At 55.0% G+C, this 67,998-nt stretch overlaps 4 protein-coding genes across 6 annotated transcripts; 1 reads left to right on the forward strand and 3 right to left on the reverse strand.

Annotated features, from left to right (window-relative positions):
* Positions 1 to 4,127: 4,127 nt before the first annotated feature.
* Positions 4,128 to 18,099, reverse strand: MDC1 (mediator of DNA damage checkpoint 1; the record flags this gene model as incomplete). Its single annotated transcript, XM_081094596.1, is given in 18 exon segments — positions 4,128 to 5,923; positions 7,336 to 7,446; positions 7,556 to 7,681; positions 7,840 to 8,022; positions 8,147 to 8,266; positions 8,346 to 9,705; positions 9,976 to 10,856; positions 11,273 to 11,343; positions 11,499 to 11,584; positions 11,586 to 11,792; positions 11,794 to 12,205; positions 12,633 to 12,725; positions 12,876 to 12,941; positions 13,601 to 13,693; positions 14,790 to 16,237; positions 16,512 to 16,587; positions 16,670 to 17,050; positions 17,964 to 18,099. Coding segments are annotated over 18 exon segments (6,018 nt in total). The 3' UTR covers positions 4,128 to 5,755.
* A 4,295-nt stretch (positions 18,100 to 22,394) lies between these two features.
* Positions 22,395 to 25,857, forward strand: TUBB (tubulin beta class I). 2 transcript variants are annotated; one of them, XM_081094791.1, is made up of 4 exons: positions 22,395 to 22,563; positions 23,863 to 23,971; positions 24,232 to 24,342; positions 24,633 to 25,857. In XM_081094791.1, exons 1-4 carry the CDS (start codon positions 22,507 to 22,509, stop codon positions 25,688 to 25,690), a joined length of 1,335 nt encoding a protein of 444 aa, XP_080950917.1. In that variant the 5' UTR covers positions 22,395 to 22,506; the 3' UTR covers positions 25,691 to 25,857. The 2 variants fall into 2 exon arrangements, with proteins under 2 accessions (XP_080950917.1, XP_080950918.1); XM_081094792.1 differs by lacking the exon at positions 22,395 to 22,563 and adding an exon at positions 23,511 to 23,634.
* Positions 25,858 to 28,945: 3,088 nt separating this feature from the next.
* On the reverse strand, positions 28,946 to 38,412 carry FLOT1 (flotillin 1). Of its 2 annotated transcripts, XM_081094280.1 has the most exons (13): positions 38,325 to 38,412; positions 38,083 to 38,138; positions 37,665 to 37,740; positions 37,504 to 37,594; positions 37,230 to 37,373; positions 37,014 to 37,133; positions 36,834 to 36,929; positions 36,476 to 36,628; positions 31,448 to 31,629; positions 31,201 to 31,246; positions 30,978 to 31,115; positions 30,410 to 30,574; positions 28,946 to 29,239 (listed from the first exon to the last, which is right to left on the reverse strand). In XM_081094280.1, exons 2-13 carry the CDS (start codon positions 38,123 to 38,125, stop codon positions 29,210 to 29,212), a joined length of 1,284 nt encoding a protein of 427 aa, XP_080950406.1. In that variant the 5' UTR covers positions 38,126 to 38,138; positions 38,325 to 38,412; the 3' UTR covers positions 28,946 to 29,209. The 2 variants fall into 2 exon arrangements, with proteins under 2 accessions (XP_080950406.1, XP_080950405.1); XM_081094279.1 differs by lacking the exons at positions 37,665 to 37,740; positions 38,325 to 38,412 and having other exon boundaries at positions 38,083 to 38,100.
* A 478-nt stretch (positions 38,413 to 38,890) lies between these two features.
* IER3 (immediate early response 3) lies at positions 38,891 to 39,639 on the reverse strand. The gene is made up of 2 exons (XM_081094281.1): positions 39,355 to 39,639; positions 38,891 to 39,267 (listed from the first exon to the last, which is right to left on the reverse strand). The coding sequence occupies exons 1-2, from the start codon at positions 39,562 to 39,564 to the stop codon at positions 39,022 to 39,024; spliced, it is 456 nt and encodes a 151-aa protein (XP_080950407.1). The 5' UTR covers positions 39,565 to 39,639; the 3' UTR covers positions 38,891 to 39,021.
* Between the last annotated feature and the right edge of the window lie 28,359 nt (positions 39,640 to 67,998).

Below are 67,998 nucleotides of genomic sequence, written 5' to 3' on the forward strand. Positions count from 1 at the left end.
GGGGTGTGGGGGTGTGGGAAGAGACTGGATAAAAATCGTACACCTATGGATGAGGACAGTGGGGGAGGGGGTAAGGGCAAAGGGTGGGGTGGGAATCGGGTGGAGGGGAGCTATGGAGGGAAAAAAGAGGAACAACAGTAATAATCTGAACAATATTTAATTTAAAAAAATGGGCAAAGGACCTAAATAGACACTTCTCCAAAGTAGACATACAGATGGTCAAGAAACATGAAGAAATGCTCAGTCACTGATCATCAGAGATGCAAATTAAAATGATACTGAGGTACCACCTCACACCTGTCAGAATGGCTATCATCAACAAATCAACAAATGACAAGTGCTGGCGAGGATGTGGAGAAAGGGAACCCTCGTGCACTGCTGGTGGGAATGCAGACTGGTGCAGCCATTATGGAAAACAGTATGGCGTTTCCTCAAAAAATTAAATATGGAACTGCCAACTGACCCAGTGACCCCACTTCTAGGAATATAGCCTAAGAAATCAGGAACACCAATCAGAAAGAATGTATGCACCCCTATGTTCATAGCAGCACAATTTACAGTAACTAAGATCTGGAAATAGCCCAAGTGCCCATTGGTAGATGAATGGGTTAAAAAGCTGTGGTACATTTACACCATGGGATACTATGCAGCAGTAAAAAAGAAGAATCTCTTACCCTTGGAGACAGCATGGAGGGACCTGGAGAGTATCACGCTAAGTGAAATAAGTCAGTCAGAGAAAGACAAGTATCACATGATCTCATATGTGGAATCTAATGAACAACATAAACTGATGAATGGAGTGGATCTAGAGACATGGAAACATGGAACAGAGTGGGGAACCTCAGAGGGAGGGTGGGAGAGGGTGGGTGGGTAGGAGGTAATCAACCAAAGACCTTGTATGCATATATGCATAACCCATGGGCATAGATCAGCCATGGGCAAACTACGGCCCGCGGGCCAGATCCGGCCCTTTTGAAATGAATAAAACTAAAAAAAAAAAAAAAAAAAAAAGACCGTACCCTTTTATGTAATGATGTTTACTTTGAATTTATATTAGTTCACACAAACACTCCATCTATGCTTTTGTTCCGGCCCTGTGGTCCAGTTTAAGAACCCATTGTGGCCCTCGAGTCAAAAAGTTTGCCCACCCCTGGCATAGACAATAGCGTACTGAAGGCCTGGGGTGGGGCGGGGTCAATGGGGGAAAAAGGGAGATATATGTAATACTTTCAACAATAAAAATTTAAGAGAGGTATAAAAATAAATGAATAGAATGTCAATGGAGTTGTAGGCGAAATGGCTGACTGTGGAATGTTGATACTGCTGCCATTCAAGAGATTCTAGATCTGCAGCGAGAGGTTTGTAAGATGAAATTATAGACATAAATGAGGATGTGGCCATGATGAAAACGTTGCAGATGTCCCAGGGGAAATGATGCCAGGAAAATATTTCACATTAAAGGAATTCTTGGAGGTCTTTCATGACAGTGAAAGTGAACGGATAAAATGTAGGAAACGGATGGAAACTTAGAGTATGGAATCTGCCAAGGCATAGAGTTGGCTCACTCCCTGCTGTGCGTTATATGGGAAGGTAGCAGACACTGTTCAAACGATTCTTGGTAAATTTCTTACAAAGGAATAACACAACTTAATTCTCAAAAAAAAAAAAAAAAAAAAAAAAAAGGCACAGGAAACCAAATAAGTGGAGTGTGATGTGGAGGGCTAACAGCAAAGCTTGGGTGACCAGGCAATTTTTTACTGAGTGGATTCATGAAGTGTTTGCCCCAAGTGTGAAGAAATACCTCTGGGAAAAACAGTTGCCACTCAGGGCACTTCTTGTCATGGACAAGGCTCCTGCCCACCCTCCAGGCTTGGAGGCCGAGCTGATGGAGGAGCACAGCTTCATCACTGTGAGGTTCTTGCCACCTAACATAACTCCGCTCATCCAGCCCATGGACCAGCAGGTCATTTCTAACTTTAAGAAACTCTACACCAAAGCACTGTTCCAGCGGTGTTTTGAGGTGACCTCTGAAACTAATTTAACCCTCCGGGAGTTCTGGAAGGAACATTTTAATATCCTCACTTGCTTGAGGCTCATGGATGAAGCGTGGGGGGGAGTGTGTTCCCAGACCCTGCAGTCGGCCTGGAAGAAACTGTGGCCCGAGTCTGTTGCTGACAGAGCCTGTGAGGGCTGTGAGGACAAGCCTGTGTCTGTTGTGGAGGACATTGTGTCTCTGGGCAAGTCCATGGGCTTGGAGGTGGATGATGATGATGTGGAGGAGTTGGTGGAGGACCACAACACTGAGCTGACCACTGAGGAGCTCCAAGACCTTCAGAGGGAGCAGCAACAGCCGGCAGCTGAGGAGCGCTCTTCAGAGGAGGGAAGGGAGGATATTCCTACTTCACTTATCAAGGGAATGCTTGGGAAATGGGGAGAAATGCAAAGTTTCATTGAGAAATATCACCCTGACAAAGAAGTAGCACACCGAGCAATAAACTTGTTCAATGACAATGCAGTGTTTCACTTCAGGCAAATGTTAAAACGCAGGCAAAAACAATCATTGGGTAGGTTTTTAGTGAGACAGAGACCCAGTGAACCTGAAGCAAGTTCTAGTGGAGCAAAGAGACGAAAGAGAAAGAACCCCAGAAGAATAGCTCCCTGACGTGTTTACGGAAGGGAACTCCTCTTCCAAACAAGAACACCCTCCTCCATATTCAGTCATCAGTAGCTCTCAGCATTCAAGGTAAGTTCTAGTGTGTACCTACATTTTCATTTTTTACTCTACACTTCCTTTTAATATATATTTAAAAATATCTTTATTGATTTCAGAGGGAGAGGGAGAAATAGAAACATCAATGATGAGACAGAATCACTGATCGGCTGCCTCCTACACGCCCCACACTTGGGATCAAGCCCACAACCTGGTCATGTACCTTGACCAAGAATCGAACTGTGACCTCCTGGTTCATAGGTTGATGCACAACCACTTAGTCATACCTGCCAGGCTTCCTTTTTATTTTTTAAAATATATTTTTATTGATTTCAGAGGGAGGGAGAGTGAAACATCAAAAGAGAGAATCATTGATTGGCTGCCTCCTGCACGCCTCCCCACTGGGGATTGAGCCCGCAACCAGGGCATGTGACCTTGACCAGAATCGAAACCGGGACCCTTCAGTCCGCAGGCCGACACTTCATCCATTGAGCCAAACTGGATAGGGTCCTTTTTGTTTTTAAAGTGTTTATTTATAGATTAAACACTATGTTAGACATGTACTGTATATAAGAAAGGTTATAACAGGGAATCAATTTGGGGGTCTGGGACAGATTAATTCAATTTACATTATCTCTAATGGGAAAAAATGATTTGGTTTTCAAACAAATTGCTTTTCGAACATCCTTCCGAAACAAAGTAAGTTGGAGAACTGAGGTGTACCTTACCAGACATCTTGTTTTCCTTCCAGACTCACTCTCTGCCCTTTCTGCTTCAGGAAGTGCCCTGAACGGCCGACTCAATGCACCTCCGTGTTTACCAAGGGAGCGCTCCCCCCAGAACTGCTCCCTCCTTTCTTCCTTTGGGCTTGGAGGGGTCATCACAGACCTGTGGGCACTGGGACGCTGCTTTATTGTCATTTGTCTCATCTCCACCTAGTTCTTTGTAATTTTCACTTTGTTCAACGCTCCCCAAATTATCCCCATTTGACTGTGCTATGGTTTCCCGCCAGGACTCTGACTGATAGAGACACATTACACAATGTGCTACAAGCTTAGGATTCACTGAAGTTTAAGATTCTCTACAATTTTAAATGGAGGCACTTGAACGAAGTGGGAATGCTAAATGGGGCTATCGAGAGGAATCCCCTGAACCTTGAGAACAGAATTTTACACAGTGAGGCTTTGAGTTGTGCAATGGGACTAACATTTATTTGGCTCTTACATGTGCCACACCTAATACAGCTGTGCTTAATATATTACATTAAGAGATTAGGTATATTTATTTATTTTTTATTTTTTTTTTGAGATTAGGTATATTTAAAAGCCAGCAGTGTTCAGCAAAGCTTATGCTATTTCTACTATACCAAAGCTTTCCAAACTTAGGTGTAACTTACCTGCAGAAAAATGCACAAAACTAATCAACAAAAATTTTTTTATTCAAGTGAAATTCACCTAAAATTAACCATTTTAAAGAGAACAATCCAGTGGCATTTAGGACATTCACAATGTGCACAGCAACTGTCTAAGTCCAAAGCATGCCTACCCGCTCACCACATAAACCTGTGCCCGCGAGCAATCACTCTCCATCTCCCTTCCCTCCAGCCCCTGCAACCACCAATCTACTTTTAAAAACACACACATGTTTTTACTGATTTCAGAGAGGAAGGGAGAGGGAGAGAGAGAAACATCAATGAAGAGAATCATTGATCAGCTGCCTCCTGTACACCCCACACCGGGGATTGAACCCGCAATCTGGGCATGTGCCTCGGGACCTCCTGGTTCATAGGCCGATGCTCAACCACTGAGCCATGCTTGCTGAGCACCACCAATCTACTTATCTCCACGGACTTATCTATTCTGGGTATTTTGTAAGTGAAATCAGACCATGTGACCTTTTGTGTCTGGCTTCTTTCACGTAACATGCTTTGAAGGTTCATCCTCAGAGCACTGTGGTATAAATCAGTACTTCAATTCTTTTCGTGACTGAGTAATAATCCATTGTATAGGTATGCCACAATTTGGAACATTTGTTTTTATCTTTTGGCTCTTATGAAAAGAGTTTATATGAACATTTGTGTACAAGTATTTGTGAACATCAATTTTAATTCAGATATATACCTACGAGTGGAATTGCCGGGTCATTTGGCAATTATATATTTAACTTTTTGAGAAACCATCAAACTGTTTACCACAACGGCTGAACCATTCTATTTTTCTGCCAGCAATGTATAAGGGTTCCAATTTCTCCATATCCTTGTCATCAACCTTTTAAACTTAAATTTAAGGAATGTCATATTAAAAAATAACAACTACACTGCCCTGGCCAGATGGTTGGAGTGTCATCCTGTACACCAAAAGGTTGTGGGTTCAACCCCCTCCCCCGCCCCTCGGTTGGTTGGGACGTACTGATCAATGTTTCTTTCTCACATGGATGTTTTCACTCTCTCACACCAATAGAAAAACATATCCTTGGGTGAGGATAAAAAACAAAAACAAAAAACTGCACTACACCATAAGGCACAGAGTGAATATTTATTTATCATAAAGTTTAAGCCTAAGCTCTAATTTGATACATACTGGAAAAGCAGGCCTGAAAAAGTGCAGAGACTTGCTCAAAGTCCAAGCTAAAGGATCTTCTAACAAGATGGGGCCAGGAGAGAGGTAAATCTTTTTGTAGCATTCCATAACCACCCTCAAACTTACTCACTCCAAGCATCTCTTCAAGTTTCTGGCATTGAAATTGTTTCTACTATGTTTTGGAGGATAAGTAAGAATGCCAATAACAAAGAAAAGTGAGGTGGCTTCCGAATGGGAGGCAGGGCGCTGAGCAGTAGGCCACCTGCCCGCCTAAAGGTGGGCACACTTAAGGTACCCGCGGCTCCCAAGCTCCCCATCTTTGTTTTCCTGTAAGCCTTTTCAGCCCCACCCATGTTTCAAGACAAATCAGATCAGTACACCCCAATCCTTCCTAAAGCCCTAAGTTCTTCTCGCCAGTGTTTTCTGTTTATTGATCTGGGAAGAAAAAGGGTACTGGGGAGGGCTTTCAGGGGGATGCCATTTCCGAAGTGGAGAGAACAAAGGCCTCTGGCTTGGCTTCCTGCTGCAGCACGCCTGTCAGCAGGAACTCGGGTGAGAGGATGGGCAGCCCAACGCGAGAAGGCGTGGTGCATCGAGGGGCGTCCTGGGAGCATGTGATCACAACTCTCTGAGGCTGGGAGGACACACAGCAGAGGCAGAAAGTCAGGGGGAAAAGAACGCTAGAAGTAGGTTTAGGACCCACTCATCAGTCCAGGCATCACTAAGACAGGAGCTCTGGATACAATGCCACATAAAGTACACTACGCTGTCTGTGATGTGCTCTTGCCAGAAATGTGGAGCCTGAATTTATTCAAGCTTTTAAGACTGATTATCGTTTACATGAAATAATAGAAGATAGAGAATAAGGGAAGTGGTACAACCAGGGAGCAAACAGAAGAATCCAGCCTGAGGGACATCTAAAGGACACTGACCTAGTTTCTGCAGAAAGTCACTGGCATAAAAAGGTGGGTGGGCCCTGGCCAGTTTGGGTGAGCGTTGGCCCAAGGACCAAAGGGTCTTGGTTGATTCCCAGTCAAGGGTACATACATTGGTTGTGGTTCAATCCCTGGTCCTGGTTGGGGTTCATTCGGGAGGCAACCAATTGATGTGCCATCAATGTTTCTCTCTCTCTTTCTCCACTCCCCCACCCCCCGCCCTTCCTTTCTTCCTTCCTTCCACTCAATGGAAAAAATATCCAAATATCCCCCGGTGAGGAATAAAAAAAAAGGCCAGGCCGATGTGGCTCAGTGATTGATCACTGACCTATTCAATTCCCGGTCAGGGCACATGCCCGGGTTGCTGGCTCAATTCCCAGTGTGGGGCGTGCAGGAGGCAGCCAATCGATGATTCGCTCTAAAAAAATAAGCTATTGCACTAATCCAGGAAATTATACAAAATTAAAAAAGAAAAAAATCAATAAAAACATATTTAAAAAAATAAAATGCAAATTAAAACAAAATCCAGCAGGTATCAGCAGAGCTCCTCTGCCATTCCTATCTCCCTCTCCCTTTTTTTTAAAAAAATATATTTTATTGATTTGTTACAGAGAGGAAGAGAGAGGGACAGAGAGTTAGAAACATCGATGAGAGAGAAACATCGATCAGCTGCCTCCTGCACACCTACTGGGGATGTGCCCCCAACCCAGGTACATGCCCTTGACCGGAATCGAACCTGGGACCTTTCAGTCCACAGGCCGACGCTCTATCCACTGAGCCAAACTGGTTAGGGCTCCCTCTCCCTTTTTTAAAAAAAATATTATTGATTTCAGAGAGGAAGGGAGAGGGAAAAAGAGATAGAAACATCAATGATGAGAATCATTGACTGGCTGCCTCCTGCATGCCCCACACTGGGGATTGAGCCTGCAACCTGGGAATATGCCCTGACTGGGAACTGAACCCTGACCTCCTGGTTTATAGGTTGATGCTCAACCACTGAGCCACACTGGCTGGGCTCCTATCCCTTTCTGTACCATAGGTCTTCCCCCAGCCCTCTCACTACAGTGTTCCCATCTGTAGCTCCCCAGATAAAGAACACACTCCCCTATACCTTGTAGGACCGGGGCATGCTGGGTAGGACAGTGCCTCCACAGCAGCTGATGATCTCTCCCATCTGAGGTGGTGGTGGCTGGACTCCAGGGGTCACGTGAATTTCATAGCCCTAGGAGGAAGGAAATGGTGGAGCCAGTGGAGAGCTGCACTGAAGCCATGCGCTGCTGGGAAACTTCTGGAGGGAGGGCTAGAGCATGCGGAGGAAGACAGTCCCTCACCTCTAACAGCCTTCGCTCACGAGCCCGGCTCAGGGAGTCACGGAGGCTGAAGCCAAAGTTCTTTTCCTGCTCAGGATCAGTCACCACATAGTCATCCGGGGGCAAGAAGCAACCGGCCTTGCGGGACTAAGGGTGGCAGCAGTCAGTATCAAAGCCTAGCATTTACAGGGGGCTCACAAAGTGTTTCTGAATGAAGGCTTCTGCTCATTCACCCTGGCCTTCCTGCACCCCTCTTCCTCCCGCCACTTTCTCTATTGGTCTGCCACCATCTCCTGGCCTCTCACCTGGTACAGCCAGTCCAGGGAGAGGATAGGGATCCCCCGCCCTAGGGCACACAGGAACTTGACTGTCCGGCAGATTCGATCAGTCACCAGGTGGGACGCCTCTGCCACTGAGCTGGCCAGACTTCCCCCCAGGGCCAGCACTGCCTGCTCTCCACGGGCATCCACCACTCCTGTGAAGAGCACCTGTGGAGTGGATGGGCCTACGTTGGTCACAGCAAGCCTTGCACCAGTGCCTATCTCCCAAGGCCCCAGTCCCCTCCCATCCCCACATCTGCTCCCATGAAGCCCCAGGCCCCTTCTCTCCTACTTTGGGGGCTGCGGACTCATGGTTAGGTTTAGTCCGTCGGAGGCCGCGGACTGGCATTCCTTTGGGCTCTTCCTCAGCCTGGTCTCTCTTTCTCTTGCCTGGTCCTGGCATCACCACATCCTGGAATTGAGAAGGATCCTGGTGGGAACTTCTGAGCCCCCAGCCCCTTCCCAGCTCGCAGCCCCAGCCTTCTCCTTACCTCTTCCCTCCCTGGCTTCTCTTCCTCTTCTTCCTTGAGGACCACTGTCTTCTGAGGGACTTCTCTTCGCAGCCGTTTTGGAAGTGGGGGTGAATCCACAGTATCTGAAGGCTTCTTGTGGTTTTGAAAGGCCTTAGGCTGGGACCCTGGGCTGAACTCATATCCACCTGTTGCCTCTACCTTTTGGATCTGGAGAGCATGAGTGGGTGCCCCAGGAAGCTGGGCAAAGGCAGGCTCAGGATTGGTCCTAAGGGACTTGGTTGCTCTCACTGCTCCTCGCCTTTGGCTCCTTGAGGACCAGGCGTCAGGTTCAAGGGGTGCAGAGCAGGGTTCATAGACGATGGGAGGTGCGAGGGGCTGCCTAGCGACCCTTGGCCTCCTGCTACAACTGGCTTGAGGGACGGGCTCAGGGGGGACAGGCTGGTCTGTGGGGAAAGGAGGCTGGGATTCAGGGATGGCAGGAACTGGCACAGCACTTCTTGTAGACCTCAGTGTCCTGCTCTGACCACCCTGAGCTATGGCCTCGGGGGTGACAGGCTGGTCTGTAGGGGTCGGAGGTTCAAGGTCAGGGGCTGTGGGGACAGTCGGTTCAGGGGTCTTGACAGAGGCCCTGTGTGTCCTGCCCCGCGTGGCCCGAGATGTGGGCTCAGGGGTGACAGGCTGGTCTGTAGGGACAGTCGGTTCAGGGGTCTTGACAGAGGCCCTGTGTGTCCTGCCCCGTGTGGCCCGAGATGTGGGCTCTGGGGGGACAGGCTGGTCTGTGGGGACAGTCGGTTCAGGGGTCTTGAAAGAGGCCCTGTGTGTCCTGCCCCGTGTGGCCCGAGATGTGGGCTCAGGGGGGACAGGCTGGTCTGTAGGGGTCGGAGGTTCAAGGTCAGGGGCTGTGGGGACAGTCGGTTCAGGGGTCTTGACAGAGGCCCTGTGTGTCCTGCCCCGCGTGGCCCGAGATGTGGGCTCAGGGGGGACAGGCTGGTCTGTGGGGACAGTCGGTTCAGGGGTCTTGACAGAGGCCCTGTGTGTCCTGCCCCATGTGGCCCGAGATGTGGGCTCAGGGGGGACAGGCTGGTCTGTAGGGGTCGGAGGTTCAAGGTCAGGGGCTGTGGGGACAGTCGGTTCAGGGGTCTTGACAGAGGCCCTGTGTGTCCTGCCCCGCGTGGCCCGAGATGTGGGCTCAGGGGTGACAGGCTGGTCTGTGGGGACAGTCGGTTCAGGGGTCTTGACAGAGGCCCTGTGTGTCCTGCCCCGTGTGGCCCGAGATGTGGGCTCAGGGGTGACAGGCTGGTCTGTAGGGGTTGGAGGTTCAAGGTCAGGGGCTGTGGGGACAGTCGGTTCAGGGGTCTTGACAGAGGCCCTGTGTGTCCTGCCCCGAGAAGTGGGCTCAGGGGGGACAGGCTGGTCTGTGGGGACAGTTGGTTCAGGGGTCTTGACAGAGGTCCTGTGTGTCCTGCCCTGTGTGGCCCGAGATGTGGGCTCAGGGGGGACAGCCTGGTCTGTGGGGACAGTCAGTTCAGGGGTCTTGACAGAGGCCCTGTGTGTCCTGCCCCGTGTGGCCCGAGATGTGGGCTCAGGGGGGACAGCCTGGTCTGTGGGGACAGTCGGGTCAGGGGTTTTGACAGAGGCCCTGTGTGTCCTGCCCCGTGTGGCCCGAGATGTGGGCTCAGGGGTGACAGGCTGGTCTGTAGGGGTCGGAGGTTCAAGGTCAGGGGCTGTGGGGACAGTCGGGTCAGGGGTCTTGACAGAGGCCCTGTGTGTCCTGCCCTGTGTGGCCCGAGATGTGGGCTCAGGGGGGACAGCCTGGTCTGTGGGGACAGTCGGGTCAGGGGTTTTGACAGAGGCCCTGTGTGTCCTGCCCCGTGTGGCCCGAGATGTGGGCTCAGGGGGGACAGGCTGGTCTGTGGGGACAGTCGGTTCAGGGGTCCCGACAGAGGCCCTGTGTGTCCTGCCCCGCGTGGCCCGAGATGTGGGCTCAGGGGGGATAGGCTGGTCTGTAGGGGTCGGAGGTTCAAGGTCAGGGGCTGTGGGGACAGTCGGGTCAGGGGTCTTGACAGAGGCCCTGTGTGTCCTGCCCCGCGTGGCCCGAGATGTGGGCTCAGGGGGGACAGGCTGGTCTGTGGGGACAGTTGTTTCAGGGGTCCCGACAGAGGCCCTGTGTGTCCTGCCCCGCGTGGCCCGAGCTGTGGGCTCAGGGGGGACAGGCTGCTCTCTGGAGGGGGCAGGGTGGAGCTCAGGGGCTACAGAAGCTGGAGAGGGTGTCACCCTGGAGCACCCCTGGGGCCTGCATTTGGATTTTGCATGCAGAGGGTCCAGCTCTGAGGACAAGGGATTCTCCAGAGCTTCCTGACTCCCATTTTGCCTGGAGCTGGGAATGGGCGACTCTAAAGGTGGAGATGGAGCAAAGAGGGGCTGAGAAGCAAGATGTTTTTGGCTCTGAGGGATGAGGGGGTTTTGGACTGGGGCTGAGGCTTCAGGGACTGCTGGAGGCAGACAAACATCTAGGGATCCTGGATCACCCTGGGGAGAAATAGAAGCCCGTGAGGGAGGGAGAGAGGACTGGACAGTTCTCAGTACTTGTTACAGTGGAAGTACGCTCACTGGCATTTCTCTTTCTGTCTCTGAGCATCTTCCATTAGACTGGGACTTCTTCCCACAGACCTCTCCCCGTAAGGCCAGGATACTGCTGTCAATATATGGACGATGGGTGGTTGGGAAAAGAGGGAAGGGATATGAAGAAAGGGATGCTCTTTCTGAGTCAGGGAGAGGGAAAAAGAGCTGGAACAGATAGATTGAAAACAACAGGTGCCAATGTAAAGAGCCAGAAGCCAACTGAGAGTGGTGGAAATGACGACAGTGGAGAAGATGGGGCAGAGCAGGTGAAAGCAAGGTCTGGTAAGGGGCAGTGGAGGGGAGGTAGAGAAAGCAGCTCTCACCCTAGAAGCCTTCTCAGCCGGGGACATCTTGCAATTCAGGGGTCCTAGACAGAAAGTAAAGACAAGTGTGGCTGAGGTCCAAGCAGGCAGTTACTTAGGGGTTATCCTAAGGCTTTGTTAACAGCTGGGTGGGTCTTAACCTCTGCCTTCACTCACCTCTCTGCTGCCTCCTGGGACTTACCTCCCTCCACCTGACTGGCTCCTAGACGCTATCAGGGCTAATGACAGTCCACAAGGTCCCCTGCCCCTCCTTCAGGGTCCAGTGTTGGACGGGAGGGCTGCCCTTTCTGGTCCTGGCTCCCTCCCTGTCCCCCCTCTCTGTGCGCCTCCTTCCAGTATTACTTTGGATATGTTGACTTCTAACCTACCTGGCTCACAATCTTTCTCTGGTGCTAGTTTCCCTGCTTCCTTCTTAAATACTTCGCTTGCAAAAGACTGCTTTACCACCTCTTGTAGTTCCTTGGGTGTCTCAATTTCTACCTTCAAACTCTCTATATCCCTTTCCATACTTGCACTTTCTGGTTTTATTGGACTCTTGTCTCCGAGTGTCCCTAGCTAACACCTGCTTTTGCTCCCTGTCCTTCGTCACCCTGGTTAGTTCTTCCTCTCCCATTACATCTTCTCTTGACCCTGCTGGTGGCAGTTTTCTAGTTTCCCTCTCTAATGGTTCTCTCTTTGGGGTCACCCTCTCTGCTGCTTCTCTTGGTGTACCCATGCCTTTCTCCGAAGTCTGCAACCCTCCGCCTTGAATCCCAAATGGCTCTGTGTGAAATGGGTTTTCCAGATGTTGGTCTTGAGGTGTTGGCCTGGGCGACAAGGGGCAAGATCCATGGGCCTCCAGGTGGGTAGCAATGGGCTGGGTCTCAGAGGCCTCAGATTCTCTTAGACAGAATGGCTGTGTAGCCAAGACTTCCCAAGGCTCATCCAGGGCACCTGGAAGTAGAGAATGAGAGTGAGAGTGAGAGTGAGAGAGAGAGAGAGAGAGAGGGGAGGTAACAGGTTGAGAAAGAATTGAGGTAAATTCATGAATAAATCTACATGGGCTATTTATAAAAAGCTACAAGGAGGATAGTTGTAACTTTTAATGCTTGTTTCAAAAAGTAAGACCATACTTCATATAAAAGCTCTCACAGCAGTCTCTTAAAAACTATGCTACAGAACGCTTCTTGGTCTTTTGGCTAAGATCAAGTGTAAAAGTTATGCTAGACAAGTTGCTCTATGGGTCTAACTAAATATGACTTTCTTCCCTTAGTAAGATGGAGAAACATCAGGAAAAAAAATAAAATAATATGAAAGAAACATGTATAAGGAGAAAACAGGAGGCAAAGTTAGGGGCACAGAGGAGGGGAGTTTCTTATACCTGAGGCCTGGAAGCTGCAATGGGAAGGGCCAGGCTCTTGGGGTGGAGTAAACACGAAGACCTGGGTGGGCTCATCCTCCATGCTCGGGACTGCTGCACAGGAAAAGGTGGCCTAAGCACAGAACTCCAGGCCATTCTCAGTCCCCTGCCCTGCCTTGGCCAGCCTCACACCCTTCAAGGACCACCAGTGTAATCTCCCTGCTCCTGCTGTGTACAGCATCCCCATGACACAAATGCCCTCACCTTCCAGGCTCTGGTTCTCTCTCTCCACAAAGCACTGGGTAGCTTGTTGGTCTAAATCTTCAGAATCTGGTGGTGGAGGAATACAGAATAAAAAAATCACATCTGACCCATGTCTTACTTTTTCTCTACAATTCTCTCCCCAACTCAAATCCCTAGGCAAGACTGAATGTCTGTGTCCCACTCCACATCATTTTTTCTTTTTGTTGTTAATCCTCACCCAAGGATATTTTTCCATTGATTTTTAGAGAGAGTGGAAGGGAGGGGGAGAGACAGAAAGGAACATCGAGGTGAGAGCAACACATGGGTTGGTTGCCTCCCACACAAGCCCTAACCAGGGCCAGAGACTGAGCCTACAACTTAGGTGCATGCCCTTGATTGGAATTGAACTGAGGACCCTTCAGTCCACGGCTGACACTCTAGCCCAGCCGTGGGCAAACTACGGCCCGCGGGCCGGCGGCCCGTTTGAAATGAATAAAACTAAAAAATAAAAAGACCGTACCCTTTTATGTAATGATGCTTACTTTGAATTTATATTAGTTCACACAAACACTCCATCTATGCCTTTGTTCCGGCCCTCCGGTCCAGTTTAAGAACCCATTGTGGCCCTCGAGTCAGAAAGTTTGCCCACCCCTGGTCTGGCCACTGAGCCAAAGCGGCTAGGACCACACACTCTTTAAAAAACACCCAAACTCTCATTTTATGCTAAATTTACTCCCGGGCCTTACGTTTTTGTTTCCTCACTTTCTTCCGGGACATGTTTTTCTTCTGTGCAACCTCTTCTGGTTCAGGAACCATCTGGTCCTTTTCTGTACTGTCTCCTCCAGGTGGCATGGAGAGCTCATGTGGGGGGTAATCCGCCATGAGCGCTGCAAATTCTATGCCACATCTTGGGGACTTTGTTCGCTTGGATGTGCTCAGTGACCAGAGAGTCTACAGCTAAACCCTTAAGTTAAGCTCTCTGCATTTTAAGCGTGTGTAGCAAAAATCAGCACTCTTTCTGGGCCACCGACTCTGTGTCCAGCCCACTGTTTGGCCTGGGCATACCTACCAGCCCAGGTAGGTATTGTAATGATGGAATGACACCTATTGCTCCTGTAAAGTGACATCCTCAGATACTTGGTGACTTTTTTTTTTTTTTAAATATATTTTATTGATTTTTTACAGAGAGGAAGGGAGAGAGACAGAGAGTCAGAAACATCGATGAGAGAGAAACATCGATCAGCTGCCTCCTGCACATCTCCCACTGGGGATGTGCCCGCAACCCAGGCACATGCCCTTGACCGGAATCGAACCCGGGACCCTTCAGTCCGCAAGCCGACGCTCTATCCACTGAGCCAAACCGGTTTCGGCTACTTGGTGACTTTTTAGACATGCATACCCTTGATGGCCTGGGCAGTTTCACGAGTGTTCTTAAAGTGAACACGAAGATCTGAACCTCTTGATTTGCATGATTTTGTGGGGTTTTCTGGGTCAAGTGAATAGTGAACCATTTTCAGGGGCCACATTTGGCCCCTTTTGGGAAGAGTCCACCCCACATTCTTATTTCTAATATCCCCATGAGATAGTACTAGAAGGCAGGGGCCTTGGGAAGTGATTAGGTCCTCAGGGTGGAGCCCCCATGAATGAGATTAGTGCCCTTATAAAAGAGACCCCAAAGAGCACCCTTGTGCCCTTCTGCCAGTTAAGGATATGGTGAGAAGTGGGCCACCTATGAACAGGAAGCAAGCCCTCACCACACACTGAATCTGCTGGTGCCTTGATCTTAGACTTTCTAGCCTTTAGAATTGTGAGGAATGTTTCCTGTTTACAAGCCATCCCCTCTGGTATTTTGTTGCAGCAGCTTGAATGGATTAAGTCTCCCTGTAAGCTTTCTTCATCTCAGAGATCAAGGAAGGAGAGCAGCCCAGCACTTACCATCATCATGGCTGTGTCCACAGTCCTTGGTCATGTCCACATGTGGTTCTCCCCCACTTTCTCTGGGGGGCTGGGCTCCCTTTCTCTGTGCCTGGGTGGGTTCCCCTGCAGTACCTGTGTCTACCAAGAGATCTGTTAGGTTCTCCCTTGAGACAAGGAGATGGTCCTGTTCTACTTGTGCTAAAGGTGACCCACCCTGGGCTGCCGCCTCAAGAGCTCTCTCTGGCTGAAGGACAGGAACAACCCACTCTGTCCTAGCATCCCCTTCTGCTGGAAGCTGGCTCTTTCTCACACCTGCCACTGCGGAGGATGCACCCTCCGCAGCATCTGTTCCACAGCACCCACCTGGAGGAGGCTGGGCTTCCTCTAGGCGCAGGGCAGGCAGCTTTGCTGGGCCCCCTTCTGCTTCCACGTTTGGTGGATTTGTGCCTGCCACAGGCACCTCATGCTTCTCTGGGAGCGTAACAGCTGGCCCCGGGGAGACTTCCTCTTCCACGTGTGTGTTGATGCCCACTGTGGCAGAGGCCTGGCTTCTCTCCAGGACTCCGGGTGAGCTCTTCCCTTCTTCCACTTCTCCGTCACTGTCCCCGAAAGGAGGCGGGCTCTTTTCTGGCTGAGCTTTGTCTGTGTGACTCTTGGGAACATAGCCTCTCTTTTCTCCTGGGAACCCCTCCACCTCCATGTCTGTGTCACTGTCTCTCCCAGTAGAGGTTTGGCTTTGCTCAAGAAAAGCCGGAGGCTGGGCTCCGTCCTCTTCCACATCTGTCTCTCTGTTCCAGGCAGTGGCTCTGCTCTCCTTCAGCTGCACCAAAGTGAGTGCTGCTGACACTCCTTCCTCACCATCTACATTGCGGCTGCTCACCACGGAGGCGTGGCTTCGCTGCAGAGGGACCGTGAGTGGGGCCTCAGCCTCCTCATCTGGCTCACTGCCAGCCGGGCTCTCGTGAAGATGTGCCAGGTCAGGTCCCCCAGGACTCTCTGCATTAACTCCATGGAAGATCTGCCTTCTTTTCATGGGCACCACAGCTGGGGTCGTGGGAATCCCCTCTTCTTCCACGTCAGTATCACTGTCTATGAAGCCAGAAGGCTGGGCCCTTTCGAGATGGCCCTCAGCTGGCTTTCCTGGAGGCCTGCTCTCATCCTCCACATCTGTCTCACTGTCCTCCCCAGGGGGCTGGCTCCTCTCCAGAATCACCCCATTGCTTGCATCTCTCTTGACTCTTATGTCACTGTTCCTCTCCTGCCCCAAAGACTGATCCTTTCCAACCTGGATTTCAGTTCTGACAGCCTCAGGCTGTCCTGTCTCTGCGGTAGCATCTCCTGTGGCAGCTGCGGAGGCCCACCCTGCTGCTGGCTGCTGACTTTCTTCCTCATCTGTGTCACTGTCCAAGTTGAAGGCATAAGGTGGCCCAGGACCATCTGGGGCAGAAGAAGGCCCCTCTTCATCACTATAAAGGGAAGAGAAGAGAAAGAGTTTATAGAATCATTTCCCAGGAAGGGACACCTGACTCAAGTGTGAGCTCCTGGAGAGCAGAAACAAGGTAGTATTTGTTTTTCTATCTCCAGCAATTAGTTCTCCACTTGGAACATCAAAGGTGCTCAATGAAAATTCAGTTAATGAAAGATGACGATTTCCATGACGATTCTCTCTTACAGATGGATCATTCAGTCCCAGGTTCCTTCTCTTTCTGAAGACTCAGGTGTCTGGCCCTCAACACTCACCTCTCTGGAACCACTGTTGCCAAAAGGGAGGACATGGTCCTTGGTTCATTCACCACATACCTTTCAGAAAGAGGATCTGCCAAGAGTAGAAAGAAGTTGACAGTTTTACATTCACCATCCCCGTCTCCTTGCCCACCCTCCCAAATACATACACTTACCTACTTCCTCTTCTGAGTCCTCAGCCAATAGGATCCCCCAGGGTTGAGTTCCTCCCTGTACTCTGGGTGTCTCCTCTACAGTTAGGGGGCCCCGGGAGACAAAGGGCAGGGAGACATCCAGGCGATGGTACTGGCAGGGCAAGTCAGCAAAGACAACCAACTCCTGGTCCCTCAGACGATGACTCACCCCAGGGCTCAGGAACTTAGGAGGCCTCAGGATTTGAGTACCATTGAGGCTCCCACAATCCCAGAGGACAGGTGCCTTGTCCCAGGCCAAGATTTCAATCACTGCATGTTGCTTGGAGATGGATGGAAAGGGCAGGGCCACAGAGCAATCAGGCATTCGGCCTACCATGTTTTTCCCGAGGTAGAGTGGGAAATCTAAGAATTAGAGGGTAGATAGGTTCCAGGCCACATTCCTGGCCTGCTACTGGGAAAATTTCTGGTTAAGTACCCAACTACTCATTCAAGGTCCTCACACTCAATAGAAAAATAAAAGGCCCTAGGACATCTAAGTATTGAAGATTATATGCAATACATTATTCATAGGCAACACTCCACCCATCCATACTGGATTTTTTCTATTGTGATAAAATAAACATAAAATATAGCACTGTAACCCTTTTTAAGTGTACAGTAAAACCATCCCAAGTCCAGGGCTCTTGCCTGCAACAAGTCAATTAGCCCCCTCTTCTCCATTCCCAGTAAAACATTTTTTCAGATCTCCTTGAAAACAAGTTTTGCCCTGGCTGGTGTTTCTCAGTGGTTAGAGTGCTGGCCTAAGCACAAAAGGTTGTGGGTTTGATTCCGTGAAGGGCATGTACCTGGGTTGCAGGTTCGATCCCAGGCCCCAGTCAGGGCACATGCGAGAGGCAACAAACTGATGTTCTCTCTCTCACATGAATGTTTCTCTTTCCTTCTCTCCTCTCTAAACATTAATGGAGCCTGGCTGGTGTGCTCAGTGGTTGAGCATCAACCCATGAACCAGGAGGTCACGGCTCCATTCCCAGCAGGGCACATGCCTGGGTTTCAGGCTTGATAAACAGAAGGGGGCATGCAGGAGGCAGCTGTTCGATGATTCTCTCTTGTAATTGATGTTTCTCTCTCTCCCTCTTCTTTCCTCTCTCTCGGAAGTCAATAAAAACATGTTTTTAAAAAATTACTAAAAATCAATGGGAAAAATATTTTCAGGTGAAGATTAACAAAATGTATACGTAAGTTTCTTAGAACCCTCCCCCGCCCTCCCCACAGAAGAAAGAGCCTACACTAGGGCTTCAGCGTCACTACCCCTGACCTTTTTCTGGGCCGTGGGCACTACTGAAGACATGCAGTCGCCCCAGGGGCCCCGGGCTACACCCCAAGGAGTCACTAGGTCTCTCTGTCTCCTCCTCTTCTTCAGCCTCCCAGTGAACAGCCTGAGTGTCCTCCATGACCTGGGAAGGAAACACATTATCATCTCTATCATTGTCCACACAGTCTCAGAGAGGAGACTCACAACTAGGGGTAAACCTGGATATTTATTCAGTTTGATGCTTCTCTTTATGCCAAGCATTCTGTTGTTATCCTTCTAAAGCACTGAAAAAATATTTCTGACCAGAACATGGAATAAGAAATAAGTATCATAAGGCCCCAAGTTCACAAGTAAATATTCCTCAACTTACAATGTAGTTACATCCCGATAAATCCCTCATAAATTGAAAATACTGTAAGATGAAAATGCATTTAATACACCATAGCATAGCCTAGCCTACCTTAAACATGCTAGGAACACTTACATTAGCCTACAGTTGAGCAAAATCATCCACTACAGAGCCTATTCTATAATAGAGGGTTGAATATCTAATGTAATATATTATGTATACCACTTTTACAATATTGTAAAAAAATCATAGCTTAGAGAATATGTGTACGCATATTTATATAGACACATTTATATAGACAGCTGTTTTGAGAAACAATGCTCAGCCTTGCTATATGTAATAGTTTTCGTTGTTTTTGTTTTTAAATGGGATTTGCAATCCCTAAATTGACTTCAATATCCACTATTGGGTTGCAACTTAGTTTGAAAACACCATTTCAAAGGGAGTTAACTTTTGCCAAGCATCAACTACATGTTGGGCACTGTGTTATGCGTCAGGCATAGTAGCCACGTGAGGCAGGCCTTTAGGAAACCAAGGATAAAAATATTAAATTCTTTGCTCTGGATAACACAGCAGGCAGTGTAAAGGACGGGACTAAGTATGTGTCTGGCTGCAACGCCCGTGCTTGGTGCTGAGACTAAACGGACTCATTTAATCGTCTGAATCTGTAAAGTTTTATTATCATGTCCTATTTGATAAAGAAATGCAACACAGCCCTGGCGGGTGGCTGGCTTGGCTAGCGCATCATCCTGATAGGCCAAGGTTTTGAGTTCGATCCCTGGCCAGGGCACACACAAGAATCAACCCACGGTGCACAAAAAGGCGGGACAACAAATCGATGTTTCTCTCTCAAATCAATTTAAAAAAATACAAAGAAAAGAAAGAGCCCCGGCCAATTTGTTCAGTGGCTGGCGCGTTGGCCCACACACCAAAGGCCCCCGGTTTGATCCCGGCGGGGCGGGCAGAGCGGGAAGCAGCCAATCGAGGTGTCTCCCCCCTTCCCCCCACTGTCTGTAAAAAAAAAAAGAAAAAAAGAACACGCTGAAACACAGATGGTAAGGAACTTGCCCGAGAGCACCCGGCTGTCTCTCCTGTTTAATATTCTCTAATGGCTTGCCATGTCCACAGGGTAAAATGGCATGTAAGCTCCTTGGCGGGAGCCACCGTGACCGAGGCCTGTGTCCCCGCCACGTGCGGCCCCCGGTCCCTGAGCACGGCCCGCCGGCCCGTCTGCGCGCCTCGCCCCGCGCTTTCCGGCCCGGCCCCTCCGACCAGCGCTCCGCCGCCGGCGGCCCGACCGCTGCGCCGAGGGCGCGCGGGCTTCTAGTCACTAGAGCTCCCGGTCCTCGCAGCGGGCGGCCGCTGCCTTCGCCCGGGGCCGGGCCCGGGGCTGTCTCTCCCTCCGGGGTCCATCCTCTTCGCTCACCAGGACTTACCGCGCACCTGGCGCCGTTCGAACTATTAGAGACAGTCATGAACCGAACAGCTAGCCCTGCCCTCCGGGCGTCACAGCGCCGAGTCTAGCGGCGGAAGAACAGTGAGAGGAGCCGGGGCGGACTTCACTGAGAGAGATGCCACCCTAGGGAGAAGCCGCTACAGGGACAGGCGGGCTCCCACCCACCGGCCGCCCTCCGGGCCCGTCTCCCTGCGCCCGCACCCCCAGCTCGGCGCCGGGCGTCGGGCCAGGATGAGTATTACAACCCCACCAGCAACTTCCAAGGACCCTCCACCCAGTCGCACCAAAGCACGGCCCTCCCGCCCCCGGAGAAACAAGATGGCACCGGGCAGGGGCGGGCTCGGCCCCTAGAACTCACCCGCGGTGAGACCCGCGCGCGCCACCAGTAACGGCCGCGACGCGGTGGCGCGAGCGCTCCCGCCGAGCCGAGCCGGTCCGCTGATTGGTTCCAGTCGCTGTCTTTCACAGCCCGCTGCGAGCCGATTGACGCAGCCCAGGCGGAGGCCCCGCCCCACCCCGCCCCTACCGCTCTCAGGGGCGGCTCTCCCGGGGCCGGAAACCCGCTGAGAGAGGCGAGGCCGCCGCGCGCGTTCGGAAGAGCGCACCTCGATTGGGCAGGTCCAGGAGCCACCCCGGCCGCGTCACCGCCCGCCGCCCATTCCCGCGCAGACACCCAAACCACGACCACAGAGTCTCGCTGCGGGCGGCGCCTAGAGCGGCTCCTGCCAAGGCCTCCCAGACCTGGTGGTTGCTGACTCAGGGAAATGGAACTGAGTTGCTGTCGTGGCCGGAGGCTGCAGTTTGGAGAACAGCCCGCAGGCGTGGCGCTTGAGGACTCCTCACTGCAATGGAAGTTCATTTCCTTTTGATTTGCTTGTGTGGAAGTCATGTCATTACCTCCCTGAGAATATAGCCCTGATGGATGTTTTAGATCCTTTACCTAAAGCAAAGATCCCTAGGCCAACAGAGGGAACCCTTTTTGCTACCCTCTCAAGGCTGACCGAGGTATTTCAAGGAATGAAAAAAGGATAAAACAATTTATTTCATTATCTCATACTAAGACAAGCAAGAAGAGGATAGTAAAATTTGACATGTGTATAATGTAGAACGTCCTTTTCCATTCGCTATCTCACTTCATTCTGACCACAACTATCAAATACAGAAGTAGATTTTACAGAGAAATTGAAGCTCTGCTACGTTCAATGACGTGGCTGGGTTTCTACAGCTCATATAAGGTAAGGACTAATTGAAACCAGTCCTTTCATTCTAAATTCTAAACTCTCTCCACTATCACAAAAGAACCACTTTCATTGTGATTATGCCCCAAAACATTCTATTTTAAGTGGGTAGAGGGGTCTTCTTACACAATTGGATGTTCTTTTATTTGTGACTGAGAGATGTGTATTGACTCCAAGAAGTAACGATGATGACCTTGATATCACGTGTCCTCTGTTATAGTGCTTACTATACTCTATTCTTTGTCCACTTTTCACCCGATTGCAAGGTCCTGGAGGCCAGGGGCTAATTCATAATCATTTTTGTATCCCTTGCTCCTGGCCTGGGGGACACTCAGAATCTACCAAGTGAGTTAATCCGGGAGAAAAAGCTTGGCACTTTGATTTGAACCCATCCAATTTTCTCCCGTGAATACCCTCTCCCCATTTTGAAATGTATATCCTGAGGCTCTTGAAACCCGCGAACTGAAAAACCACGGACTTCAAAGTGTGGAAAGGCAGGCTGGAAAGAATGAAATTCTGGCAGGCAGCTCTCCCCATGGCTCTGTGTTTGACAAAACCACGGAGTCTCCAACGCTGCTCTAAGGCCCAGATGTCCTACGTGGACGGAGACTTCTGGCTTCCCAGATCCGGATATGAGCTTTTCTCAACCATTCGTTTGTTCTTTGAACATACCCTCCAGACAATTACATCTCTATCCTGTAAAAGCCCTTGCTGCAATTTTGTTTCTCTTTCTAAATGTTATCGTTAGAAAACTCCCGAGGAAATAGCAGGATGCAATCCCCTCCTGCTTGAGGTATCTGGGGGAGCAGCGGCCTAGCGTTCATGTCTCGGGTCACCCAAGGACCAGTTGTTAGACAGCAGAGCCGAGGGCGGTGCTCCCGCTTTCGCTGAGCTCAGCAGCCCCGTCTTCCCCAGAGCTACCGCAGCGGGGAGCTTTCAGGGCGTGGCCACCCCACCTTCCAACGCCAGCACCCTGTGGCTCCTAATTCCTGCAGCCCCGAAAACGACTCCCTCTTTGCATTAAAAAAACTCAGACCTAGAGGAAAGTCATCTTGGCAAGGTCATTTTCATAAAACGCCCCAAATCCCAAACACCCCAAAGCAGTATCCACCCATCCGCCCCTTCCTTTTTGCAGTGCGGACAACAATGGAGGACTACAACTCCCAGAGAGGACTGCGCTCGTTCGCCCGAGCAGAGGCCAATGGTCGGCGGCTGCCTGACCGGCGTCGACTAATCAGGGCCCGCCTCGCGGAGGCTTTGTCTGGGAGCGCGGCGCGGCGCGGCCAGCTCCCGCCCCCGCCGGCGACGCGCCCCGCCCTCGCTGCTTCGCCCGCGCCCCGCGCTCGCCTTTCTGCCTCTCGCAGCCTGCCAGCCGCGGCGTGCGGACTCCCTGCTCCAGCCTCCGGCCACGTCCCATCCCACCGCCTTGAGCAGCGGAGAAAAGATTAGAGATTTTCTTGCCCCATACACTTTTGAAGCGGGCAAAATTTTTAAATTTGAACCATGAGGGAAATCGTGCACATCCAGGCGGGTCAGTGTGGCAACCAGATTGGTGCCAAGGTAAGGCTTTAAAACCTCTTTTAACTCTATTTCTTTTTGTGAAGAAAAGAATCCAGATAAACTATGCAGAATGGTTGTGGGCTGTTTGCCGTCTCCAGCCTTAGCCAACCTTTGCCAAAAGGAAATTTTATATGTATAATACACATTTGCAGTAGAATTTGCTTTTGGAAAATGGGGATTTTTTTTTTTGGCAGAATCATTTTGGGGGAGCTATCAAAAGCACCCTTGAGGTTTGGGGGACTGGAAGACCGAGGTTCTGTAAGGTTTTACCTAAAGGGAATCTCCTAACGGTCCGAGGGTCGGGGAGGGAAGGAGATGCGGAAACTGGCCGAGACAAAGCGAGGCGAGGTTCCTCCATGTGCATCCCCCTTGGCGGGGTTTCGCAGGCCAAGCCCGAGGTGAAAGGGGCCAGGATGGGGGGACACCTGCAGACCCCGGTTCCCAAGCTGGGGACGCGTTACCTCCACGAAAGACCAGGGGTCTCGGCGCGCCCCTATTATTCCCGCGGGGCAGGCCCGTAGTTTTTCGTGGATGGAAGACTAATATGAACTGGATTCATTTTGTTTCCTTTATTTCCGCTTAGAGACCCTTTTAGGGCTTGAACAGATAGGGTGAAAAGGAGGGCTTCCTTTTCTTTAAAGGGTCCCCGCAGGACTAAATTGTGGGAGAAAGCAAGACAATCCTCCTTTAAAGCAAGAGGAGGGGAAGTTGGCCAAGGGATACAATTCCGAGGCCAAGGGGGTATTTCTTTCTTTCCTTTTGCGCGGGGCTACAGTGTAGCGGGGGAGAAAGTGCGGCCGCTATCGGCCGCTACATTGTAGCAAAAGGGCTGGGCTCAGGGGCGGGCGCTGTGCCCCGCGGGCCGCCAGGGGGCGCGCTAGCTCAGGGCAAGCCCCGCCCCTCGCGCTGAATTCGCGCCTCAGCCCCGCCCACGCGCGACGCCTCCCTTTGTCAGCAGCTTGGCGTTCGCTACCTCCGCCCCTCCGGGCGGAGGTCGGGGGTCGGTCACTGCGGCAGCTGGTTTCTCTGGCTCTCTGTGCGCGGCTTGCATGCCCTGCGTGGGGGCGAGGGGTGAGCTTACCTAGTTAGGTTAGCCACCTGCGTCCACCCCATCTGTGTCTGCGATCGCCGGTCCCCCCAGCTGGACATCATTTCACATCGCAAGGCGGCTTTCCCGTGGTTGGAGGTGTCAGAGGGAGGGACGCGCAGGCAGATGGAGGGGATGCCTGCACAGTGTGTTTGGAATTAAAGTGGTGGGAGCAGGGGCATAATTGAGGGTTCACCGTTCTTTCCTGACAGTTCTGGGAGGTGATAAGTGATGAACATGGCATCGACCCCACCGGCACCTACCATGGGGACAGCGACCTGCAGCTGGACCGCATCTCCGTGTATTACAATGAAGCCACAGGTGAGGGGAGGAGCCGGGAAGATCAGGCGCCATCTCCTCCTCCTGGCGTCTCTTTCCATTCCTAGGGAACCCTTAACTCCTTTGAATGAATCTATCCTTTTCCTTTGTAAACCTTCCTCTAATTTCTCATGGGGATCAAAGACTAGCTCCACTGTCACTTAGCAGCCCCTGGAGTCACACGTTTGGGTCCCTGGCTGTCATCCAGCCCCAATTTATTTACCTTCTGCCAATGTTCATTCCTCTACTTTTCTTCCTTGAAGGTGGGAAATATGTCCCTCGTGCTATCTTGGTGGATCTAGAACCAGGTACCATGGACTCTGTTCGCTCTGGTCCTTTTGGCCAGATCTTCAGACCAGACAACTTTGTTTTTGGTAAGTTATACAGATACATGCAGATGGCATCATATTCCATTTATTTGGGTGCAAGAGGGCAGGAAGAGTTAGGAAATGATTATTGTGCTGGAGAGCTTTTATAGGGCCATGTTCTGAGCTAATGGAGGGTGGGGGGTGGCTGCCACACTTGGTAAACTATTAGGGACTTATATCACAGGTGAGGGAGAAAAGATAGTCCCAGATCCATTATCCCAAGAGGTGCGAGGTGAAGATGTGATGTTCATGTACTACACTTTACTAATCCAGCTTGCCTCCTGGCCCCATTCCAGGTCAGTCTGGGGCCGGGAACAACTGGGCCAAGGGCCACTATACAGAGGGGGCTGAGCTGGTCGACTCGGTCCTGGACGTGGTGCGGAAGGAGGCTGAGAGCTGCGACTGCCTGCAGGGCTTCCAGCTGACCCACTCGCTGGGCGGGGGCACAGGCTCTGGGATGGGCACCTTGCTCATCAGCAAGATCCGTGAAGAATACCCCGACCGCATCATGAACACCTTCAGCGTGGTGCCTTCGCCCAAAGTGTCTGACACGGTGGTGGAGCCCTACAACGCCACCCTCTCTGTCCATCAGCTGGTGGAGAACACGGACGAGACCTACTGCATCGACAACGAGGCCCTCTACGACATCTGCTTCCGCACCCTCAAGCTGACCACGCCCACCTATGGGGACCTGAACCACCTTGTCTCGGCCACCATGAGCGGGGTCACCACCTGCCTCCGCTTCCCTGGCCAGCTCAACGCTGACCTCCGCAAGCTGGCCGTCAACATGGTGCCCTTCCCCCGCCTCCACTTCTTCATGCCCGGCTTCGCCCCCCTCACCAGCCGGGGCAGCCAGCAGTACCGCGCCCTCACTGTACCTGAACTCACCCAGCAGGTATTTGATGCCAAGAACATGATGGCTGCCTGCGACCCCCGCCACGGCCGCTACCTCACCGTGGCTGCTGTCTTCCGTGGGCGGATGTCCATGAAGGAGGTGGACGAGCAGATGCTCAATGTGCAGAACAAGAACAGCAGCTACTTTGTGGAATGGATCCCCAACAACGTCAAGACGGCCGTGTGCGACATCCCACCTCGGGGCCTGAAGATGGCGGTCACCTTCATTGGCAACAGCACGGCCATCCAGGAGCTGTTCAAGCGCATCTCGGAGCAGTTCACGGCCATGTTCCGGCGCAAGGCCTTCCTGCACTGGTACACGGGCGAGGGCATGGACGAGATGGAGTTCACCGAGGCCGAGAGCAACATGAACGACCTGGTGTCTGAGTACCAGCAGTACCAGGACGCCACGGCCGAGGAGGAGGAGGATTTTGGTGAGGAGGCTGAAGAGGAGGCCTGAGGCCGTGCCTGCACTCCGCTTCTCCGCTCCCTCAGCCTTTCTCCTCAGCTGCCCCTTTCGTCTCCCTCAGAATTTGCATTTTTGCCTTTTTTTTCTTTCTTTTAGGGGTGTTCTAGAACAATGCCTGGCACATAATAGGGCTCAATAAATATTCATTGTTTCTTGAATGTCTCCTCTCTTGTTCCACACCGGGAAATCTATATTTCTGGCATTCTGCTGGGTAACTTTTATTTCCTTCTGGTGCCTATTTCCTCCTATCCAGTTAAATTTTTCTCATATATATATATATATATATACACACAGGAGGGGTCCCTAGGCCTGGCCGGTGGGGGTGTGAGGGTGGGGGAAGGGACCGTGGGAGGGTGGCTGTGGGACTGCACTGACCATCGGGGCAGCAGCATCGGCCAGCCGGTGGTCAGTGTGCGTCATAGCGTTCGGTTGACCTGTTACAACAGTGGCTTAGGCTTTTATATATATAGATTTTTAAAATGGTTTTGTAGAGGAAGTGAGAAACATTGATGTGAGGACATAACATGGATCAGCGGACTCCTGCATACCCCCTATCAGGGATTGAGCTTGTACCCTTGACCTCAAACCAAACCAGCAACCCTTCCGTGCATGGGATGGTGCCCAACCAACCGAGCCACACCAGCCAGGGCCCAGGTACTATTTTCCTGTTTTCAGCATAATTATCCAAGAAAGCTGGATGTCATCCCGGTCCCACTTAGACCTGTACTGAAAACGCCCCCCAAGCCCGCAGGCAGCCATGGGAAAAAACCACGCTAACCAGCCAGTTGAGGTTCCTATGAAGAGTGGGTAGCGTTCACCCCGTTTTGGAGAATGGGATTCAGGTTGTTCGAGTCCCAGTTTCCAGGTAAGTGTTCCTGCGCCACCTTCAGCTTTGGGGGAGGCATTAACAGTATTCTCTCCATTTTCAGTCGTGAGCTGTTTCCTTGGCAGGGTCTGCCCCACTCCATCCAGTAGGATCCTTCCCTCTTCCACTTTGCCTCCACTCACATCGAATCCCTTCCTTCCTCTGCATGGAGACGGGGTTCCAGGGAGAACCAGGACCCCTTGTCCCTAAGCCTCCTGAAAGGTCCTCCCCGTCACCGTTTCTTACCCAAAGAGGAGTATCAGTCCGGGTGTGAAAGGTACACACTGTCGCCTAGATGTTGGAGTCATTCCCCGAGAGGGGACAGGACACCTTTTGTCTTTTGGTAACGTTTGTTATTGCCCACCCCTCCCCCACATCTTTGGTTTTGTCCTATCCACACTTAAAATTTGTTGCGTTGAACTATTTTTTCATATTGAAAAAAATAACATTGCCCCCAAAGCCAAAAATACATGGGAATTGAAAAAATATTTGCAAGACTTGTGCTCATTTAGCTGACCGGTTCTCTTACACATGTATTCTGTTCTCCGCGAATGGGTGGGAAAATCCTTAATTGACCCTCAGGTCTTCATCCCTGGTACCCACCCCACCCCCAGATGTCTTAACTAGAGTGGGCATAAGAGCACATACTCGGGCAGCATGTAGGAATTGAAATGGACTGAACCAAAACCAGGTTGGATCCCAGCAGTCTCAGCTGCTCCAGAAGAAGCATGAATGAGAACAGTGGTCGGCAAACTCTTTAGTCAACAGAGCCAAATATCAACAATTCTTCTTCAAAATAGACCCGCCCAGGCCCAAAACCAACTTCTGTGCATGAGCCATGAAGTTTCAATCGCACTGTACGTGAGTGCCTGCACATGGTATTTTGTGGAAGAGCCACACTCAAGGGGCCAAAGAGCCGCATGTGGCTCGAGAGCCACGGTTTGCCAACCACTGAGTTAGAAGGCCACTGCTGCCCATCCTCCGTGCACAGCACCCAGGATTCCTCGGGTCGTATTTGCAACCATGTGGGTTTTCTCAGACAACCTAAAATGAAGGTAACGAGCATGGGATGCCACCCATGGGCCTATTCTAAACACTGCTGCTCTAGTATGTTCTTTCGTTGAAGATTTTTTTATTGATTCCTAGAGAGAAAGGGAGAGGGAGAAACATCCTTGTGAGAGTGGAACATGGATCGGCTCCTTTGTGCCCATCCCAGGCTGTGCCCTGGGGATGCACGCGGCAACCTCTGGGTGCACGGGCTGACACGGAACCAGCTGAGCCACTCTGGCTGCGCACTATCTCATACTTTTAAGTTGCACAAAATAAGCCTCAAAGTTACCTGGAAATTTAAATTTCCCTTGGCCAATTTTCAGTAATTCTAGGGACTAATGCAATTCTTACATTCCTTCCATATCAACATGCTTTCTGACTAAAGCAGTGGTTGGCAAACTCATTAGTCAACAGAGCCAAATATCAACAGTACGATTGAAATTCCTTTTGAGAGCCAAGTTTTTTAAACTTGAACTATATAGGTAGGTACATTGTTATTAACTTAATTAGGGTACTCCTAAGCTGGCCTTTGCTAAAAACGTCCTCAGTCTGATTTAGGTACGTTTGCTGAGGTCAACCCCTTCCAACTCTCCCATCCACACTCGTCTTGTATACATCTAAAAAAATGTTTCATTTTATAATAATAAAGCCACCAACACAAAATAATTACAATTCTTAAATTGATGACAAAAATACCTGTAGGATTTGCAGCCGGTTGGAAAAATACAGGTAACTTTATGCTTTGAGTAGGTACTTTTGTCACCCGCGCGCAATTTGCGGACGTGACTAGCACTAACCACTGCACATGAGACTGCGGACTGACTGGCTCACTCAACTGGTGCACGAATCGCGTGTGCCTCCCCCTGCACTGCGTATCCCGCGGCCGCCTGCACCGCTCCTCCTGTGCCCGACTCACCGACACCCCCCGCTTCTTCTAACGCCACTTCTTCAAAATAGACTCGCCCAGGCCGAAAACCGACTTCTGCGCATGGGCCACGAAGCTTCACCGCACTGTACATGCGCGCCCGCACGTGGAAGAGCCACACTCAAGGGGCCGAAGAGCCGCATGTGGCTTGAGAGCTGCGGTTTGTCGACCACTGGACTAAACCAAGATTTTTGGGGGGAGTTAATTCCACCACCCCTCAGCGCACAAGTAACTCTCCCATTCTAATCAGCCTAGTGGAGAGAAGCAAGCTGTGTCCTAACATTCACTTCAGGTGAGTTCTGTTTTACCTTCATTGTTCACAAGTGTCAAGGCTTAACAGCAATTTATCCGGCGAGTTGAGAACCGGCAGCTACCCCTCAGTCTAGATCAGAAAACAATTCTGGGCCACAGGCTCAGTGTAGTTTAATTAGGAAGCTACACAAGCTGGGTGGACTGGGATGATCGGACAGCTGGCGAGGAACCCTGGCGCTGGCAGTCTCGGTGGTGTGGGCCCGGGCAGGGGGCAAGGCACGGCTGTTTGGCAAGGAGAGATGGGCAGCGGAATCCCACGGCCCAAGGACTGCTCTGGGAGGCCAGCTGACATGCATGCAGCATGGGGATCGTGCAGGCAGTTCGAACATGAGACGAGGCATCGGCGAAGGGTGAGGGCTCAGGCAGTCCGCAAAGGCTTGTGGTTCACCTGGTAAAAAAGACCACAGTGGGTGACACGGGAACTTCCCTCACGCTCCATTTGGATGAATGCACACCCAGAATTTTTCTAGTTTTTTCTTTTTCCCTAATTACAGTTTACATCCAATATCATTTGCATGAGTTCCAGGCAGACGGCACAGTGAGGGGTCTGCTAGCTTTCCGGCAGCCTCCCTCACCCCCTCGCCCCGCAGTGACTTACTGAACGTGTGTGGGAGGGGCCAGAGCGTGGCTTGAAGACCCAACCCTCACTGTGGGCCTCAAGGAGGCTCCAAGGCACCCCCGGAAGTGGCCCGATGCTTTTACTTATACATGAACTTCTCTGTTTCACACACTCTTCTATGGTACCTACGTACCAGGCAGTGTTCCAAACACTCTGCAAATACAGTAGGTCCTCGGGTTGCGTCGGAGATCCGTTCCTACGGTGCGACTTTTCACCGTAAGTCGGAACCCACCTACGTAAGCACCTACCTCACTCACATGGAGCACATACACAGCAGTAATGAATGAAACAGTAAAAAAAAAATTTAAAAGATAACAATTCCTGACCTTTACTTGTGGTAAATAAATAATAAAAAACATAAAGCACATATGTACATACGTCAAAATGTTGGAACTTTTTTTTTATAAATAAATGGGAGATGGCGACATAACCACGAAACGACGTACATCGAGTCCGACGTAACCCGAGGACTGTCTGTATTACACATTTAATCCCTGTAACAATTCAACAGGCAGTTGCTATTATTAAGCTGTGAGGAGACATGTACAGAAGTTGAGAACGTCTCCGATCACGGCACGCACTAGGATTTGCACTCCAGCAGGTTTCAGAGCCGCTCTCTGACCTCTACCATGACCTCCAAGTGAGTCAACAGGCCGGGAAAAGCAGTGATATGCCTTGGAATTAACTGCCAACAGACTCCCAGTTCCTGGTGCTGGACAGGGGCTGGGTGGGAAGCTGGCTTCCCAGCGGCACGATGTGGGCTAAGTTACTAACACGTTGGCGTTCAGTTTCTCTACTTTGTAAAACACTACGTACCTCAGGGGTAGTTCCATTAAAACATTCTTTTATAAAAAAATTTATGTCCAAGCTGGGCACTGGCACAAAGAGAGCAACTGATACATGTCCACGTGCAGGGTGCGCGCCAGGGCCGGAGCTCACCTGGGAGATGCTGACGCCCGTGAGTCTCTCCACGCTCTCCGGCAGGCGGCTCAGGATGTCCAGTACTTCCCCCGTCACTTTGGCAGCTCCCACGGCCCCACTGCCACTCGACACCAGTGTGATCTTTTTGGTTGAGGTCAAGGGACCACTGATCTCCTCTGCCACCTGCGGGTGGAGATGCCCACTCAGGGCTGTGGCCCGACCACACCCTCCTAAAAGGCTTTTCCCTGGGGTTTTGTGAATCCTTATCTGAGGACATTTTCCCATTGATTTTTAGAGAGTGAAAGGGAGGGGGAGAGAGAAACATCTCGATCGATGGCTCCCACACGTGTCCTGATAGCCAGGGGTCAAACCTGCAACCCAGGTACCTGCTCTTGACTGAGACTTGAACCCATGACCCTTGGGTGCATGCTCTTGCCACTGAGCCACACTGGCCAGGGCTACCCTGGGCTTTTTAAGATCCCGTCTTACAGGTCATCCTTTTTCACTTTGGTCATTGGCTTATAACTCCCCTCCCTAACTCATGGTCCCCTAGCCTGGCTCTGGTGACCCCTGGCACATGCCTGACCTGGGGCAGCTTCTCCAGCAGCATGTCCAGCTGAGCAGCCTCCTGGTACAGCTGGAACGCTTCTGCCTTCTTGGCCATCTGTTCGGCCTCCGCCCGGGCCCGGGCCCCAATGGCGAAGGCCTCGGCCTCCCCCCGCATCTGGGGAGGGCACAGGACACTGTGATGTGAAGGGAGCAGCTGAGGGTGAGAAACCCCAGCTCCGCAGCAACACCCCCAAACTCACCCTCACAGACTCCGCTTCGGCCTCCGCCTGCATGATCTGCTGGGACCTGGGCAAAGAGGGGTGCGAGGAGCTGAGGCCCTGGCTGCAGGGGGAAGGCCCGAGCGGGGTGGAGGCTCCTACCACCTGAGCGCCACAGGAGGAGTCCAGGTGGTGAAGACCTTTGGTCTCTATCTGGGGGCGCCGGGTGGGAAGGAGCGGGAGGGGGGGGGAGGGGCGGGAGGGGGGGGAGGGGCGGGAGGGCGTTTACTTCTCAGCCTCCGCGAGGCGCTCCAGCCGATAGCGCTCGGCTTCCGCCGGCTTCCGCACGCGGGCCTCCAGCTCCTTCTCCCGGCGGGCAATCTCCTGCTCCTGCACTGCCACCTGCTGGGCCCGCTCCACCACCTGCACCTGCACCCGCTGCTCCTCGATCTGCTGCTTGGTTTTGGCCACCTGGGAAGGATGCTCGGCGTCAGGGCGAAAGGCAAGTGCCCAGGACCAGGGAGGCCAGGGCAGGGCCCCGGGTGGGGTAGGTGGAGTGGTCCCAGGGCAGTTCCGCTGGCCCCGTGGAGTCCGTTTCTTATACAGACCCACGCATGCACGGCCCGATCCTCCTCAGCCCGCACCCAGGACCAGGACTCCCAGGCAGCCTGTCCGAGCTGGACAGGGCGGGGACCTCCAGGAGCTTCCACGGACTCGTTTCCCACCATCTCTCCCTCTAGTGTGAGCACCTGGTGGCATGAGGGCAACCCCGTCTGGCTCTCCACCCCTCTCCCTCTCTCCACCTTAGTGCAAGCCACCCACTGCGCCCACTCCTGCAACAGGTCCTGCTTCCCTTCCAGGGGCTGTGCATGGGTGCCTTTTCACTTTTATTTTTGCATCTGGTACAAAGTCAAGAGAGAAAAACACACGGTGAGAAGTCAGGCTTCCAATATTTCTGCAAATGACCTGGTTCCCTCCCGAAAGCCACCAGTGCCCAGCGTCCTGTGTACCCTTCCAGGGGCACTCGCAAGCACGTGCAGAAACCTGCATACAGATGCCTCTTGTTTAGGCGGGTTTCAGCTCTTCCTCCTGGCATCCAGGGAGCAGAGCGCCCTTGCTGGATGCAGGGAAGAAGCGCACGTCCTTCCCGTCTCGCTGCTCCAGCCCCGCCATCACCATCATGGCTGGGTGTCCCTGCCTGGACTGGCCCCACCTGAAAATGCCAAGCCTTTTCCAAACTGGACTTGCTGCTCCCGGGCAGCAGAAGGCCACCTTCTGGAGGACTCCACCTCCAGCCGCTTCCTTGGACCGAGGCTGTGGGCGGTAGGTTTTCTAGGCCCGCCTTCTCAGACTTACTCTGCCCTTCTATTTGAATTAGTGAGGCTGAGTACAGTTACTATGTTGAAATCATTCTCATCAGAATTTTGAAGGCATTGCTCCATGGCCTTCTAACTTCTTAAGAAATCTAGTCATTTTGATGCCTGACCCTTTGAGAAAAGGTCTCTGGAAGCTTCTGGATCTTTTCTTGTTCTCATGGATCTGAAATTTCAGTGATGTGTTTCAATATAGATGTTTCTCATTAATTGTGTTGGGCACTTGGTGGGTTGTTTCAATTTAGAAACTCACACCCTTCAAAACAGATAAACATTTTGCAAATTTTTCACTTGGTTATTTCCTCCCCCTTTCTTTGTCTGTTGGAGCTGCTGGCCTGGCCGCTCCTCCACCCATCTGTTCTTCCTATTTTTCTGGGGAGTTTTATTAGAATTTCTCTTCCAAAGTGATTTGGAAATTTATGCCATTTTATTACTGCCCCCCTTTATTGAATTTATTGGGGTTTATTAATTTCTAAGAGCTGTTTCTTGTTTTCTGTTCTATCTCCTGACTTCCTAGATGTGGATCCTTCTTTTATCTCACTGAGCAAATTTATTTTTTCAAAAGCTTTCTTTTCCCTGCAGAGCCGTCGCCTCCACTTGGCCTTGCGGTCTCCCTCTCAGACAGGTGCCCTTGGCTGCCTGCTCACAGGCCAGAGGCTGACCGCACTGGAAGGAGCTCCGGGCTGTGTGTGGGGCCTGTGGACTGAGAGCTTCACTCTGGGCGGCCTGGGCAGGCCACCAGCTGGGAAACCTCAGCTCCAGGATCTTCAGGTCTCTCCCTTGGGACGGTCATGTTCCCAGGGCGCTCTTCTCATCTGTTCTTTGGAAGACGGGGCTCTGGGAGCCGAGTGGCCTGGGGCGAGAAGGGGCCAGCAAGCGGCGTGCGACGGGTGCATAGTCCGTTCATGCCCTGCGGCCGACGGCCAGGCCTCGCCTGTGTCCGGCTGCCACATGCCACATCCTCTGGTTTACTCTCACCAGACAACCCTCCAGATGTCTGCTGGGCAGAGAGACCAGGAAAGGGACCCACAGGCAGGGAGTCAGCAAGGGAGTTGGAGAAGTGGCTCTTCACCTGTTTTTACTGATTGTGACAGTCTTCAGGCCATGGCTGCACCGGCTCCTGAGCCTCCGACATGGCGCCTGTCAGCCCTGCTCAGTTAACTACCATGCTTTCCAGCTTCCAAAGTGATGCTACGGTGGCCATTCCTCCCTTTCTTCTCTCTCAAAACCACTCTATGTGGTTGTAATGAGGTTTTAGCTGCATTTATTCAATCCATCATCTCTGAAAACGCTTCCAACTCGTCTCCCTACTGCCTTTCTTCTGACCATCGATTCTCCACACAGCAGCCAGTCTGATCCTTACACAAACATAAACTGAACCACAGCACCTCTCTGGTGCTTTGAGTCTCTTCTAAGTGCCCACCATGGCTCCCTGAGCCCTCCGTGACCTAGCCTGGCCCCCTCTCCCTCAGCACACCAGCCACACCAATCAGAAACCCCCTTTCTGCTCCTGGGACATGCCAAGCTCTTTCCTACCTCAGGGCCTTTCCACCTGCTGGTCCCCTGCCTGGCCACCAGCCACATACGGCTATTTAACTTTAAATTAATAGTCACTAAAACGTAAAATGCAGTTCCTCAGTCACAATTTCACCCACCGCATTTCAAGTGCTCAGCGTCACAGCAAAATGAGACCATTTCCAGCAGCACAAAGGCTGTGTGAGCATCACGGGTTTAGAATACTCTTGGCCCACAACTCTCTACATTGCTGGTTCTTTCGCATCTTCAGGTTTTATTTCAAATATCATTTGCTTACAGCACTCTTCTCTGAGCACCCGACCTCATACGGTAACCCCGCCGCTGCCGAAGCCCGGCGCCTTGAAGCCCGCCGCACGCTGGCTTGCTCTGTACGCTCTCTGAGAGCAGGAGTCTCTTCTGTCTCACTCACACGTTTATCTTCGCCTCTAAAACAATGTCTGGCACATAGTAGGCACTTCATAGGTATTTGTTGACTGAATCATTATTTCAAGATTACTTAGCACAAAGCCTGGCACAAAATGAGGAACTCACTAAAGTTAAACAGAGCCCAAACCAGCCCAAGCCGCCGATCTGCGGACAAAAAGCCATGTTTAGATTAGGGACCTTATCCATAGTCCTACCCATGCTAGTGGTTTCCTTTATGTTACTGCTTCTCACACTTCAACGCATGCATGAGGCAACCTAGGGATTTTTGTTAAAATGCAGACTCTGATTCGGTCTGGGCTGGAGCCTGAGACTTTGTATTTCTAACAAACACTCCAGGGCTGCTGCTGCTGCTGGTAGGCAGACCACACTTCAAGTAGCAACGCACAAGCCAGGGACTTATCCCCGCAACCAAAGATGTTTTGCACTTATTATGCTTTTAGCCTGTACCCACGCTTGGCAAAAACGAACTTCCTAATTTACTATCCTTTGCGTAAAGGCTACTCAAAGTTCAGTGGACTCTCGTTCTTCACAGTAGTTCTGCTGTATAAAGTAGAACAAAATACTTATTTTGTTCCCAGGGAAAATGTGTGGTTAGGTGGCATGAGCCTCTGGCCACAACATTTTTACCAACAGGCCAATGTAGAACCTTGTTTTATGTGTTTGTTTAAAGCAGGGGCGGGAACATCCTGGCCCTGCCAGGGCATTGGGGTGAGTTATTAAATGACTGACCATTGCCCTGGCCGGAGTTTCTCAGTGGTTAGAGCACTGGCCTGCGAACCAAAGGGTCGTGGGTTCGATTCCTGACCAAGGGCATGTACCTGTGTTGCAGGTTCCTGGCCCCAGCCCTGGTGGGGGTGAGTGTGGGAGGGACCAATTGATGTGGCTCTCTCACATCGATGTTTCTCTCTCTCTCCCCGCCTCCCTTGTACTTGCTCTAAAAAAAAAAATTATATATATATATCAATGGGAAAATATCCTGGGGTATTAACCAAAAAAATAAACGTTTGGCCAAATACAGCAGGCTAGTTTTTAGATTGATAATTTTGTATGGCCCATGAATGATGTATAATATCCGAATGGCCCTTGGCAGAGAAAAGGCTCCCCACCCTGGTTTAAATCCATCCTGTGTAATAAATGTTGGTTCATTACCAACGAACTTCCAGCCAACACCAGAGCGCCTGAACGAAGGAGGAGATGCACATGCACAGCACCACCGCCGCACCTGGGAGAGCCGGGCGGCACTCAGCACGCTGCTCGGCCATTTCCGCGGTGAAATCACCCACAGAGAGCACCAGGTGAGGAATGTGGCGGTGAGTATGCTGTGAAGTAAACACTCTATGGAGACAACACTGCTTATAGCATGAGCGTTTCAAGAAGCACGTCTTGCTCAACCTCAACTGGGAGCTGTGCGCCAGGCCCTCGGGCGGCTGCCTCTCCCTGCACGTCTGCAGGCAAACGCAAAGGCGCCTCGAGGGCCGACTTTGGAGTTTCAATACACTTTGCGAGCGGGCACTGCTCGGCGCAGAATCCGCACACGAGGACTGACTGCACCTCCTTGCAACGCCCAGGGCTGCCGGCTCACTCGGCGGGGTCACAGCCCCACGTCAGGGTTTCCTTCCTCACACCCTTTGGTCACCAGGGCTGCCCTGTGCAATGCGAAACGGCGCCTCTTCCTCTGGGGGGTGCGGAATGCACCGGCTGGTGAGGGGCGTGGGCTGGACCGCAGCTCTGGCTCACCCCCATCCAGGTGCCATTACGCAGGGCACAACCTGCTCCAAACACATGACCAGCCCTGCAGATCATATACCTCTTGACCTTTTCTTTGCATTGTAGCTGAAATGTGTAGGTCTTTTAAATTTCCCTCATAGAGAAGAGTTGGGTCAGAAATAGGGAGCGAGATATGGGGATCGGAGTCAGAACATGAGAGAGGGGAGCCTGAGAGAAGTGGGCGGGCGGCCGCGGCTGCCTGCCGGGGCTCTGACCTGGAGCTGGTAGGCCAGGTCGGCCTGCGCGCGGCGCGTGTTGACCTCGATGTCATAGGTGGCCTTCTTCAGCTCATAGTCCCTCTGGGCCTTGGCCATCTCGATCTCACTCAGGTACTGAGCAGACACTTTCTCCTGCTTGGCTTTGGCCTCCTGTCCAAAGAGCCCAGGTGAGGGTCAGAGCAGGATGGGCCGGCCCCAGGGCGAGGGCCTGCTTCCCACCAGCTCCCCTGCCTCGGCCCCAGCCCTGCCCTCATCTATTTCCTCTCCAGCCCAGTTCCATCAGCCCCCGTGGTGCACTCCCCCCAAGTGCTCAAGTGCCATGGGGACCACAGACCACCCCCCGTTTCTCTCTCACCCGGATCCCAGCATCTCGCTTGGCCTCCGCTTCTCCAATCCGAGCATCTTTTTGGACTTGAGCGGTCCGAGCCTTCCCCAAGGAGTGCAAGTAGTCCTGTGGGAGAGACGCGGACACTGGAGTCCTGAAGAGGGTGTAAGAAAGGAGCAGGGGCAGAGAGGGCCACCTGTGCAGGTTTACCTGGTCGTCATGAATGTCCTTCAGGGTGTAGCTGACCACACTGATGCCCATGTTCACCAGGTCTGAGGAGGCCACTTTGAAAACCTGCTCTGAGAACTTCTGCCGGTCCTTATAGATTTCCTAGGACGAAGGAGGGTGGGAGGAGGAACTTCAGCTCTGGGTCCTCTGGCTCTGGCTCCCACAGCTGGCTCAGCCGGGCCCCTGCGGCAGGCCCACCTCCACAGTCATGTGGGCCATGATGGCCCTCTGGTGGCCCTCCAGCGTCTCCAGGGCGATGTGGGCGATCTCAGCCTCCGTCTTCCCCAGGAACATCTGGCAGGCGGCCGCCAGCATCTCTTTGTTCTGCCCCTGGATTTTCACCTGCAGGCAGAGGAGGGGTGGGAGGGTGAGGTGCGGGTCTGGAGCAGAGAGGACGAGCCAAGGGCGTGGAGAAGCCGTGACTACAGAGGGGGTGGGGGCGTGGACCCCGGGAAAGCTCTGAAAGCCGCACCTGGGCGATGCCGGTGACGGAGATGGGGACCCCATGGCGCGTGTAAACCTTCTCACTCTTGACATTGAGGGTCAATGTGTTGAGAGAGATCCTAGAGGGAAAGAGAAGGGGGCAGTGAGAAAAGGAGGAGAGGAGACGGCCCTCGGGCTCCCCCTACCCACCTCTGGATCTGCTGGATGCAGGGCAGCACGAAGACGCGGCCGCCGGCCACCATGACCGGGGGGCTCCGGCAGAAACCTGCAAGGCGGGGGCACGGGCGGGCGTCGCGCTGGGATGCGGGAATGCGGGGACTAGGGAGCTGGTGGGGGGTAGGGGATGGGAGCGAGGGGCGGGCGTCGCGCGGGGATGCGGGGACTAGGGAGCTGGGGGGGTAGGGGATGGGAGCGAGGGGTGGGGGTGGGAGGCAGGGGCGGGCGTCGCGCGGGGATGCGGGGACTAGGGAGCTTGGGGGGGGGGTAGGGGAGGGAGGGAGGGGTGGGGGTGGGCGGGCCGGAGCCTGGGCGCCGGGGCGCTGGCGGGAGGGAAGGGCGGAGCCAGGCTCCCGGGGCTGGGGCGCGGGCCGAGGGGCGCGGCGCTTACCGGAGACCACCATGGCCTCGTTGGGGCCGCAGGTGAAGAACATGGCTCCGAGGGAGCTGGCGGGGAGCAGAGAAGGCGTCGCGGAGGCGGGAGCGGCTGTGTCCCACCACCGCCCAGTCCCCTCGCACCGGGGCCGGCTGAGGCCCCCCGCCCCCGCCCCGGGAAACCCGCAGACTCCGGCGACGGCGGTTCTCCGGGATCCGCCCCCCGCCGCCCCCCGGACCCCCGCCCGCCGCCCGGACCTGGGCGCCGAGCCACGGCCGCCGCGCACCACCTTCCTGCAAGCGCACCGCGCGCCTCCGCGCCCGCACCCTGGGGCCGCCGCAGCCCCGCCCCGCCCGCCCCGTTCCCGGCAGCCCCCGCTCCCCGCCCCGCCCGCCCCCGCTCCCCGCCCCGCTGCCCGGCAGACCCCGCCCCGTCCGGCGCGTGACGCGGCCTCGGCACGGGGGTGCCCGCGGCGGCCGGGAGCCGCAGACTGAGCCGCGGACGTGGGCGCCCGGGGCCCGGGGTCCCTGCGCCCGGAGGGGACTCGCCGCTGTCAGAGACTCACTCGGATGCCGCATCAATCACCGGTTTATTTGTGTTCACAGAACATACCGCTGCCGGGGCCGCCCGCCGCCCGCCCGCCGCCAGCCCGGGGCCGCCTCCGGAGACCGGGCACCCGGACCCGGCCCGGCCCCACGGCTTCCCAGCGCCCAGGGGCCGGGAGGGGCAGCCGCGGGCACGCCCCGCGCCCTCGCATAAGTTAAATAAATATTACAGACACCCCGGTCGCCAGGGGGACATATAAATACACAATAAATATAAATAGGAGCTGCAGCAGGAGACAGTTGGCGCCCTCCCACCCGCCGGCGTGTCCGCGCGCGTCCCGTCGGGCGGCTCCCGCGGGGCGAGGGCCTCGGAGCCCGCGCTCGGCTTCCAGGGCGGCCGGGCGGGCGGTCAGAGGGCGGCCGGGGGGCGCGGGAGGAAGGCGCGGAGGTCCAGAGCGCGGTCCGCGGGCTCCGCCGTCACATTCCGGGGCTCGCGCGCGGGGGGCGCAGGGGCGGGCGCAGGGGCGTCCTCCGCGGTCGGGGGCGCCGGCACCCCTTCTTCCGCCGTCAGGACCTGGCAGAAGACGACGGCGAGCAGGAGGAAGAGGAGCCTCCTGGCGGGGCTGGCGTCCTCGGCGGGCAGCTGGCGCCGGACCTGCGCGGAGACGGCGAGGGAACAGGTCAGCCGGGCCCGAGGGCGGCCGTGCCCGCCGCCCCCGGCCCCCACTTGGGCGACACTCACCACTCGGGGGTAGAGGACCCTCCGGCTGCGCTTTCTGTGCCCGCGGGAGGCGCTGGGGCGCGAGGCGGGGGCCGCCGCCGGCTCCGAGAGAGGGTCGAAGGTGAAGACCTCGGGCCCAGAGCCCCGCCGGGGTCCCGGGCTGGCGGAGGGTGCCGGGGTCGGGGCCCGCAGGACGGTCATGGTGGGGAGGGAGCAGCGGGAGCGACACATGGCAGCTGAGCGGTGAGCCGTGGGAAAGATGAGTGGGGCCCGGAGGCTCCCGGGCGAGTTAAGTACAGCCCCGCCGGGCGGCCCTCACTCCGCCCCCCTCACTCCGCCCCCCCTCACTCCGCCCCCCTCAAGGCCGGCTTGGAAATTCCAACAGTTCAGCAAAGGGAGGGGGTGGAGACTTGGCCTGTGACACATAGCTGCGCTGGTGTGGGAGCTGTGAGTGTGAGCTGTGTGAACAGTGAGTGTGAGCTGTGTGAGCTGTGAATGTGAGCTGTGAGTGTGAGCTGTGTGAGCTGTGTGTGAGCTGTGAGTGTGAGCTGTGTGAGCTGTGTGAGCTGTGTGAGCTGTGTGTGTGCTATGTGTGAGCTGTGAGTGTGAGCTGTGTGTGTGAGCTGTGTGAGCTGTGCGTGTGAGCTGTGTGAGCTGTGAGTGTGAGCTGTGTGAGCTGTGCGTGTGAGCTGTGAGTGTGAGCTGTGTGTGTGCTATGTGTGAGCTGTGAGTGTGAGCTGTGAGTGTGAGTGTGAGCTGTGTGTGTGAGCTGTGTGAGCTGTGCGTGTGAGCTGTGTGAGCTGTGAGTGTGAGCTGTGTGAGCTGTGCGTGTGAGCTGTGAGTGTGAGCTGTGTGTGTGCTATGTGTGAGCTGTGAGTGTGAGCTGTGAGTGTGAGTGTGAGCTGTGTGTGTGCTATGTGTGAGCTGTGAGTGTGAGCTGTGCGTGTGAGCTGTGCCTGTGAGCTGTGCATATGCTGTGTGTATGAGCTGTGTGTGGGGGGGTGAGATCCTGCACTCAGGCACAAGTCTGGACGTGGTGCTGAGGATGCCCGTGGGCAGTGTCAAGAGAAGGCTCAGCCCAGTCCCACCTGGGAGGCAGCAGGACACAGTGAGGAGGTCTGGCCACACAGACCCAGCGAAGTCAGGGACCCAGCACACAGGTGCACTCACACCCCTTAGGTACATATAGAAAACACCCCACACGGAGGTCCTTACAGAAATAGCAAAGCTCAGGAAGAAAAGCACTCAGCACGCACAGACCCTATCCTGCGGCAGAGCGCGCAGGACACACGCCCACCAGTGGGGGGTGGGGGGGGGCGGGGATTCCCCTTCTTTCCTTCTGGGTTCCTGGCGCTCTAGTCACTAAATGGACGAAAGACGTTAACAGGGGAAACACATTGAATTGTGTTCGTACAGGAAGGGCCCAGGTCGCCTGAGACTCAGGTGGGCAGGACTGGGTTCTGTGCCTCCTGAGGAGTGTGTGTGTGTGTGTGTGTGTACACGCGCGTGCGTGTGGGGGAGGGGGCGAGCGCTGGGTCGTCAGATGCACCCTCACCAAGCAGGCAAGTCTCTCGGAGGAAAGGCCGCCCTGGGACGGCCCCTGCCTGGCGCTCAGGCAGTTAAGGAGAGGCAGAGCCCCGAGTCCCCTGCGTCCCCATGGCGCCAGCGGAGCCACCACACGCCAGTGGGCCCTTCGACATGCACATCACACACACATGCTGTGCAGAGCACGGGGCCGGCCGGCATCTACCTGCCGGTGTCCACACGACGCTGGGGCAGGGGATCACCGAAGGCAAAGCTGGGTGGTTAGCCGGCTCCCAGATTTGCCCCTTGTGTGAATCAAATGACAAAATTCACGTGAACATTTTAAACTGCAAGGCGTCATGCAAAGCTTGTGGTAATGGTGGTACCTGATGACGCATCAGCATGTTCTCATAACTGCCTGAGAGACAGCTGCTCATGGACAAGAGCGAATACCTCTGACACTGATGGTGCCAGGCACCCTGTTAAAGGTGCCACCGAGAGTGCTGAGCTGGTGTCGGGGCGCCTGCTGTGGCCTGGCCCGCACTCCTGGGTCCTGAGAATGGAAGACAGTGCAAGGGGGACCCAGAAAGCTGGTGTCCAGGCATCAGTCAGGCAAGGCCTCCTGGAGAGTGGCAGGTGAGGTGGCCTGGAACCGTGGGTGGAAGAGGACTGTGAGGACGAGAACGGAGCCAGCCCTGCGCTGGAAGAGTACAGGATATGTGTGGGGAACCACAAAGAAAGCAATCCCGGAGGAAGTCCCGAAAAGGAGTGGTGGGAGTCTCAGGGCTGGGAAGGAGCTGGGCAGAGGGACGGCTTAGCCGCGGCCAGGAACCTGGGTGTGGCCACCTGTGGTGCTTGTGGGGCAGGGGTGATATAACAGGAGGACAGTTCAGGCTGGGAACGGAGCGGGGTGAGGAGCGGGCCCGGGTGAGGAGACACTGAGGCAGGGGCAGGAGCTGGTGGAGGGGTGCAGAGAGCGGGTAACAAGGACTAGAAAGGGGCCATGGCAGAGGGACCACGAGGAGTGGTGGCTGCAAGGGACATTCTTAGTATGAAATCACCAGCGTTTTAAGTCAGATGGTCTCACTGGTGTCAGGGAGCACGGACAGTGGGGGTGCTGCCAGCAGAGAAGGAAGGGAGCAGAGCTGACCCCAGGGAGCTGAGGTGCATGGGCTCAGGTCTTTCCGGCGGATCCCAGGGTGCCGGTGCCCGGGAGCACACACCTGGCCCTCCCACTGGAGTCGTGTCACACATGTCTTTGCTTCTGCCGTGGAACCCAGCACCCCAGTGCCTTGCACATAGTAGTTGCTCAATAATCTTCATAAATGAACATGAAAATGCAGAACTGTAAATGCGCACACTGGCTGGGCCACCCCAAGCTTCTGAGACTTGGATACCTTCCTTCAAGCTCCACATACAAGACTGATAGCATTTTTAGAAAAGCTGGTGTTTGTTCCCCCCACGTCCCGCCTGGTTCAGGGCTCAGGGTCTGGAAGAGGGCCGCACGCAAATGAAAGAGAAGAGACAAGAGATAATAATTTGGAAATACTGGGGGCCAGGCGGGCAAGTCCAACTCAAGGGGAAGGACTTCCACTGGTGCTCAGGCCTCACCAACCTTTTATTGGTTTGGGATCCACCCATGGCCCTTAGGCAGGCAATTTCCAGTAACAGGCAGACCAGCCCACCAGCAAGGATTTACATAATAGTAAATGGGGAAGTTGCTTCAGCTGCCATTGTCTGGACCAGTGATGGCGAACCTCTGACACACGTGTCAGAGGTGACACGTGTGTCAGAGGTGACACGCGTGTCAGAGGTGACACGCGAACTCATTTTTTGGGTTGATTTTTCTTTGTTAAATGGCATTTAAATATATAAAATAAGTATCAAAAATATAAGTCTTTGTTTTACTATGGTTGCAAAGATCAAAAAATTTCTATGTGTGACACGGCACCAGAGTTAAGTTAGGGTTTTTCAAAATGCTGCCACGCCGAGCTCAAAAGGTTCCCCATCACTGGTCTGGACTAACAGTGGATGCACAGCCCTGACCATTGCCAGAGCTCAAGGGTTGCGAGCCTTCCGGGATCCTTGTCCACACCTCTCTGCTAGTAAAGACAATGGGTGGCTTCCCACAAGCTGGGATAATTCTTACACTGACACCAAACCAGGACACCTGAGGGCATTTCTCAGCCAGGACAAGGGGACAGCCGCACAGCTGGGCCAGGAACCGATGCACCATGGCTGTGCACACAGTGGCTTCCTGGGGCTATAGTGACATGCTTTATGCCCACTACTGTCTGAACACACGGGACACCTCTGCAAAGACACAGCCTTCCCCACACCTGCCATCCCCCTGCCATCATCCTGACATGTAACCAAGCACAGTGAGCCTGCACACCCCCTAAACCCTCATTCCAGGCAGCCTGCCCACCGCCTCACACCCAGCTCCATGCGTGGCTGCCGACGTGTGGACCGGCCCGCATGCTCACAGCTGTAAACTGGGGGTGGCAGAGAGGGGGGTGTCGTCCCAGATCAGGAGTGCGCCCTTGTTTATGATGGAAAGTTTCTCCAGGCCACTAGACAGGGAGGGGGAGTGAAGGGAGGACGCCAGGCTCTTCTCTGGCCGCTGCCGCCCACGTCTGGAACCAGCTGGGCCTAGTTATTGTCCGTGTCCTTCAGGCGCAGACAGACCTTTAAGGCCAGAATGGAACAAAGAGAAGAAGCAAAGAACCCCATTCCCTCTTAACCAATGTCCTCCCCAGTCCCGCTACCCTCAGAGACTCAGGGCTCTGCTCCCCCCACCCCCGCCCTGCACCCTTCCACGCGGGAAGCTAGGGAAAGGTGGGGAGTGAATCATTAAGCCAACGAGTGGGTTCTGAGGTGAGGCTGAGAGCTGAGGGCTGAGTTAAGGCTGGGAAGGGCCAGGGGCCGAGACCAGCAGCTGGACCGGTTCTCCCCGCCCTAACCTGGGAAAGCAGGCCCCGGGGCCCTGGCGTGGCCAGCATCCTGTTCCTCCCGCTCCCGGTCCTCCAGTCCCTGCTCTGACCTGTTCCGTCGACCTCCCACTCACCTCCTGCTTGGCCCCTTGTTGGCTTTCCTCACACACTGGCCACCACGGGGTCCTTTCCTGCTCCTGGGCTTCTGGCTGCTGTGTGTCCACTGGAATGGGATCTCGGCAGCGCCAGGCCCACACCTGCCATCTCCTCACATTCCCCTGTGGTGGCCCCAGCACTGGGCTCTCCCCATCACCCCCTCCTCCTCCCAGGAGCTCCCCCCAAGGGCAGCTGTTTGCACAGCTGTGTCCCTTCAGAAACCTCCACGCTTCCTTTTCAAAGATGAGGTTGAGCTCGGGGTGATGTGTGATCGGGAAGAACGGTGCAGGCAAGGGAAGCGAACCCTGGCCCTCGCCCTCCTAAGTCCCTGACATAAGGGCACTATGGCCGCTGGCTGCCAGCTCAGGCTGCAACGGGACTCGGCCCAGGGACTGGGGGGGAGCGGGGGAGGCCTGTGGGGGGAGGCTGGTCTTTGGAAGCTAGAGCTTCTGAGAGAGGGAGGCAGGGACTGGGGGTGGAGCAGGGTCCTGGGGTCACCGAGTGAACACTGACCGCTCCCAGCTGACGCTGGCCTCAGGCGTGCTGGCTGGGGCCTGTTGGTGACCAGGCGGGTTTGCGGTAGAAAGGAGACACGGGGTAGCAGAAGGAGCCCGTGGTGTCTCGGAGGCAGAGGGAATGGGTTTGAATTCCAGCCCTGCTGCTTATTAGCTCGCGATGGCACCAGCCAGTTCACTCTCTGCGGGCGTTTCCTCCATGGAAAAGTGTGCAGCTTGGCCTGAAGGTTGTCGTGAGGGTGAAGGGTAGGAAGGCACTGCTTCTCGGCATGTGTGGGGCTTCCTCTGTGGTGGCCGTGGCTGCGGTCCTGGGAAGAGGGCTGCTTGGGAGCTGATGTGTGCAGCTGCAGCCACCCAGGAGGCCCAAGGGGAAGCTGCCTGGCTGGGGGTGGGGGGAGGGGGGGCGGGGGGGGGGTGGGCAGCCTCCTCCAATCTCAGGCCGATTTGCGGTTTTTCTTTCTCTCAGGAGTAGGGACTCTCCTGCATTCTTCTTGTTCAGGCCACGCCTGGCTTTTAAACACTGGCCGGCCCTCGCACGCACACCTGCTGGCCAGAACCGTTCAGGGGGGTGGGGGGCTGGTGAGTTCCTGGCAGCGAGTTAATAAATGACCCCTAAAGGCTTGCTTTAGCCTCAGGGGAGCGGATCAGGCCGTGGGAGTTTCCCTGACGCAGAGAATGGCAGGAGTGCCTGGGGCGCCAGGGCAAGGTCACAGAGCACATGTCCCAAGGTCACAGAACCCGTGTCCCTGCCCGGATGCAGCTCGGCCCAACTCAGCCCCGATTCCCTGGGGGCTGCTGAGAGTTGGCAGCTGGGAAGAGGACCCAGCATCCTGTTTTGTGCCGACGCTGGCTCCTCCCTCTGGCCTGTCCCCAACTCCGTGAGGGCAGGACTGTCCGTCTGTCCGTCCATACGTCCTGCCCGTGAGCTGCTCCGTTTGGTGCCTCGAAGAGAGCGTCTCAGCGCAGGCGGCCCGAGGCTGCCGGAGGCTAGACATGGAGGCTCAGTCGTCTGCAGGAAGCAGCCGGCATACCCTGAAGATCGCTCCCATGTCAGCACTGGGGAGTGACTGAGTCAAAGTCTAATCGTGGGGGGAAGTACAACAAATGAAGTGTTTCCCGTTTGGTCCCACCGTTCCCAACGCCCCGTGCTTCCTGGGTGAGCTGGTCCGTAAAGCCAAGGCCTGGGCCAGAGGCTCCCTAAGAAGCCCCCGTGCGAGCGGGGTGCTGCCGCCTCTCCACGGCGCTCAACATCAGACGTGCCCTGCCTCCCTCTTGCTTCCACAGCAGCTGCCAGGCCCCCCCCCCCCTCGTCCCCCCCGGAGGCCTGTGGGAGCTGGCGGGGGCTCCCGCTGCTGAGTGGGACGGGGTTGACCAGCTGCCAGGGGGTGACCTGCCGCGGTTTTCTGGGAAGGAAGATGCCCTGTGTGACTCAGAACCAAGTTAGGGAAAAAACAAGCTCACTCGCTCGCAGGCACCTCCGCCAGCTGGCTTTGACCATGAGCTCATGAAAGAGGAAGCTGGGCGGGCAGCTGGCGCTCCCTCGCTTCTTTCCATGGCCTCATGGCTCCTGGGGTGTCTGGGCCTCCGGACTGGCATGCGGCTCAGGGCCCCGGCGCCTTCATGACACACTCCCTCCCTAGATGCCTGGCCAGTGCTTTCCCGTGGAAACCCCATGCCACACAGAGGGGATTGCTCATTAGGGCAGCCCCGGCCCTGGGACCGAACCCCGCATCTCTGAAGACCAGTGGTGCTAACCCCAGAGCCTGAACGAAGGGGCTGTTTGGAAGCCGGGGTTCCCCAGTTCAGGAAAGAGACAGAGGGTCCCGAGGGACTGGGCAGCCTGGCCCCCCAGGGACGGGACCCTGGCTGAGACTGAGCTGACACTGGGCTGCAGAGCAGGCCTCGCAGCAGGCCTTCCCCAGCGCCGTCCTGGCCCCCCTCTCTCCCGGCCCCCCTCTCTCCCGACCCCTCAACCTCCCCCGACAAGATGGGGCATCGCTGCTGCTGCGCCCTGTCTCAGGCACCATGTCCTGCTTCCGCTCCACCCTCCTGGAAACCCAGCCTGACCCCATGCACATTAGTCCACCTACTGTGTGCACAGACCTCTGGAAGCACCCACAGCACGGTGTGGCCACGTGACTGCTGACCTCTCTGATGGCCTGGGCCTGCACACGCCATTTGGTGCCGGGACCTTCTGACAGGCCAAAAGCTATTGAGTTGTCAGCATTTCCAGAAAACTGGTAAGAAACATACACAGCCTGTCTTCTCCACCTCCCTGTGGGTTGTGCTCGCCTGTCTGGCTCCCGCCCGCTCACAGGTGGGGAGGGCTTGCTGTCGGAGCTTTTTATTGAAGCCGTGCTGTGGGCGCCACCTTACAGGCCGGGAGCTCCGTCCGCTAGGAGAACCGGCTGATGAGGAGTTTTGGCAAACTCACCGCGATCACAGGGGACGTGGCGCTGCACGGAGAGCCCCTCGGCCGGCAGCTCCCGCCCCCACCGCAGCAGTGACCGCTGACCTGGCTGTGCCGCGTCCTGCCTGTTCTAGAACGCCACGTGGCCAGGGCAGCAGGCGGCACTCTGTCGGGAGCCTTTGGCTCAGTGTGTTTCTGTGATTCACCCATGTTCTGACCAACTCGCAGTGCTTTCCTTTTCATTTCTGAGTAACATTCCATTGTGTACATATGACGGGCAGGCGGCTGTGGGGCCGGGACCACAGACCGGGTCCCGAGGTGCGTGCCCTGGGCTGGGCTCTCCTCGCCTTTCTCAGGGGCGCTGAGGCCCACACTCCGTTGCAGACCTTTTTCCAAGCGGCCGCCGAGGAAGATGGCTTCAGACCTGGGCCTTGCGCGCCTTCCCCCGAGCAGAGGTACCCCTGACCCTTGGCCTCCCCGCGGCCCCTCCTCAGCCAGGCAGACATGGGTGCCCTTGGCCGCTGACCATCTGCAGGCCCGGAGGGGGGCGCTGGGGGGACGGGCCCTGCCTCTGTGGTAAGACCGCCTCCCCCCCACCTCTGCTCCTGTGAGGTCTGTCCAGAGCAGCCTTTTATTTTTGCTATTATTTATTTATTTATACATTTTTAAACAGTGATTTCAGAGAGAGGAGAGGAAGGGAGAGAGAGAGAGAGAAATATCAATGAGAGAGAATCATTGATCCGCTGCCTCCTGCACACCCCCCACGGGGGATCGAGCCCGAAACCCAGGCATGTGCCCTGACCAGGATGTGCCCTGACCTCTTGGTGCCTGGGACGATGCCCCACCACTGAGCCACACCTGCCGGCTCCGAGCAGCCCAGGTCCCGTGTGCCATTCCTTGCTCAGAGCCCCTCAGCGGTCCCCAGCCTCGCTCAGTGGCTGCCAAGTCCTCACAGGATCAGCGTGGACAATTCTGCAAGGACGTCATCTGGGCGCTGCCAGAGATTGCACTGAATCCGCAGATCAGGCCAGGAGTGTTTCCATGGTAGCAATACTGCCTTCCAACCCATAAACATGGTGCCTTTCTGTTTATGTAGATCGCCTTCAGCTGCAGTGATGTGTTGCAGTTTTCAGAATATAAGTTTTGCATTTTTGTTACATTTGTTCCTAAGTATTTTATTCTTTTGATGTTATTTAAGTGGAATTTTGTTAATTTTATCTTCTGATTGTTCATTGATAGTGTGCAGACATATAGTTGATTTTTGTATAGTGGAGCCTCGCTGAACTTTTTATTAAATCTAATCTTTTGGTGGAAAAAATAAATATTTTACAGTTGACTTATTCACTCACATTGATGGACAATTGTGTGTTTTCTCTGGTTTTTGACTATTATGCTGTGATTGTTCATATACAACCTTTTGTGGACACGTGTTCTGTTTCTGGAGTACATCTCGGTGGGGTATTCAGTACAAGTCTAACTTTCAAGAGGTGCCCACACTCGCCTCAGTGCCCCGCACACAGCACAGTGCTCCTGCTGCAGGCGCCGCGCCACCGCCCTCTCAGCGCGTCCTTTCCGAGGACGGAACTCGCTGCCTGCAGCTCCTCGGGCACAGGGCGGGCCCCGGGGAGCAGGCACCTCTTGGGCAGGTGGGGGCACGGGGGTGGGGGCAGGCACCTCTTGGGCAGGTGGGGGCATGGGGGTGGGGGGCAGGCACCTCTTGGGCAGGTGGGGGCACGGGGGTGGGGGGCAGGCACCTCTTGGGCAGGTGGGGGCACGGGGGTGGGGGCAGGCACCTCTTGGGCAGGTGGGGGCACGGGGGTGGGGGCAGGCACCTCTTGGGCAGGTGGGGGCATGGGGGTGGGGGCAGGCACCTCTTGGGCAGGTGGGGGCACGGGGGTGGGGGCAGGCGGGGGCACGGGGGTGGAGGCAAGCGGGGGCACGGGGGTGGGGGCAGGCACCTCTTGGGCAGGTGGGGGCACGGGGGTGGGGGCAGGTGGGGGCACGGGGGTGGGGGCAGGTGGGGGCACGGGGGTGGGGCAGGTGGGGGCACGGGGGTGGGGGCAGGCACCTCTTGGGCAGATGGGGGCACAGGGGTGGGGGCACGGGGGTGGGGGCAGGCACCTCTTGGGCAGGTGGGGGCACGGGGGTGGGGGCAGGCGGGGGCACGGGGGTGGAGGCAAGCGGGGGCACGGGGGTGGGGGCAGGCACCTCTTGGGCAGGTGGGGGCACGGGGGTGGGGGCAGGTGGGGGCACGGGGGTGGGGCAGGTGGGGGCACGGGGGTGGGGGCAGGCACCTCTTGGGCAGGTGGGGGCACGGGGGTGGGGGCAGGCACCTCTTTGGCAGATGGGGGCACAGGGGTGGGGGCACGGGGGTGGGGGCAGGCACCTCTTGGGCAGGTGGGGGCACGGGGGTGGGGGCAGGCGGGGGCACGGGGGTGGAGGCAAGCGGGGGCACGGGGGTGGGGGCAGGCACCTCTTGGGCAGGTGGGGGCACGGGGGTGGGGGCAGGTGGGGGCACGGGGGTGGGGCAGGTGGGGGCACGGGGGTGGGGGCAGGCACCTCTTGGGCAGGTGGGGGCACGGGGGTGGGGGCAGGCACCTCTTGGGCAGATGGGGGCACAGGGGTGGGGGCACGGGGGTGGGGGCAGGCACCTCTTGGGCAGGTGGGGGCACGGGGGTGGGGGCAGGCGGGGGCACGGGGGTGGAGGCAAGCGGGGGCACGGGGGTGGGGGCAGGCACCTCTTGGGCAGGTGGGGGCACGGGGGTGGGGGCAGGCACCCTGTGGCCGGTGCCTCTCTGCGAGCTGGCCTCAGTGTCTGCTGCGTGGTGCCCAGGCCCCAGGCACAGTGGGAGCTCACTCCAGCCCACGCTGCCAGGCGCATGCAGTCCTGGCGGCATGATGCTCTGTGGCACCGCTCGCTGCGCCTTCACAAAGCCCTGCTGCCATCACCGCCCGTGTCGTCACCGTCCAGGTGAGGAAAGCGAGAGGCTGGCTGAGGCGCTCACTTCTCAAGACGGGAGCTGGACGAGGACCCTGGTCTGCTCCGCTCCAAAGCCCAGCGTGCCCTCCTGTGCACCCGGCACTGCCAGGTGTAATTCGTCTCATTTCACGCGAGCGTCTGCGAGGAGGGTCTTTATGTCACTTGTTTTCCAGGCAGAGGCCTACACAGCGGGGCGGGCAGGGCGGGAGTTGGCATCCAGGGCCTGGCTCCCACCTCCAGCAGCCTCCTTATCGCTCGGCTCACTGCCCCCGCTCTCGGGTCACTGCGGTGACGTTGGCGTCCTGGCGTGTCTCTCTCTCACACGGAATGGCTGTGCACACTCTCCTCCGGACCGCCTAACCCGGGCAGCCCTGGGGGCACGTCACCTGGGAAGTCCTCTGCTCAGGCCAGGACCCCCCCAGCAGGTGAAGCCAGGCGGCAAGGCCGAGCCCGGCGAGCTGGGCCTGAGACACCTCCTCCAGCTGCTTTTCTCAGGAGGCCATGACGCAGCCAGGGACATGGGAAGGCCTTGAGCTCATCTCCGAGGGCCACTCGTTTCTCCGGCTGAGAGGCCCTCAGAGGCGCGGCGGCCTCGCATCTCGCACCCCGCACCCCGCACCCCTGCCGGCTTAGTGGCTGCTCTGCACGGAGCAGGTGCTCTGTCGAGTCTGAGTGGTGAACGATTGAATACGGAGACTCAGCTTCTCTTTCTTTTTTAAAAAATATATTTTTATTGATTTCAGAGAGAGGAAGGGAGAGGGGGAGACAGAAGCATCAATGAGAGAATTATTGATCAGCTGCCTCCCGCATGCCCCCTACTGGGGGTCAAGCCTGCAGCCCTGACCAGGAATCGAGCTGTGACCTGGTTCACAGGTCCACGCTCAACCCCGGAGCCTCGCGGGCCGGCACATGCGGCTATTTAAATTTTCATTAGTTAAAATGTAAGAAAACTTACAATTCCGTTTCTCACTTGCATCAGCCACATGTAAGTGCAGCACAGCCACCAGTGGCTGGAGGTCTCCATATTAGGAAGCTCCGCTAGTGGCACCGGGAGGGCGGAGGCTCTGGGGGGGACCCCGCCGTGGGCCCGGCTCAAGCGGCCTCGCGCCTGCGGGAGGCTCCAGGCCAGTCCTCTCTCCTCACCCAGCCCCACGGCGATGCCGAGCCCCGTCGTGAGAACCTGCCATCGGGAAGGGGCAGCATGCTTCCGATCACACCCAGGCCCCACGCTCTGTGAGGAGGAAGCGGGAGGTTGAGGGGAGCTAACGCCCCGCGTCGGGCACAGGCCACGCGGAGTCACCAGCGGCCGTGCGCGCCCGCACCCGGCAGCTCTGCGGGACCGGGCGGCCGGCAGGAGTGGCTGCAGCTCTCGGGCTTGTGAAAAGTCAGGCACGAGCCCACGGCAGCACCAGGTCGCCGGAGGAACGTCAGGTCAGTGCGGTTGGTGCATCTGAGGAATCCAGAGAGGGCTGGGGGGCGCGGGGGAGAGTCCGCCGGAGCCGCCGGGACACCGGCGGTCACAGCCGGATACTCCCCTGGCTTCCCTGCCAGACGCTCCCCTCCCCGCTGCTGGCTCTTATTTTTATTTTATTCATTTATTTTTTTTAAAAAGAAAAATAAGTTTAATTTTTAAAATTTGTGACATTATGTACAGTGGTTTAAAAATGCGTGTTGAAAAAATTCAATAGTATTATAATTGAAATCTAGAGCATATGTTTTCTTTTATATTTTTAAAAGAAAAATTATTTCAATGTACATAAAACTACTTTTACCATGTCAAATATCTCCTGGCAAATATCATCTACATCACCCTTCCCGGCATCTAAACATTCCTAGTTAAGAAGACTCCAAAATGGCATTGAGTCTTCATAGTTATCATATTTTTTAGAAAAGTCAATTTACACTTGATCTCTTCGGTGACATTATATTCTCTTTAAAGGCTAGATACAGAAAAAGCAGGCATCAATAAGGTTTAGTAATTAGACTGATAAATGGAAACATCTCTGTGAATAATGCCACAAATACTCTACATAAATTCGCAAAGTTCTGCTAAGGTTGTACAGGTTAAATAAAGGCCAACACTCCCAAATTCCCCATGGAATGGTATATAATTACATTTATTTTAGTACCACCTGAATATTCTCTTCTGTATGTACAACTGAGAGATTCCGCCAGTAAAGAAAGGAGAGGAGTGTATTCCCACTGGTAGTCGTATCATAGTTACAAGTGAAATATTATCTATAATTTTTACAGAAGTGCTATTCAACATAATGACAATAACTCTCATGTTTTAGAGGGAATTCATGATGCTGTGGGTACTGCTCTCTATCTATTTATTCTGAAACATAGTAGTTTCAAATAAGAACTATTCATTATTATCGCCCATATGTCTGTAGGCTTGACTAGGGGTCATCTTCTGTCCACTGGCCGGGCTGAGAGGTCCTGTGGATCTTGACTGTTTTGTCCACGTCTGTGGCTCAGGTGGGTGAATGTGCTGTAAGCGGGACAGCTCTGCTTCTTGTGTCTTTCATCTTCCTGGGACCAGTGCCTCAGTCTGGGCAAATTCTTCTCATGGCAGTATCAGAGGCCCAGCAAAGCAAGCAGAAATATACACATATTTATTTTTAATATATTTTATTGATTTTTTTACAGAGAGGAAGGGAGAGGAATAGAGAGTTAGGAACATTGATGAGAGAGAAACATCGATCAGCTGCCTTCTGCACACCTCCCACTGGGGATGTGCCTGCAACCAAGGTGCATGCCCTTGACCGGAATCGAACCTGGGACCCTTCAGTCCGCAGGCCGACGCTCTATCCACTGAGCCAAGCCAGCTAGGGCTATACACATATTTTTATTTTTTAAATTTTGTTTTATTGCTTACAGTATTACAAAGAGTATTACATATGTCTCCTTTCCCCGCCCCCCCCCCCCTTGACATTCCCCCGGCCTACCCCACTCCCCAGTGTCTTGTGCCCATTGGTTATGCTTATATACATGCGTACAAGTCCTTTGGTTGATCCCTTAACACCCCCCCGCCCCCGCCCCCGCCCCCCGCCCACCCCGTGCTGGTGGCTTTTAATGAGAGCGCTGTGAGCTCATACTCTCCAGAAGGTAAGGCGCGGCCCGGAGCTATTCCTGGGCGTTGGCACGGCAGCCTCCGGTCTCTCCTCTCCGATAAGTGCCCACTAAGGGGCCTTACTGTTTTCTCTTTGGTCCTCCACCCAAACGGCCGACATACCAAACAAACAGACAAGAAGAAACCCAAGACGCCCATGCATTTCATGGTGATTCTAGAAACAGAGACTCCAGGTGCAAAAGGTTTGCGTTGCCTCTAACAACCGAGCGGTGAGCATCCCTGCTGACGCTGGGGCTCAGCCGGCTCCCTCGCCACAGCCTGCAGCGCGGCCTGAGCACCCCAGCGCCGGCCCACAGGCGGCCTGTGCTGCCGTCCCTTACCTGCCAGCAGGGATCTGTGAGTGTCTTTCTAAGCTCTGTGCACTCTGCCTCCGCTTCCTTAAATGGTTCTAAAGCTCCCTGGCTGGTTTGGCTCAGTGGATAGAGCATCAGCCTGCGAGCTGAAGGGTCCTGGGTTCGATTCCGGTTTAGGGCACCTGCCCAGGTTGTGAGCTTGATCCCCAGTGTGAGGTGTGCAGGAGGCAGCCAATCAATGATTCTCATCATCGATGTTTCTATTTCTCTCTCCCTCTCCCTTCTTCTCTGAAATCAATACAAATATATTTAAATAATATTTCTAAAGCCTCTACCTTCCTTCTTATGATTTGGATTTCTTTGGTTTCAAACCACAGGAACTCATTTAAACAGAAATGTAATTTAAACAGAAAAGTGGGCTGTTGGGAGGACATTGGTTACTCCCAGAACCTAAGGAAGGCTGGAGAACCGGGCTCAGGCAACGAGGCACCAAGGACACAGGGCATTTGGTGGCAAGAACAAGTCTTACTCTTGCTACCTGCTGAAGTGAATGAGTGACAGCCAGTTTTCCCTCCCTCCCACTCATGTCCATCACCCTCCCTCCCACTCATGTCCACCACCCTCCCTCCCACTCATGTCCACAACCCTCCCTCCCACTCATGTCCACCACCCTCCCTCCCACTCATGTCCACAACCCTCCCTCCCACTCATGTCCACCACCCTCCCTCTCACTCATGTCCAACACCCTCCCTCCCACTCATGTCCACCACCCTCCCTCCCATTCATGTCCATCACCCTCCCTCCCACTCATGTCCAACACCCTCCCTCCCACTCAGGTCCACCACCCTCCCTCCCACTCATGTCCATCACCCTCCCTCCCACTCATTTCCAACACCCTCCCTCCCACTCATGTCCAACACCCTCCCTCCCACTCATGTCCACCACCCTCCCTCCCACTCATGTCCATCACCCTCCCTCTCACTCATGTCCACCACCCTCCCTCTCACTCATGTCCACCACCCTCCCTCCCACTCATGTCCACCACCCTCCCTCCCACTCATGTCCACCACCCTCCCTCCCACTCATGTCCACCACCCTCCCTCCCACTCATGTCCACCACCCTCCCTCCCACTCATGTCCATCACCCTCCCTCTCACTCATGTCCATCACCCTCCCTCCCTCTCATGTCCATCAACAGAGACTAACCAGCCTTGGTTCCGTGGGGCCAGGGGAAGAGAGGACACCGGAACCGACAGCTCATCAGGATTGCATGTCTCTCTGTAACCCCAGGGCTGTCCCAGAGGAGGCAGTGGCAGCTGGAGATCCCTGAGTCTCCATTCTCTCCTCCTCACCGCCATCTTTCACTTTCCCTAGTTATCTGGAGTCCGCGTGACAAATGTACCTTCCCAGGTTGTAGAAAAGAGATAGGAAAATAAATCCATCTGCATTAGCATTTTTCCCAAAAGGGGAGTTTGGCCTCCCCCTCAGCATTGAGTGAAAGGTTATGGAAGATGATGTGGTTGAGTGACGACCTATGGACCAGGAGGTCATGGTTTGATTCTGGTCGCTGGGGTGTGAGCTGGATCCCCAGTAGGGGCGTGCAGGAGGCAGCAGATCCATGATTCTCTGTCATCACTGGTGTTTCTCTCTGTCCCTCTCCCTTCCCCTCTGAAATGAATATATTCATATGAGAAACAGAAGGCATTGCGCGTTGGGTGGGGAGCTACACCCACAGAGGCCTTAGGAACATCTGAGCTGGCCCTGGCTGCTGGGCCGTGGAGCAGACAGTGCAGTGCTGGTGTGGGGCTTGGCACCAGGAGGTGGAGATAAATCCGAGAGGCCTTTGACGGCTGCCCTGAAGGGAAGGTGCAGGTGTGAGTGGGGCGTGGGGCGAGGCAGGACCAGGACGGGGTGGGGCGCAAGCACCTGGGGAGTGTCTGCAGCCAGGTCACCCGGGAGTTGTTTCTGGGGTTGATGGGGGCAGAGAAGGCGTGCGGCCAGCAGGGTGGCAAAGGGGAGAAGCCAGGCCAGGATGTGGGGATGCGGGCGGAGCGCTTGGTGCCACAGGCAGAGGCGGTGTCTGCAGGCCCGCAGCAGGCGGGCATTGGTGGAGGTCTGCCCAGAGTGTGCGTCCGGACGGCTTAGCTCCCACGGGTCCAGGGCAATTCTCCAGGGACGAGGGCAGCTGCGTGCCGGCGCCTCCGTTCCAGTGGGTCGCTGTTGGGCGTGTGGCTTTGAGGTGGCGAGGAAGCGCCGTGTTGGCACATAACTGGCGGGGGTTCGGGAGGGAGAGGAGAGCAGCTCTGTGGTGCCAAGGGGAGGCGCCGCCCGCAGTGGTTGCCCAGGGGCCGGTGGTGCGAGAGGAGGGACCAGGAGTCACGCACAGGCGAGGCGATGGGAAGGCCTGTTCTGTGCCATGGACCTCACACGAGAGCAGAAGAGGCAGGAAGCAGCGGGGGGTGGGGGTGGGGGGCTGAGTGTGGAGAAAAGGCTGAGGTGCTGTTGCTGGTCTGTCTGTCTGTCTGGTGCCTTGGAGGGTTTCGGGGGCCGCTCCCACACCTGCCAGTCCTTTCCGACCAGCCCTCCCTCCTCCAGGCGCTGTCCGCGTCCCTGAGGCTGCTCAGTCCTGCTTGTGCTCAAGCTACTCTGTGTCCAGGTTGCCTGATGCTGCCTCAGGGATCCCCCAAGACTGCGGGCAGGAAACGCCTTCCGCTCTGAGCCGGCTTCTGTGGGTCAGGAATTTGGATGGAGCCAGTGGGCTCGCTGCCCAGGGTGGCGGCTGGAGACTCAGAACGGGCTGGCGCTGTCTGCAGGCTGCTTCCTGGTCGGGCAGGGCGCTGCTGCCTGGGTCCCTCGCCTGGTCTAGATCGGGCGGCTCTGCCAGGGCTGGGACTGAGCCGCGGCCGCTTTCTTGTGATCTGCGTTCTGTTCCACAATCCCCGCCGGGCACAGCGCCACCCAATTCACGGGACGGAACAGGACCCACCCTGGGGTGTCAGTCACCCAACCGAGAGTGTGGGAGGGGCACTGCTTCTTGGAAACGCACCTGCCACTCTCTCCATTTGCTTCTTCCAGCGGCCGCCCGATCGGACCGTCAGCGGGCACATCCCCGAGGGGCTTCCTGGGCGCAGGGACCGGCTGGGACGAGGCTCAGTAACGGCCCACGGCAGACACCGGCAGGAAGACCTCCCGAAGCCCAGCACGTCTCACACGCCAGCCGTCGGATCCCACAGCAGCTCTTGGGCCGTTTCTCAGTTGACGACCCTGCGGCCGCGAGGGCAGGTGGCTGCACAGGACCTGCCAGCAGCTCAGCTGTGAGGGGAACCCAGGTCTCCTGGCCTGAAGCTGCGTTTAAAAGAACCAGATGCCTCCACGCCCCCATTCTCCCAGCAAGCAGCCCAGGCCGCCCCGGCCACTGACTGTCCTGCCTTCGGCACAGGCTCCCCTGGAGAGTTTTTCATGATTTGCCTTTTCCTGTGGGAACAGATAAGGGCCAGGCGGGGAGCCGCACTCATTCAGCCCCTGGGCGGAGGAGGGGCTCAGGGGGAGCAATCAGTGACCCGGGAGGAGGGGGAGCCCCAGGGGGCTGGTCGGGGTGGAGGGGAGAGGAGAGCCGACTTCCACCCACTTTCCCACTCCCAGCCCAGCCCCAGGGCTTCCAGTCCCCGGAGGGCCTGGCCGGTGTGGCAGGGCGCTCCTCTGCTGGGCAGTGGGTGGCAGAGCCTGATCAGGCCTGTTTTCCAAGCGCTTCCTGCATCCTGCCACCCGCCCACCCAGCTCTGCCCCGGCTGGCCTCCCTCAGGGACCGTCCCAAACCCGCTTCCCTTCCAGTGGGGCAGGCGGCGGGCAGCTAATCACGCGCAGGGAGGCCGCTCTCTGCTCCCCACTGAAGGCACAGGCTCCCATGCAGCCCAGCTGGCTCCCCTGCGTGGCACGGTGCCCACCTGCATGCTGAGTGCCCCCCCCCCCCGCCCCGAATCGCTCATGCTTATGTCAGATCCCTCTGGAGTGTGCCCCCTGACACCCATTCTCCCCACATCCTTTACTATTTTGTGTAAACCAACGATGTTGTTTTCCCTCTCTGATGAGTAAAATATAGATGTTTGTGGAAAATGTATAAAATTCAAACTATACAAAAGAAGATGAAAAGTTCCCATGATTCCACAGCCCAAACAGCCAGCATTGCTACCTGGAGGGTTTCCTCTGCTTCAGGCCGCCACACACTCATTTTCCTTCTGCCTGAAAGCGCCGCCTCGCCCCCCTCCCCCCCTCATCCTTTCCCCTCCCTCCTCATCCCCTCCCCCTCCCCCTCACCTCCCCATCCCTTGCCCCCCTCCCCCTCATCCCCTCCCCTCCTCCCCTCCCCCTCCCCCTCCTCCCCTCCCCCTCCCCTCCCCTCCCCTCCCCCTCCTCCCTCCCCCTCCCCCTCCCCTCTCCCCCTCCCCCTCCTCCCCCCTCCCCCTCCTCCCCTCCCCCTCCCCCTCCTCCCCTCCCCCTTCCTGTCCTCCAGCTGTGAGTAAATCAGCTCATTCCCTCAAAGAAACCTCCCCTCCACCCGTTAGTCCAACTACACACTCAGCCCAGTGCTTCTCCCTTTACGCCACCCCGACTAGAGCTCCTCCCTCCCCCGGCTTAGCTGCTCGGCTTGACTGAGGCCCGGGCCTGGCTGCTACCTCCGCAGCCTCCCAGGCCCAGGCCCAGGCCCTTAACGCTGCACAACCGTGCCTGCCATGGTGCCTGCCCTCATCAGCCTGCCCTCATCAGCCTGCTTCCAAATAGAGTCCCACTGGGGTTTAGGACAGATTCTGTCCAGGCACATGGTCTGCCGCCCACCTTGCCAGCTCCTGCCTCCTTCCCTCCCTGCCTCCCTGCCTCCTTCCCTCCTTCCCTCCTTCCCTACTTCCCTCCCTGCCTCCCTCCTTCCTTCCCTCTCTCCTTCCCTCCTTCCCTCCTTCCCTCCCTCCTTCCTTCCCTCCCTCCCTCCTTCCCTCCCTCCCTCCTTCCCTCCTTCCCTCCCTCCTCCCTTCCCTCCCTCCCTCCTTCCCTCCTTCCCTCCCTCCCTCCCTCCCTCCTTCCCTCCTCCCTCCCTCCCTCCCTCCTTCCCTCCTTCCCTCCTTCCCTCCCTCCTTCCTTCCCTCCCTCCCTCCTTCCCTCCCTCCCTCCTTCCCTCCCTCCCTCCCTCCTTCCCTCCCTCCCTCCTTCCCTCCCTCCCTCCTTTCCTCCTTCCCTACTTCCCTCCCTCCTTCCTTCCCTCCCTCCTTCCTTCCCTCCCTCCCTCCTTCCCTCCTTCCCTCCTTCCCTCCCTCCTTCCTTCCCTCCCTCCTTCCTTCCCTCCCTCCCTCCTTCCCTCCTTCCCTCCCTCCTTCCTTCCCTCCCTCCCTCCTTCAATCCCTCCCTCCTTCCCTCCCTCCTTCCCTCCCTCCCTCCTTCCCTCCCTCCTTCCTTCCCTCCCTCCCTCCTTCCCTCCTTCCCTCCCTCCTTCCTTCCCTCCCTCCTTCAATCCCTCCCTCCTTCCCTCCCTCCTTCCCTCCCTCCCTCCTTCCCTCCCTCCTTCCCTCCCTCCTTCCCTCCCTCTTTCCTTCCTTCCCTCCCTCCTTCCCTCCCTCCTTCCTTCCCTCCCTCCCTCTTTCCCTCTTTCCTCCTTCCCTCCCTCCTTCCCTCCTTCCCTCCTTCCCCCTTCCCTCCTTCCCTCCCTCCCTCCTTCCCTCCTTCCCTCCCTCCCTCCTTCCCCCCTTCCCTCCCTCCCTCCTTCCCCCTTCCCTCCTTCCCCCTTTCCTCCTTCCCTTCTTCCCTCCCTCCCTCATTCCCTCCCTCCCTCCCTCCCTCCCTCCTTCCCTCCCTCCCCCTTTCCTCCTTCCCTTCTTCCCTCCCTCCCTCATTCCCTCTCTCCCTCCCTCCCTCCCTCCCTCCCTCCCTCCCTCCTTCCCTCCTTCCCTCCCTCCTTCCTTCCCTCCCTCCCTCCTTCAATCCCTCCCTCCTTCCCTCCCTCCTTCCCTCCCTCCCTCCTTCCCTCCCTCCTTCCCTCCCTCCTTCCTTCCCTCCCTCCCTCCTTCCCCCCTTCCCTCCCTCCCTCCTTCCCCCTTCCCTCCCTCCCCCTTTCCTCCTTCCCTCCTTCCCTCCCTCCCTCCTTCCCTCCTTCCCTCCCTCCCTCCTTCCCTCCCTCCCTCCCTCCTTCCCTCCGTCCCTCCCTCCCTCCCTCCCTCCTTCCCTCCCTCCCTCCTTCCCTCCTTCCCTCCCTCCCTCCCTCCCTCCTTCCCTCCTTCCCTCCTTCCCTCCCTCCCTCCTTCCCTCCTTCCCTCCCTGCCTCTACAGGGTTCCTCATCTCCCTGAAATGTCCAGATCTCACGCGACTCTGACCCGGTCACCTCTGCCTGCCCAGCTCCTGGTTACTCTTTGTCAGGAAAAACCGTCTGGCTTTGGAGCAAGCAAATAGGGTTTTGCCTTCTTTGGCTCCGAGGCCTCTAAGAGCCACAGAACCTGTATCGGCCTTATTTGAACCACTTGCTCTTGTGAGAACAGAGACCTGAGGAGAGCCAGTCCCAGGAACAGGGCACAGCTCAGAGGGCGCGGCTCCCCTGCTCCTGCCCCGCCTCTGTGTGTCTGCTCAGGGGCCCTCACTGCTGGGCGCCTCCCCTCCTCCGCCAGCACCAGGCTTGTACTTTGGGTGGCACCAAGCATGTCAAACTCGCAGCCTGTAGGCCACATGAGGCCCGCAATGAATGTTTTTGGGGCCCAGCCAATATAACGGTATGTAAGAAACATTTTAATAACAATTTTGGAACTTAATTTTTACAATATCCTGTTATACATAATACTATATAATAAAAGGCTAACATGCAAATGGACTGAACAGCAGAACAACCGGTCGCTATCACAGGCGCTGACCACCAGAGGGCAGACGCTCAACGTGGGAACTGCCCCCTGGTGGTCAGTGCACTCCCAGCCAGAAGCTGGGCTTGGTAGCAGCACTAAGGATATCCCCCGAGGGATCCAGGACTGTGAGAGAGCGCATGCAGGGCTGAGGGACACCCCCCCCCCCCCCACACACACACCCAGTGCATGAATGTCGTGCACTGGGCCTCTAGTTATTAATAACGAACTACACGTTTGCTAATGACTCATGACGGTAATCATGTTGCATTTATTTCCCTACGCGCCTTACACGCAGGCGCACCATTTCTCCCCACTGATCCTAGCAGCGCGTATTTAGCAGCCGATCGCCATGTCATTAGTCTTGTTTGGTGTGCGCAACAGGAAATACTTTGCTTTCGGAGAAGAAGAAAAATAGATTTACTTGTGTTACGCTTATTAATTTGTGCCGTTATTCAGTGTCTGGTAAGTTAATGTTCAAGAAAAAATTAATTTTTATTAAAATGATCTATTATTTTATCTTAATGATGACTCATTTATTTCAGCCCTTTGTTTTTTTAAAAATATATTTTATTGATTTTTTTACAGAGAGGAAGGGAGAGGGATAGAGAGTTAGAAACATGGATCAGCTGCCTCCTACACACGCCCCCTCCTGGGGTTGCACCTGCAACCAAGGTATGTGCCCTTGACCGGAATCGAACCCGGGACCCTTCAGTCTGCAGGCCGACGCTCTATCCACTGAGCCAAACCGGTCAGGGTTATTTCAGCCCTTTGTATTCACATGTCTCGATCGAAATAAACCTCCACGTCTATTAAAAGTGAAGCTTTTGTTTTTTTGCTGCCACATACACTTAAACCTTGTTAATTGGCCCGCGTTAGCCTTAGAGTTTGACACGGTTGGTTTGCACTTTCAAGTCCCAGTTTAAATGTGGGCTCCAGGGCGGGCCTTCCCCTCCCCGTGCTGGGTCGGGTCCTCCAGCTGCAGTTCCTGGAGGCCTGCGCTCCCCTCCCTCCAGCAAGCTTCCTGGTCCCGGAGCCGGCAGAGCCCGCAGTGCCCTCCGGCCAGCCGTGCCGCGCCAGGAAGCGGTTCAGTAGCCGACAGCTTCTCCTGCAGCTGGCCTTGGCCTGGGTTATCCTCAGGTCGTTCCTTAGAGAGGACGTGCGTTTCGCTGTCTAAAAGGACTGACATTTCTCAGAAGGAATCTGTCTGGTCCACTCTGCACACCCTGGGCTCTGGCTGAGAAACATCTCCCCAGGAGCACTTGCCCGCAGGCCTGTGCTAGAAGGACATGTGATGTAGCAGGTCAGCTTATTGTGCATCTAGCCCAGGGGTGGGCACACTTTCTGACTCGAGGGCCACAATGGGTTCTTAAACTGGACCGGAGGCCGGAACAAAAGCATGGATGGAGTGTTTGTGTGAACTAATATAAATTCAAAGTAAACATCATTACATAAAAGGGTACGGTCTTTTATTTCAATAGTTTTATTCATTTCACCCGCGGGCCGTAGTTTGCCCACGGCTGATCTAGTGTAACTGCGACCCAGTGGGCCTTAGAAAGCCCCGGAGGCACACTCCCGGGTGCTGGCCTCGAGGAGTCCAGTCGGCTTGTGCAGTTTCAGGGGGAAGGGCGGACCGGCGGGGGTGGGGGGTGGGGGTGGGGGTGGGGGAGGTCCTGAAGAAGCCCAACCTAGGCAAGCCTGGGCTTTGAGACCCGGGCGTCTGGTTTGAGAGGGGAGGGTGTGAGGGCAGCAGCGGAGCCCTTGGTTGACTCTTGGGCCTCTGGGGACTGAGGAAAAGAGGGGGTGCAGTTTCTCCAGGGTGTGGAGGTCTGCCCCCCCCAGAGCGGCCCCTGTGGCGGGACTGGCTGCGAGGCCGTAGAACCTGCTCTTCGCAGGGCATTGCTTCCAGAGCCAGGTGACCTCAGGCCCAGACAAGGCTGCAGAGAAGAAGCAAAGTGTGGAACAAAGCCAGCCTCACGGGTGCGTGTGGGCCTGTGATTTTCCTGAGTGCACAACTCTCCGTCTCCTCCTCCTCCTCCTTAAATGCCAAATTATTTTCAAGGCGTTTTTCCCTCTCTCCCGGCTCATCAGATGCCTGGCCCCGTCAGCTGAGCGGCCTGACTTGAAATGGACGCCCTGGCCTGGGCGAGGAGCGGGCAGTGCCGACACCGTGGTCCGAGGAGCAGGCTCTCCTGTTTCCTTCTGTGACCCAAGAGGACGGTCGGAAAACGTCAGGCACGAACCCGTCAGGGCTGAAGCCAGATTTGATATGCGTGTGAGCCCACAGGGACGCCGGACACCAGGGACCCATTCGTTCATACCCGTTATGTAGACGGACATTTGTGCTCGCACACACCAATGTTTCTTTTTTATTTTTATTGATTTCAGAGAGGAAGGGCGAGGGAGAGAGAAATAGAAACATCATTGATGAGAGAGAATCATGGATCGGCTGCCTCCTGCACGCCCCCTACTGGGGATTGAACCCCAAACCGAGGCATGTGCCCTGACTGGGAATTGAACCCTGACCTACTGGTTCATAGGTTGACGCTCAACCACTGAGCCACCCAGCCCGGCCACACCAATGTTTCTAGGTAGTCAGAGAAGGAGCTAGTAACAACGGTGGCTTCTGGGGGGTAGAACTAAAAAAACCCAACACCAATGAACAGATGCTATTTTATAATAAAAATGGACTTCAAAATGAAAATGACAGCAACAGCAAACTCATCAGGTTGATGATATCTTCCAATTCAAAGTCTATATAGGGCAGCTGGAGACCCTTCCAGAGGGCGAGCCGGGACCCAGCTGGGCTGTGAGCGCCGTGGCGCCGTCCAGCTGTGGCGCATCCGCTGGGCTGAGAGCCGAGGCGAGTGTAGGCCAGGCTGGGAGGGGTGCCAAGGCCCTGTCTTCACTCATCAGGGACCACCCGCCTTGTCCTGAGTCCCAGGCCCAAGGGCATGGGAGGAAGAGAGCCACTGGGCTCCTCGGCCGACCTGGGGTCTAAGGGAGCCGATGTGTGGGTCGCACCGTCCCAGCAGGAGAGCGAGGGGACCCAGGCCGGCGGGTCAGGGTGCAGGAAGGCGCCGGCCCTCTCCAGGGCACCTCCTCCCAGAGCACCTCCTCTGAGGGTCTCCTCCCTGCCATTTGAGGAGCCAGAGGTTTCATTTTAATGTAAGAAGACTTTTCTTAGTTAAAAACGTCATTTTAAAAATTAACATTGCCCTGGCTTGCATGGCTGAGTGGTTAGAGCATCAACCTGCACACCAAAGGGTCCCGGTTTGATTCCTGTCAAACACACGTACCTGGGTTGCAGGTTTGGCCCCCGGCCGGTCGGGGCCCTGAGGGAGGCAAGCAGTCCATGTGTCTCTCTCACATTGCTGTTTCTCTCTCTCCCTCCCCCTCCTTTCTACTCTCTCTGAAAATCAATGGAAAAAATATCCTTGGGTAAGGATTTAAAAAACCTGACACAGAGTGACCTTGGCTTTTCAGTGAGTTCTACGTCACAGCTGGCACTGTGACGCCCAGTGACCCCCCACGTCAGGACAGAGCCCTCCGGCTGCCCGCCGCCCTCGGACCCTCCGCCTCCGCCGCCCGCCCGCGGCCGAGGTGTTCTGAGTCAGGCTCCATCACCGCAGTTTGACTCTTCACATAAACAGTTCAGCCTGTAATCTTTGGAGACCAGATTTTTCCACTCAGCTAAATGCCTTGAGGTTCATCCAAATTGTGACATGCACCGACAATTTGTGTTTTTTTTTGTCCTGGGTAGTATTCCATGGGATGGAAACTGAGTCACCCTTTCCAACCCAGTTTTGAGAAGTGACGATTGAAGCTATAACATTTAGTGTACAGATTTTTGTATGAACACATTTTGTTCCGCTCAGGCGGATTGTTGGGGTATATGGTAGGTGTGCTGATTTGATAAGAAGTTGCTAAACCATGTTCCAGCGCATGCCTGCCCCCAGCAGTGACGTGTGGTCTGCCCGTGCCCGCATGGCCGCCCGCCCGCCCGCAGGGCCTCGGAGCTGTTTGCTGCAGCGGCACTTTATCCCGGTTTCAACGTGCGTGCCCCTGATGGCCGAAGGCTGAGCAGCTTTTGTGTGCCCACTTGCCTGCCTGTATCCTCTTTGGTGAGGCGGCTATTCAAGTCGCTGGCCTGTTTGTAAGTGGAGGTGTCTGTTTTCTTGCTGTTGAGTTCTGGAAGTTCCTTCTAGGTTCTGATGCACGTCCTGTGTCGGAGGGGGGGTACGTTCTTCCACCCACTACCGTGTCCCTTCAGCCTCTCAGCAGGAGCTTTGGCACAGCAAGTACTTTCTATTTGGAAGAAGACTATTTTCATTACATATTTTTCTTGAGATATAACTGACATGCAGCACGTGTACCAATCTTAACGGACAGCTCAGCCAGCAGGTTCCCCTGAGCCCGCTCCCACCGGAAGCCGGTGCCGTGCTGGCTTCTCCCACCACAGATTAGCTTGGCCGACACGCTTCTAAGGACTGCGCTCCGCGTTCTGTGACGACTTGATTTTGTCTTGGAAACTGGAAGTCTCCGAAGCCCCTGCCCCAGGGAGAGCCCGTGACCCTCCCCAGCGACGTCCAGGCTGCCAGCCTGAGCTGTGCTTTCATCATCTTGCTTCCGCGCCGGCGAGCCCCACTTCGTGGCAGAAAGGTCTCCCCCAGCCTCGAGGCAGTGGGCACTGTGGAAGCCCAGTGCCACGGGCAGGGCAGTCCCAGCAATCAGAGCGCATGGGTGCGCCCCTCTGACATTTACTGCGTGTCCCCGAACAAACTGATAACCTTAACCTTTTTATTTTATTTTTTTAATGTTTTTATTTTGAAAAAAATATTATATGTATCTAACATTTACAAGATTAATACCTAGAGCTCCAGAAGACCTTTAACAAGATTCACGGTTGTTAACATTGACCACATTCATTCATTCATTCTCTCCTCTCTCTTTTCTCATTCTTTCTGATTGCAGGGTAGTTTCATAGATAATACAATTTATCCCCTAACATCTCACTCTGGTTTCCTGAAAACAACCTGTTCCCTTGTGTAGCCACAGGCCCCGCACCCCGTCCGGTGGTTTGAGCACTGACAGCTCTGCTCCCCGCTGCGCAGTTCTGCTCCGCTCTGTCAGCTGTCCCCGCAATGCCGTTCCCGCATTTTCCCGCCGTTACGGGAGCAGGTCCAGAATCTGGTTTGGCATTTAATTGTTGTGGCTCCTTAGCCTCCTTTAATCTGGAAGCAGTCCTGGCTTAGCCTTCCGTTGTTTTTCATGCCGTTGACCTTTTTGTAAAACACGGCGGGTTATTTCACAGAATGTCCCTCGGTTTGGGTTGGTCTGAGGTTTCCTCATGATTAAAGTCATGTTTAACATTCCGGCCAGAACACCGTAGAAAGGGTGCTATGTTCTCAGAAAGTTACCTCTAGAGGCACGTGAGACTGGCCCACTCAGGGGTCATGTTCATTTCTTCTCAGCGGGTAAGTCTTGTCTAGCTCAGTGTCTCGGTGTAATTGCTATCACCCACTTGTATGCATTAAGTTCCCCGAAGGGAGACAGGTTCAGATCATGCACATGCCTGTTCCTCATCAGACTCTCATGTCCCAGACATACTACCCATCGGCAATTACTATCTGGACAAGTCTTTCCTATAATGACTTCCACACGGCGATGTCCAGCTCACCCCCACCCCCTCCTCATCTACCAGCTGGCATTTTATTGAGGAAAGAGCACTTTCTTTTCGTCTCTTTATCCAGCTCGCCAGTTGTCTTACTATCTCAGGCTACCCCTCCATCCATCCATCCACCCACCCACCCACCCACCCAAGCACTTGTCTATTTACCATTATTATAGATCAATGGCTTACTATTTTATTCAATTGGTTATATTACATTCCTGTCTTTATTTTGATACTTGATTTCTTTTGCCAGATCTGGCTGGCAGGATCCCTTTAAGCAGGCCTGTGCATCCTCTTGCTAAGTCCCCTAAGGTTTTTAGTACATGCTTACCTTCTGGCACAGTGAGTCCAGGGCTTGCACCTTCCCTGCCCCAGCCTGGAGTTAGTGCCTGCTCCAGGCGCCCTGGCTCTCCTTGCTGGGGACCGACACTAAGGCCTGGGTCTGAGTTTTTTCACTGTCACTGAGATCTCCCTGCCTTACATCCTCTCCCTGGACAGGGCTGTGAAATGTTTGTTGCTGGGGTCCAACCCCAGCAGGTCCAGGGGTCCCCAAAGGTGTAGACGGAGTCGGCGAAGAAGGAATGAGATGGAGACAGCATTCAGTTGATCAGCAGCCTAGCCAGGATCTCTAGCCAAGTTCTGGACAGGATCTCCGGCGAAGTTCTGGTTAGGATCTCCAGCCAGGTTCTGTGTCCATGTTCTCTTGCTAGGTTCTCCAGCCAGGTTCTCCAGGTTCTCCAGCCAGGTTCAGTCACCGGGTTCTAGTCAGGTTCTCTTGCCATGTTCTATCCAGGTTCTGTAGCCAGGTTCTGTCTCTAGATTCTTCAGCCAGGTTCTCTCGCTAGGTTCTATCTCTAGGTTCTGTCTCCAGTTTCTGTCCAGGATCTTTTGCCATGTTCTCTCCAGTGAAGTTCTTCTGTCTCTAGGTTCTGTGTCTAGGTTCTGTGTCTAGGTTCTGTCTCTAGGTTCTGTGTAGGCTCTGTGTCTAGGTTCTGTGTCTAGGTTCTGTGTCTAGGTTCTGTTTCTAGGTTCTGTGTAGGCTCTGTGTCTAGGTTCTTTGTCTAGGTTCTGTGTCTAGGTTCTGTGTAGGCTCTGTGTCCAGGTTCTGTCTCTAGGTTCTGTGTAGGCTCTGTGTCTAGGTTCTGTCTCTAGGTTCTGTGTAGGCTCTGTGTCTAGGTTCTGTGTCTAGGTTCTGTGTAGGCTCTGTGTCTAGGTTGTGTCTCTAGGTTCTGTGTAGGCTCTGTGTCTAAGTTCTGTGTCTAGGTTCTGTGTAGGCTCTGTGTCTAGGTTCTGTCTCTAGGTTCTGTGTAGGCTCTGTGTCTAGGTTCTGTGTCTAGGTTCTGTGTCTAGGTTCTGTGTAGGCTCTGTGTCTAGGTTCTGTGTCTAGGTTCTGTGTAGGTTCTGTGTCTAGGTTCTGTCTCTAGGTTCTGTGTAGGCTCTGTGTCTAGGTTCTTTGTCTAGGTTCTGTGTCTAGGTTCTGTGTCTAGGTTCTGTGTAGGCTCTTTGTCTAGGTTCTGTCTCTAGGTTCTGTGCAGGCTCTGTGTCTAGGTTCTGTGTCTAGGTTCTGTGTCTAGGTTCTGTCTCTAGGTTCTGTGTAGGCTCTGTGTCTAGGTTCTGTGTCTAGGATCTGTGTCTAGGTTCTGTTTCTAGGTTCTGTGTAGGCTCTGTGTCTAGGTTCTTTGTCTAGGTTCTGTGTCTAGGTTCTGTCTCTAGGTTCTGTGTAGGCTCTGTGTCCAGGTTCTGTCTCTAGGTTCTGTGTAGGCTCTGTGTCTAGGCTCTGTGTCTAGGTTCTGTGTCTAGGTTCTGTGTCTAGGTTCTGTGTAGGCTCTGTGTCTAGGTTCTGTGTCTAGGTTCTGTGTAGGCTCTGTGTCTAGGTTCTGTGTCTAGGTTCTGTGTCTAGGTTCTGTGTAGGCTCTGTGTCTAGGTTCTGTGTCTAGGTTCTGTCTCTAGGTTCTGTGTAGGCTCTGTGTCTAGGCTCTGTGTCTAGGTTCTGTGTCTAGGTTCTGTCTCTAGGTTCTGTGTAGGCTCTGTGTCTAGGTTCTGTGTCTAGGTTCTGTGTCTAGGTTCTGTGTAGGCTCTGTGTCTAGGTTCTGTGTCTAGGTTCTGTGTAGGCTCTGTGTCTAGGTTCTGTGTCTAGGTTCTGTGTCTAGGTTCTGTGTCTAGGTTCTGTGTAG

Source organism: Myotis nattereri (assembly GCF_964212035.1).
Source record: "Myotis nattereri genome assembly, chromosome: 6".
NCBI classification, from domain to species: Eukaryota; Metazoa; Chordata; class Mammalia; order Chiroptera; family Vespertilionidae; genus Myotis; species Myotis nattereri.

What these genes read in the sequence shown, in the direction of transcription:
- TUBB (XM_081094791.1), top strand. Translation starts at nt 22,507, where the DNA reads ATGAGGGAAATCGTGCACATCCAGGCGGGTCAGTGTGGCAACCAGATT. An exon ending in GCAACCAGATTGGTGCCAAG is followed by an intron (nt 22,564 to 23,862) that starts GTAAGGCTTTAA and finishes CTTTCCTGACAG; the next exon opens with TTCTGGGAGGTGATAAGTGA. An exon ending in ACCAGACAACTTTGTTTTTG is followed by an intron (nt 24,343 to 24,632) that starts GTAAGTTATACA and finishes GCCCCATTCCAG; the next exon opens with GTCAGTCTGGGGCCGGGAAC.
- FLOT1 (XM_081094280.1), bottom strand. Translation starts at nt 38,125, where the DNA reads ATGTTCTTCACCTGCGGCCCCAACGAGGCCATGGTGGTCTCCG. An exon ending in TGCATCCAGCAGATCCAGAG is followed by an intron (nt 37,595 to 37,664) that starts GTGGGTAGGGGG and finishes CTTTCCCTCTAG; the next exon opens with GATCTCTCTCAACACATTGA. An exon ending in TGCTGGAGAAGCTGCCCCAG is followed by an intron (nt 30,575 to 30,977) that starts GTCAGGCATGTG and finishes CTCCACCCGCAG; the next exon opens with GTGGCAGAGGAGATCAGTGG.
- IER3 (XM_081094281.1), bottom strand. Translation starts at nt 39,564, where the DNA reads ATGTGTCGCTCCCGCTGCTCCCTCCCCACCATGACCGTCCTGCGGGCC. An exon ending in GGGTCCTCTACCCCCGAGTG is followed by an intron (nt 39,268 to 39,354) that starts GTGAGTGTCGCC and finishes GTCTCCGCGCAG; the next exon opens with GTCCGGCGCCAGCTGCCCGC.